The 71,092-nt window shown below is 41.5% G+C and overlaps 5 protein-coding genes across 5 annotated transcripts; 2 read left to right on the forward strand and 3 right to left on the reverse strand.

The window, feature by feature from the left end:
* The first annotated feature begins 14,634 nt into the window (after positions 1-14,634).
* Positions 14,635-16,090, forward strand: LOC143551138 (hypersensitive-induced response protein 1-like). Its single transcript, XM_077041642.1, has 5 exons — positions 14,635-15,045; positions 15,163-15,283; positions 15,373-15,464; positions 15,529-15,625; positions 15,707-16,090. Exons 1-5 carry the CDS (start codon positions 14,857-14,859, stop codon positions 16,066-16,068), a joined length of 861 nt encoding a protein of 286 aa, XP_076897757.1. The 5' UTR covers positions 14,635-14,856; the 3' UTR covers positions 16,069-16,090.
* A 2,809-nt stretch (positions 16,091-18,899) lies between these two features.
* On the reverse strand, positions 18,900-21,754 carry LOC143551120 (mitochondrial outer membrane protein porin of 34 kDa). Its single transcript, XM_077041629.1, has 6 exons — positions 21,659-21,754; positions 21,478-21,545; positions 20,342-20,452; positions 20,168-20,254; positions 19,875-20,083; positions 18,900-19,366 (listed from the first exon to the last, which is right to left on the reverse strand). The coding sequence occupies exons 1-6, from the start codon at positions 21,705-21,707 to the stop codon at positions 19,060-19,062; spliced, it is 831 nt and encodes a 276-aa protein (XP_076897744.1). The 5' UTR covers positions 21,708-21,754; the 3' UTR covers positions 18,900-19,059.
* Positions 21,755-25,991: 4,237 nt separating this feature from the next.
* LOC143551132 (floral homeotic protein APETALA 2-like) lies at positions 25,992-28,173 on the forward strand. The gene is made up of 4 exons (XM_077041639.1): positions 25,992-26,090; positions 26,686-26,759; positions 26,856-26,983; positions 27,536-28,173. The coding sequence occupies exons 1-4, from the start codon at positions 25,992-25,994 to the stop codon at positions 28,069-28,071; spliced, it is 837 nt and encodes a 278-aa protein (XP_076897754.1). The 3' UTR covers positions 28,072-28,173.
* A 103-nt stretch (positions 28,174-28,276) lies between these two features.
* Positions 28,277-30,902, reverse strand: LOC143551121 (translation factor GUF1 homolog, mitochondrial). Its single transcript, XM_077041630.1, has 10 exons — positions 30,177-30,902; positions 29,951-30,107; positions 29,795-29,849; positions 29,651-29,718; positions 29,467-29,571; positions 29,304-29,375; positions 29,106-29,219; positions 28,891-29,031; positions 28,758-28,817; positions 28,277-28,652 (listed from the first exon to the last, which is right to left on the reverse strand). Exons 1-10 carry the CDS (start codon positions 30,859-30,861, stop codon positions 28,487-28,489), a joined length of 1,623 nt encoding a protein of 540 aa, XP_076897745.1. The 5' UTR covers positions 30,862-30,902; the 3' UTR covers positions 28,277-28,486.
* A 29,681-nt stretch (positions 30,903-60,583) lies between these two features.
* Positions 60,584-61,109, reverse strand: LOC143551133 (protein FAR-RED ELONGATED HYPOCOTYL 3-like). Its single transcript, XM_077041640.1, has 2 exons — positions 61,006-61,109; positions 60,584-60,878 (listed from the first exon to the last, which is right to left on the reverse strand). The coding sequence occupies exons 1-2, from the start codon at positions 61,107-61,109 to the stop codon at positions 60,584-60,586; spliced, it is 399 nt and encodes a 132-aa protein (XP_076897755.1).
* Between the last annotated feature and the right edge of the window lie 9,983 nt (positions 61,110-71,092).

The raw sequence follows: 71,092 nt of genomic DNA on the forward strand, positions 1-71,092 counted from the left end.
CTATTCAGCCGGCTGTACCTTCTAGGAAACCTACCTTCGGCTATAAATACTCCAACACTTTGGAATGGTAAGGACATCACCGGATATCTCAATCTTATCTAGCAATCTCTTAATATACACTTATATTCAGAGCAATCTAGTCTGATTCTCACGCCGGAGGGTGGTCACAAGGAGAAACCCCCCCTTCTCAGTGACGAGCTTACGGTGTCTGTTTTGCAGGTCCCCTGAAGAACAACCTTCTCTGCTAGACCTCATCCTCGTGGGAAACATTACTTAACCCCCAGATTATCTATAATATGCCCCGGGTCACTTAGTGTTTCTTCATTGGCGCCATCCGTGCATAAAAGCTAGAACTAATTATTAGTTTTTTCAAAATTTCTGAAAAAATGGTTAACGTTACTCCGGTCCCAAGGCCAGTAATCGACCAAGAAACCCCGGTAACCACAACCCCAGCACGGGGGGGAACACCGGCGGTTATACAAATCTTACGAACACTACCCCGACTACCCAAGCCGGGGCAAGTGCAGTAAATATTCCACTGGGGTTCACTGATGCCCAGTTGGAAAAACGAACGAGGGTCCCTCGCCAAACACTAGATCAAGTGAAGGCGTGGGCCGAAGCACGTCAGAGAGAGTTCCAAGCTGAATTGGACGAACGCTTGCGTTCAGTTCAACAGGATGACGAATTCGGCAGTACTCGCCAACATCTCAATATGAACAGTGAGTGCGAGTACTCAGACGACGAGAGGGAAGAATCCGATACCGACGCAAACCCTCGCCATAAGGCGAAAGGGAAGCGTAAGGAAACGGACTTCCAACCAAGGAATTTTGGGGAAGCTTTTAAACCAACAAATGCGGAGAGAAACCCGCGTGACTTCTCCAAAACCTTTAGACCAACTGCTACAAATGCAGGAAAGTCAAAGTTCGCAAGGGACATTGCGGAAGCAATCGCCCCGAGAAGTGCCAAACAAATGTCCAACATTGGCACTTATGATGGTCTATCCGACCCAGACGACCACTTGAACAGATTCATTGCGGGGGCAACCGTCAGTAACTGGACGGAACCCACGTGGTGTTACATGTTCCAGATGACTCTGGTCGGAGCGGCCAGGGCATCGTTCGATCGTTTGCCGGTCCACCACATATATGATTGGGCGGACTTTCAGAATAAGTTCAGCCAGCACTTCAGCCAGCAGAGGAAATATACTGAAGAACAGTGGACGATCCTCAACTGCGTTAGAGAGGAGGATGAATCTTTACTAGACTTCATCACCCGCTTCAATTCCATAAAGCTAAGTCTCGGCAACATAAGTGAAGATCTTGTTCGCGCCGCTTTCATCCAAGGCGCCGAATACCCAGAGCATATCCGCACATTGACGGGTAAGGATGGCATGCCATCAACATGGGATGCCATCATGAAGGCGGCAAAGCGCTTTGCCGAGACGGAAAAGCAACTGGGAAGGGATCTTCCCCAGAGTACACACCTCTACACGCAGAGGACAAGAGAGAACAATGTTCGGATCGCCCGACAGAACAAAAAGAGGAAGCTAGGTATCTGGCAGTCAAGGGTAAACTTTGACACCTCATCCAGCTCTCACCCTCTTGTTGGCGGAAGAAATCACACACACCCTTCAAGCCAAAAGCACCGGTGGACGCCACTCACCAAAAGCGTCACGGAGATATTTGCCACTGAAAAGCTACCATGGCCAAAAGCTCCAATGATCCGGCAGCGACCTAATGCGGATCAGAGTAAATCCTGTGACTTCCACGGGACAAAAGGTCATAGTACGGAAGAGTGTACATCCTTGAAGGATATTGTTGAAGCATTCGTCAAGGATGGAAGACTGGCACACCTGGTGGCATCAATCAAGAAGGGAGGAAGAAACGACAACCGGTACCGAGGCAACGGACGAAAGCCCGTTGACATCAGCATCAACATGGTTCATGGTAAGATCAGAGGAAGAAAAAGGCGAACGACAGAACCATGTGCGTGGAAGGAAGCTGAGGTGCGCTTCCCGCGAGTGCCAGGAGGACCCAGCAAAGAAGGCCCTATCGTCATCAAAAGCCAGCTGGGGCACTACATCACTTCTCGCACTCTTGCTGACAACGGCGCCTCGTCAACGGTGATGTACAGGCAGTTCTTTGACAAGCTAGATGACGAAGACAAGGAACGCCTGGAAACGATCTGCGCCTCGATGGAAGGGTTTGATGGCAGCACAAACACCCCCCTGGGTATCCTATCTTTCCCCGTCACTCTTACGGATGGGAAACACTCCCGCACAGAAGATGTGGACTTTGTCGTGATGAGGAAGCCACACCACACATACGACATTCTCTTCGGGAGAGACGGGATGACAAGATTCAACGCCGTGGTATCCTCAGTCCACGGCATGATGGGATGGCCAACAGCTGAGGGTGTAGCGATGATCACCGGCATTCCCCAGGTATGCATCGCATCTGTCTCATCTAAACCTAAACCAAAGATGGCTAAACCAACCATCACCGAACCAGAAAGATGGGCCTTCAATGGCAAGTACCCTGACCAGGCCGTCACCATTGGCCCGACAATTGTTGATCCCACACGCACCTTACTCAAGCGCTTATTACAAAAAAACGCTGACATCTTCGCGTGGACACCAGCTGACATGACTGGTGTACCCCGAAGTAAGGCAGAGCATAAGCTCAAATGCGATCCGGCTGTTACGCCGATCGTACAAAAGCGCAGAGTAATGGGGCCAGAACAAACTAACGCGTGTAGAACACAAGTCAAGGAACTCCTTGACGCAGGCATCGTACGCGTTAGTAGATATCAAACTTGGGTTGCAAATCCCGTTATGGTACCGAAGAATAACAAACAATGGCGCATGTGCATAGATTTCAAGGACTTGAACAGAGCATGCCCCAAAGATTGTTATCCGTTACCCGAAATTGATCTTAAGGTGGATTCGTTGGCACCGTTCCGCCTTAAATGCTTCCTGGACGCGTATAAGGGGTACCATCAAATACACATGGCAGTTGATGATCAGGACAAAACCGCTTTTCGGACGCCCGATGGCACATTTTGTTACCAAATGATGCCATTCGGACTTAAGAATGCCGGGTCCACATACCAACGCCTGATGGACAACCAGTTTCATACCCAAATTGGGAGGAACTTGGAAGTCTACATGGATGACTTGGTCATCAAAAGCCCTGACCCAGAAGCGATGTTGAAAGACATCGAAGAGACTTTCAACACGCTCAGGAAGATAAACATGAAACTCAACCCGAGCAAGTGTGCCTTTGGAATGGAAGAAGGGAAGTTCTTGAGGGTCATCGTCACTAAAGATGGCTTCAGAGCGAACACTGAAAAGGTCGAAGCCATTATCAAAATGGAATCACCTACTACCATCAAACAGGCTCAGACACTGAATGGACGACTAGTGGCACTTAATCGCTTTTTGGCAAACCACGCAGATAAGTCGTTTCCCTTCGTGTCAACGTTGAGAAACTGTTTAAAGAAAACGCACTTCCGCTGGACACCAGAAGCGGAAGCAGCTTTTCAGGAGATTCGGTCACACTTGATCGAACTCCCAACGCTCACAGCACCAAAAGCGGGAGAGGAGTTAATCCTATACCTTTCCGCAACAGATAGAGCAACCGGGGCAGTCCTGCTAGTAGAGCGAAAAGGCATCCAGATGCCAATCTATTATGTCAGCCGTATCCTAACAGACGTAGAAACCCGGTACTCTACCCTCGAAAAGTTAGTCTTAGCACTTATACACGCTTCACGCAGGTTAAGACGATATTTCCAGGGTCACCCAATCACCATTCTCTCCAACTTTAAAATTGCAAACGTTCTAGGCAAACCCGAGTTATCGGGACGCCTAGCCAAATGGGCAATTGAGTTGGGGGAATACGCGATAAAGTATAAGCCAAGACCAGCCATAAAAGGCCAGGTTCTGGCCGACTTTATTGCAGAAGTACCTGCATCGCGGGAAAAAGAATGCCAGGAAGAGGCTGAATCCTCTCCAGCACAAGACATCAATGATGTCTGGCGACTCTACACTGATGGAGCAGCCAGTAACGAGGGTTCAGGCGCAGGGCTAAAACTAACCAACCCAGCAGGCCAAGAATACACTTACGCTATTCGACTGGACTTTCCAAGTACGAATAACGAAGCCGAGTATGAGGCATTCTTGGCTGGGCTGAGAATTGCGCGTAAGATGGGAGTGAAAAACTTTGAAGCCCACGTGGATTCCATGTTAGTAGCCAATCAAATCAACGGGACGTACACGGCCGTGAACGACACAATGGCCCTGTACCTCGCACAAGCAAAATCCCTTATGCGCGATTTCAACGACTGCAAAGTCATACACGTCAAGCGAAGTGAAAACAAATCTGCGGATGCGTTAAGCAAGCTTGCATCATTAGCCTTCACCCACTTAGGAAAGGATATCCGCATTGAACTCCTCGAGACACCTTCGGTCCCGCACAAGGAAATTTGTGTCATCCAAACCGGCACGGAAACGTGGATGACACCAATAATAAAATACCTTGCAGCAGGTACACTACCAGAGTCAAAAACACAGGCAAGAAAACTACGCTGTAAAGCACTGAATTATCAACTCATCGATGACATCCTTTACAGACGTAACTTTCTTGGCCCACTCTTAAGATGCGTGGACAACCAAGATGCTGACTACCTCCTAAGGGAAGTACACGAAGGCATCTGTGGAGTACACGCAGGTCCCCGCGCTGTTGTAGCTAAGCTAAACAACGCGGGATACTTTTGGCCGGGGATGCATACGGATGCGCTGGCATACATCAGAAAGTGCAGGTCTTGCCAGCTTTACGCACCCAACACGCACCGCCCGAGGAATGAACTTGTTCCAGTCACCTCTTCATGGCCATTTCAGAAGTGGGCCATCGATGTGACAGGCCCATTTCCTACAGCAGCAGGAAATGTTCAGTTCCTAGTGGTAGCCATCGACTACTTCACCAAGTGGATAGAAGCAAAACCATTAGCCCAAACAACCGCAAAACATATAAAAAAATTTATTTGGGAATTTATTATTTGTCGTTTTGGACTTCCACAGAATTTGGTGAGCGATAACGGCACCAACTTTGCTGACAAGAAGCTACAACAGTGGCTGAAAGAACTTCAAATCACCCACACCTTTACCTCAGTGGCACACCCGCAAGGTAATGGTGAGGTGGAAAGAGCAAAAAAGAGCATCGTCGAAGGCATAAAGAAAAGACTCTTGGAACACAGATCCGGCTGGGTGGACGAGCTTCCGCACGTCCTTTGGGCAAACAGAACGCTGAAGAAGGCCAGTACGGGAGAAACCCCGTTCAGTCTCACTTATGGCACTGAAGCCATGGTCCCGGTCGAAATTGGTTTACCCTCACCAAGGGTCTTGATTCAGCCAGAAGACAATGATGCGGAAAGACGGTTAGACCTTATGCTAACCGAGGAACGCAGAGACTTAGCCGCAGGGCGTGAAGAGAACTACAAGCGACAAATGCAAAAGTACTACAACACGCGGGTAAAACTCTGCAACTTCAATGTAGGAGACTACATACTGCGTAACAACGAGGCTTCGAACCAAGAACGCCCAGGAAAGCTGGCCCCCGTCTGGGAAGGGCCGTACATTATCAAAGAAGTCCTGGGAAAGGGCGCATATCGGCTCGAAAGGCTCGATGGCACTCCCATCCCAAGAACATGGAATGGAGCTCAATTACGCAAATGTTATATGTAGATCAATTCCAAACTTGTAAAGAAAAGGCCTAGAGCCACTTCTAATGGAAATGATTCTCCTTTCACAATGTGTTGATAGCCTTACCTTTATACTTATGAACTTCCCACATTGATGTGCCGGTATTCACCGCATAAATGGGGGAAGAAGTAAGTCGTTACGTGTGGAAGGCGGCAAAACCCGCATAAACACAATGCTAAAAATCTCAAGTTTTAAGGAAAACCTACACGCAGGTCAGATGTAAGTAAAGTTTAGCCATCCTTGTAAGTGCAAGTGACGGTCTTACCCGCACAATCACGAACAAGGAAGCAAAACTTCAACCTATCATCTACCACGTTCAAAGGTTAACTTATTCTGAACACTTAGAAAATTTCAAATGAAAAGATGAGGAAAACTTCCACGCAGGTCAGATATAAGTAAAGTTAAGCCATCCTACTAAGTGTAAGTGACGGTCATACCCGCACAATCATGAAAGAGGAAGCGAAACAAACTTATAATTTACCACGTTAAAAAGTTAACTTATCTAAGTACTAAAGGAATTGCTAAGTTAGATCAAAATATGCGTAAAATAAACAAGGCAAAGAACTAACACAATCTTTATTTCATCAAATTCAAATATTACAAAGCTATACAAAAGCAAAAATCTACGCTAATGGTGGAAAGGGATCTTTAGAATCAAGCTTCAGGACCACTTCCACTTGGACCCGCTCCATCAGTAGAGCGTGGTGGTTCAAGGAAGGCTTTAAGAATAGTTAGCCCATCATCAGCAGCAGCGACTTCGTTCACCTTCTCCACCACCGGATGTGGGAAGGCGGCATACTGGTTCACTGCTTTGTCGTAAAAAGCTTCAGTATCCACATCATACAAAGGGAAGTTGGAAGGCGGGATGCCTTTCTCAACGAACCCTAGACCAAGCAAGAAGCCGGCCTTTTCCTCATCCTCATGAGAAGCGTTAAGAGCTGCGCTCAAAGCATCGTCATAAGACGTCTCTGAGAAGACCTGATGCACAACCTACAAAGAAAAAAAAATACAAGTATCAGAACCTATCAGAACCTTTTCTATTTACAAAGAAAAGCGTGAAGACATGAAGCTAAACATACCTGAGACAACGCTTCTCGAAGAAGCCATTTCTTGGCAACCAGAGCTTCTTGGAGGACAGCTTGAGCTTCGTTACGGGCGCGTTCGGCTTCACTTTTGTTGAGGTTGGCAAGCAACACATCTTTAGCCGCAGCCTTTTCGACGCCCTTTAGCTTACGCTCGGTATGGTCAAGCACCCCCCTCTGGTCCAGGATTTCTTGGAGCTTCTTAGCGTCCTCCATCGCCAAGGCATCATGAGCCTGCTGGAGAGCCTCTAATTTGGCTTTAAGCTCTTCATTCTCCAGGCGTAGAGGCTCAGCAACAGCTTCAGCCTTGGTGGCCCTTTCAGTCGCGTTCCTAGCAGTCTCCTTAGCTAGCCGAAGCTGTTCATTAACAGCTTGGGCAGCCTTGGAGCGAGCCTCGAAACGGGCCTGAACCTCGACTTCAAGGGCCTTGAACGCCTTCTCCTTCTCCGCCGTTGCGGCGGAAAGCCTCCTATTCTCCTCCCGGACAGCCCGCGCCTGAGCTACTTCCTGAAGGCGAGCTGCTTTTAACTTGTCGTTTTCACGACAAAGCAGCTCGACGCGCGGCTGCATCCGGGCCAGGAGAACCCGAAGCTCATTGCTTAGCCTACCCTCCTGGTAGCTAGCCATGGCTTCCCCCAACGCACCACTGGGAGCAGCGTGACGAGCCCACTCCACGCACTCCACAGGTGTGCGAAGGGTTGTTCCTCGGCGAATGTTCCATCGTGGAACATACACTTCATTGGAATCCGACACTGCAAAAAACAAAGAGCAGTTAGGAAAAGATGATTGAAAAATATAAAATAGGCCAAAAGAACCCTACGCACCTGTAGGGTCAATAACAGGCCGATAGCCGCCGAACCCATCACCTGAACCCAAGGGAAATCCATCCAAGAGGTCAGGCAGATGGGAAGGTGGCAGAGTTTGGCGATACGCCCCATGCATACCTGAAGGATCGGCCGTTGTTGCCGATGACGGAGGAGGCATGGTGGCGGCCGCCGCGGTGGCCGCTGCGGAATCCGCAGCAATAGTAACCGCCGGCTCGGTGAAAGATGCTGTAAAAATAGCACTCACAGCCGGCGGTGACGTCGTCACAGCTGGAACAGTCGGCTCAAAGGAGTGAGCAACTGAACCAGCGGAAGCAGGCGCAGGCGCCTGGGTCGTCGCCTCAGGTAGTGTGACCAAGCCTACCGTCATTGGCGGAGAAGTACTCCTCTTCGCTCCACCCTGGAATGCGTCAACATCCACGCCTGCGTAAAGAAGATAAGTGTTAATGATATTAAGCTATGAAGTTAAAGAAAGGAAGTTTGTACTTACGGGTTTTCTTGAGCCTAAAGGTACGGAGAGGCGGGGATGAACCCGATGGAGCCGGCCTCTTTGCGCCGATCACCGTCGTCTTCTTGGGCTCTCCGGAGGTGACAGTCGCAGCCTCCGGAGCGGTGGTCTTATCACCACCGGGATTCCCCGCCACCTCTTCGCTCTCGGTCTCCGAATCAGACCGAGGCGCCGGATCGGCAGTGGAGGCCACCTTCTCCTTCCCCTTCCCGCCGGCAGCCTTCTTCTTCCGCACCAACGGAGGACCATCTGCGGATTCCTCATCAGAACATACGATTAGAGGAATTCCAGCAGAGGTTTCAACATTGAGGGGTCGAGGGTTGAATAGCGCCTTACCTGGCCGCCTGGCGCTCAGGATCTCGTGGCCTAGCGGGTAGACCTCCACGAACCGATCCGCCGTTTGTTCTAGGATGGGCAACTCGTGCTCGTCTAGAGCGCGAGTACCCATCCGAGCGGGACCGTCAGCCTCCCGCGGGTTCAGGAGCGACTGCAAGTCATTCCCCTCTGAAATAAACAGGAAAAAAGTTAGAAGAAATTCAGAATCAATAAAAAGAAACAAAGCATACCGTAAGGAACAGAATTCGAACCGTATTCAAGGACGATAGGGATCTTTTGCGCATCCGCCTCCTTCCACACCCGGCTCATCCCCAACATCACCATCCCGGACTCCGCAAACCAGTAAACCGGAGATTGGACCCGGGATATCTTCGAAAACCATTCCGCCTCCTCGTAGTTGGAGGCGTGAAGGCTGGGAAGTGCTTGCCCGTTCTTGAATTTCATGGCAAGTGGGATGGCGCGAGCGGAGATGTAGAAGAACTCCCGCTTCCACGAGCGAAGACTGCGCTCGGTTGCGCAGATTTTCAAACCCTTAATCCGGGTTATCAATGTATACCACCCCTGGATGCACCTCCAAGTGTAGAAGGTCATCAGGCGGTCAACATAGGGCTCAATGCCCAGAATCCGGCACACCCACTCGAAGTGCCGAATCTTGGCAATCGCCATCGGCTGCACCTCGGTCAGGTGCACACCGTGCCTCTCCAGGACACGGTAAACAAACTTTGTCAATGGGAACCTAAGATTCCCATAAACAAAGAATGCAGCATATACCCCGATCTTGCCTCTGGGGGCATCGTACACTGTCTGATGGGGTTCAGGAAACTCAGGCTCGAGAGACTCGAGCATGAACTTCCTGACCACATACTGGTACAGATCGACAGGCAAAGCACACTGGCACTCGCCAGCAGTACTCTTGTCGTCGGCTGTAGACTCAAGATCAAAAGACGACATATTGCAGATGAAAGAAAACGATTTCGAGAAAAGGCTCGACTGAAAAGTTGAGTATTCATCGGAAATCGTTATGAAGATGAAGAGAAAAGTGAAAGTGTGAATTACAAAGAACCCTCTCCCCCTTTATATACTAATCGCAATTAATGCGATGAATTTAATGCGGAGGAGAGAGAAATCGAAGGTGCAATGAAACTATGACACGTGGCAAAAAGCAAGCTGGCAACAGCTGTTGAAAGGACGCATACCATTAATTTCGCGGCCACGCGCCAGAAAAAACGGGCCAACGCGCCTGAAAAAAGCGACTGGAATGACCAGGTACTGTCACGTTACCATAACTTCCTGCACGTCCTGACACAGTCAGAAGAAACCGTCGCACGACGTTTCAGAGGTTTGGACTGTTCTTATCCTTTCACCAACTCTTCGAATTTCAAAAAAATTCAAAAAAGATTCAAAAGTAGGCGGGAAAATACCCCTTACCTTGGCAACCAAGTAACCATAAGACGGGTGCGGGTACAGTGTCAAGGCAAAACCCTTCACATACTTAGCACCCGCAGGGAATTGACGCCAGGAATACCTTGGAAGTAAAGTAACCGTAAGACGAGTGCGGGTACAGTGTCAAGACAAAACCCTTCACATATGTAGCACTCTGCAGGGAATTCAAACCAAGAAGGATCTTCTGGGCCATGCTTGCGGAAATGGGAGTAACATCCCCGCATGACGGGAACGTCGAGAACTATATTGTTTGAAACTCCATGATGGGATTGGTGGTTTTAGCATAATTGATCAATATGTTGAAAACTACCAAAACCCCATGGAGAATCCACACAAATGGGATTCAACGCTCCTGACGTGCGAGGAGGTTACAAACCTACCCGCTTCACACCCAAAGATCAAGCAGAAAAGTCGGGAATTTCTGCGTGACATCAGGAAAACCGCGGGAAGAATCACCACGGAAAACCTAAAAACTAAACCCTTTTCAAAACCCCTTGCTAAGTCCAAAAGTTCACCTCACTTATTAATAATTCATGAGAAGAACATTGGACTGGGGGGACTTGAAGAGGTAGGTCCCAGCAGAGCCCAGTTGGACCCGCAAGACTCACCTTGAATAGGGACGTCTGCGCAATGACCAACTGCTCCAGCAGGACCCACCATGCTCAGAGAACCTTACGCGCAGTACGCCAGCTGTACCCGCAGGGAAAGCCTCCCAATGGTGAAGTACCCCGCCTGTTCCCGCAGCTGCGGATACAAGCCATCAGGGAAGGCTACCCGCACTAACAGCAAGGCTACACGCACAAGGCATTCGCTACTTCAGTAGTCACATGAAGGAATGAGCAAGGCGGGAATACTCCCGCCTAAATGAGCCAGTCCGTATGCTTCTGGAAGGTCTTTCGTACTATACCTACTAAGGTATGGGCGGAACAGACAATTTGACCAGAGCAGCCCATGAACCAATCACAGGGTGACAGCTCACCGACAACAATACGAGGAGGAGCACCCTCTAGTACTGTTTGTCACTATTAGCCGCTGCCTACTCACCAACCCTTACGATGGGACGTGCGCAGCCTATAGTTGGTGGAACAGTGCGTAGCCGGCAGTAAAGGAACAGTGTACAGCCGACCTTTACTGTCGGCCGTAGCCTATCCACCAACCAGCATGGCCTGTGCGTAGTCCACTGTTGGTGGAACATGAATACTATTCAGCCGGCTGTACCTTCTAGGAAACCTACCTTTGGCTATAAATACTCCAACGCTTTGGAATGGTAAGGACATCACCGGATATCTCAATCTTATCTAGCAATCTCTTAATATACACTTATATTCAGAGCAATCTAGTCTGATTCTCACGCCGGAGGGTGGTCACAAGGAGGAACCCTCCCCTTCTCAGTGACGAGCTTACGGTGTCTGTTTTGCAGGTCCCCTGAAGAACAACCTTCTCTGCTAGACCTCATCCTCGTGGGAAACATTACTTAACCCCCAGATTATCTATAATCTGCCCCGGGTCACTTAGTGTTTCTTCAGGTTTGAAGATAGAGAGTGGAATGAGAATGCTCTTATGAATGCACTACAACAACCTAATGTATATTTCTGATTCATAACATTTCGGGAATAACATCTCTTCACCTATTAACACGTATTGTATCTTTTCCCAACCAACTTTACCAATCTGATTTATAACATTTCAGGAATAGCATCTCTTCGCTTATTAACACTATCGTATCTTTTACCAACCAATACCATATTTAAAAAAAAATATATCTATGAGAGAGAGAGTAAAGATATTTGTGCCTGACATTCTTTCTCTTTCTCAAATTATTTGGTTTTAATTATAACATTAAAACGACAATGCACAATATAAATAAATAATTAATCCAAATGATCTTACTAAATTAATTATAAATTAAGTTTTAAACTATGTTTTGTAATTCGTGTATGCGTTTCTAACATTTTTAGGTTTATTTTTTTCGGTTTAATGATTCGGCTTCAACTTTGATATGATTAGTCTTCAGTGACTATAAATACCGGTACGTATCAAATTTCTATCACCTCTACGAGTCAACGCGTGACTTACGGATACAACTCCAACGACAAAATATCATATAACCGGCGCAACACGAGGGCCATGAATCCTAGTTTACATATAAGAACAAGGTTTCATCAAGGGAAAATTTCTAAAATATTCTTTTTACTTCATTGAAGTTAACATTTTATTCATTTGAACGGTTAACTTTGAAGAATATCCATTATAAAAATGACTACTAACTTGGATTTTAATCATCACCTGACTAGATTTTAATCCAATCAGAAAATGCCAAGTGCCTAAAAATCAAACTCGATTATGCAAAAATCCAATATAACAAAATTAAAATTTTCAACGTTTGTTTTGAATATTATATTAATACAATTAATTTTAATTCTATTTTATTTTCCTTTTATAACTTAAATATATAATTTTTTCAGCGTTTTGTTTTGAAATCGCTTACGTTTCTCCAACTTATTGTTCTTGTATAAACATGGTAATCCAACAACTCATTGAACGATTCAAAATGAGCCGAAACCAACAATTTTACCTAACAATGAATACTGGTTGTTTGTTGTCCGTTTACCTGCCACTTGTTGTCCGCTTACCTGCCACTTCATTGTAAATCGTTTGATTGTTTTTTAATTAAAAATGTAATGTTCCATTTGACAACGAACTATAAGATGGTCACCCGAAAAAATAAATAACCACAACTTAATGTCTATGGGTCGAAACTCTTGGGTTTGTTTATGATCTAGAAGGATCCCAATAAGGATAACTGTTTCGATGGCTACATGTAACATGACATTAAGTTGGTAGGCTGATGATTACAAAATAAATAAATAAATAAATTGTATAACCATGAGCCAATATAAAGTTTTCTATCAACTTATTCGCACTGTAGCAATCGTGGATACCGGATAGGGCTGTTTAAAAAGCTCGATGCTCGTGGCTCGCTCGAAAAAAGCTCGATTAAAACTAACTATAAAAATTTGATTTGAAACATCCTTAGAGCATTCTCATCCAACCCCTCATATTATGTGAGGGGTGTTTTTATAATTTAGAGAGTGATTTAGGGTGTTGTGAGTGAAGAGTTTTTATATTTTAGAAAAAGTAGTGATATTTCTGAATATTTGAAAAGTTACTGTTCATCCTCTATAATTTTTTAATATATTTTGAAAGTGGTTGTGAGTAAAGGAAAGAGAAAAAGTAATAATAAATGGTATAAAAAGTATTATTTAATTGAAATGGAGAGAGAAAATAAAATGAGTTTTAGTGTAATTTTTTGTTTGAAGATAGAGGATGGGATGAGAATGCTCTTAGCTGATCTGGATCATTTTTGTAACCGTGCCAAAATTGACTAGCTCGGCTCGTTTAACTTCAAAATCAAGCTATATCCTAACTAAGTTGCCCCATTTAATTTCGAGCTCGAGCTCAAAAACACCCTGGCTCGACTCGTGAACAACCCTAATACTGGATAGGCCTTTCAGGGGTATTATGGTCTTTTTAACAGTAGCGTGGTCCTCACTCATCCATCCCTACGGCGGAAGAAATCAAGTCTCCTCTGCATACACACACTCAGATCTCAAATCATCTTCAAACCCTAATCACTCACTGTAAGCTTAATTCAACCTTTTTTTATGTTACTATTTGTTGCGTATCAAGTTTCATTTTCATTTTCAGGTTTTTTTATTACGTAATTTCACGTCGATTATTAATTTAGTTTTTATTAATAAATTGGGTTTTCTGATTATTCTGAATTTTTTTATGGTTTTGAATTCCAGGGTTTTAATGGAATGAAAATTAACTGTGTCTCCGTTACTCCGTACATTTGAGATACGGTTTTTCGATTTCAGTATACGCGTAGATATAATAAGTGTTGTGATGATAAAAGTAGGAGGCAACTGCTACTTATACAAAAATGTTTTCCCCTTAATGATCAAGTAGCTGTGTGCACAAGTCGCTTCGGTTTTCGGCTAAATCGCTTAAAAGACCAAAATTTGGGCCTTTTGAGTTTTTAAAAACTGTTGGGTTTCGGTTTTTGCGTTTTTTAGTTGGGTTTGGTTTCAGTCTTTTCGATTTTTCTGTTAGGGATTAAATATTTTGTGCCTAAGTTGGCTAAAAGCAGTGTTGTAAAAGTCGGATTCCAAGGTCGACTAGTCGGTCCTCGGACCCCTACCTTGGAGACTTTTTTTAAGTCGGCTTGGATTAGTCGGAGGCGGTCAAAGTCGGGTTAGGAGGTCAAAAGTCGGGCTAGGAGTTTCTAAAAGTCGGTTAAAAGTCAGGTTAGGTGGTCAAAAGTCGGGCTAGGAATTTCTAAAAGTTGGTAAAAAGTCGGGCTAGGGTACCCTTTTGACATGATTTATGCTTATTTTGACAAATATATAATGTCCAAAAATTAATTTTCTTTATATTTACCATATTCGAGTACTCTCAGAGTACTCCTAACTCCCCAGTCGGCTGCCTAGGGTCCGCCTTGCGACTTTTGCAACCTTGGCTAAAAGTAATGAATTTAGGCCTAATTTTGGTTAGTTGATAATTTATTTTATTATTATATATTTGTGCTAAATTATTTGGGGTAAAGCGTTAAAATATTTGGGGTTGCTTTTTTCTATAAGTTCGGCTAGGTTTTTTGGGTTTTAATTATACACAAAACCGAAACCAAACCAAACTGCCGTTTTTGTTTCGGTTAGGTTATGTCAGTTTGGTTTTTTTGGCTTTTTCGGTTTCGGGTTGCTTTTTTCTTGAAGGGTCGGATGATAAAGTCAGTGTTTAAAGTTTTAGTTTGATCATTTGATGTATAAAATGGAACGAAAAGTTTGTTTATAAAGGCATAAGTGAATCTTTTTATTTATGCCATTTTGTTTCCAGATTTGAATCATGGGTCAAGCTCTCGGATGCATTCAAGTGGATCAGTCTAATGTAGCCGTGAAAGAACATTTTGGCAAGTTTGATGATGTTCTTCAACCTGGTTGTCACTGCTTACCTTGGTGCTTGGGGTATCAGTTGGCTGGTCAACTGTCGCTGCGTGTCAATCAACTTGATGTTAGCTGTGAAACAAAAACAAAGGTTCTGTTACTGTTTCTTTATTGACCTTCAATGATCATACCTAGTAATATTACCAAAATTCTATTGTTTTCCTGTTTTATGCATGTGTTTGATTGGATTGTTTCGATGTCATTTCAGGATAATGTGTTTGTTACTGTGGTTGCTTCCATACAATACCGCGCCTTTTCTGATAAGGCTGCTGATGCTTTCTATAAGCTCTCAAACACAAAGCAACAGATTCAAGCTTATGTATTCGATGGTAAGATGCCAAATATTTTGTGTTATCTTGTGTTGCTTTTGATTAATAATGATTGTTATCATTTAATGGCATTTTATTTATGTTGTTAGTAATTAGGGCTAGTGTACCAAAGCTGCTATTGGATGATGTTTTTCTGCAGAAAAATGACATAGCCAAAGGTGTGGAAGACGAGCTTGAGAAGGTAATACTTAATAAGTTAATATTACTTTTCTGTATTCATTTTAAACATGTTTCTTATGTTTCAGGCGATGTCGGGTTATGGTTTTGAGATTGTGCAAACTTTGATTGTCGATATAGAACCTGATCAACACGTGAAACGATCCATGAATGAGATCAATGCAGGTACTTAATTTAATTGACTCTGTTACATCAATGATTGATATAATGGCATGTCGGAAAATAATATGTCAACTGTAATAACAGCTGCTAGAATGAGAGTTGCTGCAAATGAGAAGGCGGAAGGTGAAAAGATTCTGCAAATTAAGCGGGCAGAAGGGGAAGCGGAATCCAAGTATTTGTCTGGGTTGGGTATTGCTAGACAGAGACAAGCGATAGTGGACGGTTTGAGGGACAGTGTGCTTGCGTTTTCTGAAAACGTGCCTGGAACATCAGCCAAAGAGGTTATGGATATGGTTTTGCTGACTCAGTACTTTGATACCATGAAAGATATTGGGGCTTCATCAAAGTCTAATGCTGTGTTTCTTCCTCATGGTCCGGGTGCAGTTAAAGACATTGCTTCACAGATTCGTGAGGGTCTGCTTCAAGCTGAAAATGCTAAAGAGTAGTTGGTCGGGTGATATGATGGGATTGCTATGAATATACTAGGGTTTTTTTGGGGACTTTGCGTAGTATAATGCGTATATGGTATGATCGGTGCGTATATAATTGATCATCTATTTATTTACTTTGTTCTATGCATATGTGTTTTTTGCTTTATGAGAACGGGCGGTTTTGCGTGTGGATATTTCTGAATTTGAATTTCACAGTTGTATTACACTTCTCTGGTTCATTTAGTTTGTTGCATTTGTTTTTATCATTTTTGCAATTATACAATAGCGTTGTTTTTTGTCACATTTAAGAAATTAATGTAATCAAAATCAAAGCCTTTATATTGATCAAGGTTGGAAGGGAGAAGTAGAAGAGGGTTTATATTAATATGTTATATGCTGTTTTATGAATTTCTGGATTAAACTTAAGTAGCACTATTACATTTGCAACTTGTTGCAATGTAAAATGTCAAAATTACATTATTAAAAATGATGGTATGCATTTTCTTTTGTAACAATGTCAGTTGATTAAATCTTAACCCATTTAGAAATAACAAATCATAACTAAAAAGGGTTTTGTTTAGAATCATTATTTTAGCAAAATTAAGTTGAGATGAAATTTCATTATTTATAAGTTTAGGTCATGGATAATAGGGCGGTCACTTTTACCCGAAACTCGACCTAAAAAAACCCGCACCCGAACCCGAACTAACCCGACCCGAAGAACCCGAACCCGAACCCGAGAAAAGACTAATCCGAACCCGAACCGAAGTAATTTGGGTTGGTTCTTGGGTTTGATTTATAAGTTTCGGATCAACCCGAAAAACCCGAATAAACTTCTAGTTTTAAAATTAAATATATTTTTATGTATAATAAGCTAAGTCTTAGCCACTAAAGTTATCATAATCTAGCTCTAATCGATTGTTGTCATTATAGCTATTATGGATCGATTGTTTATTATTAATTTATATTTTCTGTTATATTACTAATAGTAACCGAATCGAACAACCAAATCACGCCCAATTGAATACGATTAAGGCTCGAGTTAGTTTTACTCTTCTTTTGAATTGTTTTATCAAATTATATTTGTTTGTTATTTGATTATTATAAGCAAAGAATAATATGTTGTTTTAATTTTAACATTGTAGTTTTCAATTTTTTTTGTTTTTTTTTTCTTTTGTTTGTTTTTTGGGATACTCGAAACCCGATTAACTCAACCCGAAAAAACCCGAACCCGAATTACCCGAACCCGAAAAACCTGTGACAGATTTGGGTTGGGTTTCGGGTCAAGATTTAAAACTTTGAAACCCGAATAACCCGATCAAAAAAACCCGAAAAACAAACCCGAAGAACACCCCTAATGGATAATGGTTAATATTCCTTTAATTATTACCACTTTAAGACACATATGGGGGGTGCTAGTATAAAATCCTCTTACTCCTTCACACCTCTATAATGCCTCAGTGGGTGGTGTAGGGCCTTTATCGGTCCATATAATGCCCTCTTACGCATGGGACGCTATAACAAAGTCAGAACTAGAGGTGCACAAATCGGGTTCAAATGGAAAACCCGAACCGGTTCCAAACCGGTTTTTTCACACCGGTTCCAATCAAGAACCGGTTCGGTTCCTGACCCGAACTGATGCCCAGATATGCGAACTTTTAAGAACCGGGTAGGGTATGAACCGGACGTAAAAACCGGTTCCACCGGTTTTTTTTGAAATTTAAATATTAGAGCCGTTAGGAACCGGTTCCAACGGCTATATAGCCGTTTTTGACCGTTGGAACCGGTTTTTTAACTATAAATAGGTTATTTTCTTACTATAAATAGCAAGGTTTGTTTGTTTACTTGTTAAACCACTTCCAAAACTATAAAACACACTCCAAACCACAATTAACCTTAAACCGACAACAAATGGCAACCAATGATGACGTTGTTATGGTGATCGAAACAACAAGATGCCCCGATGTTTGGGTTCATTACGATTTGTGTCTCATGACCGACTCACATGAGTTGGCACGTTGCAAATATTGCTCGAAGTTTCTTAAAGCAGGGTCCAACTCGACATTACGAAAACATACGAATAAGTATTGTCGAGAGAAAAGAAGATTGGAAGCTAAAAAAACGGAAGTGGGAGAGTCGTCCGGCTCTACAACCCAAAAATAAGTATTCCCGGATTAAAACGACGGACTTTGTTTTTTATGTTTTAGTTGTTATGTTTAGTATCGTTTATGTTTTAATAATGTTTGTAATAGTTAGTTTTTAAATATAGGAAACAAGTTATATATAGGTTTGTAATAGTTAGTTTTTAATGGAAACAAGTTATATATAGGTTTGGGCATCAAAAACCGGTTCCAACGGCTATATTACCGTTGGAACCGGTTCCAACGGATCTATTGTCTCAAAAACCGGTTCCAACGGCTAGTTTGACTTTTGTTTGACCCTTCAAAAAAAACCCGTCGGAACCGGTTTTTCCAGGTACGAACCGAACCGGTTCCAATTAAGAACCGGGTTGGAACTGGTCCTGACATACAAATAGGAGAACCGGGTACGATTTTCGGGTACAAAAATACCCAAACCGGGTATTGTTCCAACCGGGTTGGAACTGGAACCGGTTCCGGTTCGGTTCCGGAACCGGTCTTTTTGTGCACGTCTAGTCAGAACTAACATTTTATAAGTTTAGTGACTATACCAAAATTATATACGCATTTCATAATACAAATATTTAATAAAAAAAGGTATTTTGTTTTTATGCTATTTACTTCATATTTTATAAACTATGTGATTATTATTTTATTTTTTAGTGGAAAAACTGATTTTTCTGAAAATGCCACTCCAGACAATGAAGAAACGAAGCAACAAAATAAACCCCTATGTAGATAAACTACAATCCAAGGATAGGTATAGAATTCACCTAAAAAACTGTTGGGAATTATTTCTACGTCACCGAAAGTACGAAAAGACCAAAAACCCCTTCAACCCGAGAGCCAGTGAAACCCAAACATATCATCACGACTTAAGAGCCAATGCAAGACCAAACTTGGCACTCTTGTCCACCACTTTGGTGTCGACTTCTCCTGAAATGGTAAACAGGGATTTGGGGCGCCACTCATGCTGGATAAGAGCATTTGCCTTGCCAAAGTTGTCAATACGGGCCTTGACCGTGGTCAACGGGTCCAAAGCATGCTGGGTCCCAACTGTGATTGTGTTCTCATTGTTTGAGAAGGTGTGTTTCACTTCAGCACCCACTGCAGTGTTGGTCAACGGCTTCACAGTATGGTAATACGATGCAGTCAACGCATCACCCTTGTCATTCCTGTATCATCATTCATATTATTCATCATCATCATCATCGTACTCAGTATATCCCACCAATAGCAAAGCTATGGTAGGGTCTGAGGAGGGTAAGATGTAGACAGCCTTACCTCTACCCCATGGGGATAGAGAGGCTGCTTCCGGTGAGACCCCCGGCTCGATAGTAGTTTTGCATCAAGCCTTGGACATATTACATAAGGCACATAGCACTCAATCATCGGGACGCCGGCTGATTGGTGCATGTACCCTTGTCTTTCAGCTATCAACGCCACCACATGATGCCTGATTAACCTTCCATCACTTTTAACGTTATTTTCACAAAATTAGTAAAATAACGTCAAAATTAGTGCAATTTTACTTTTGCCCACCCGAGGGTTCACACATATATACATTATATGCGCGCACCGCAAGCAGGGCACATCATTCATATTATTATATCTTAGATTTCAAGATATAAAAATACAAATAAAATTTAAACTTTAATGAAAGTTAATAAGTAAACAACTCACAGAGTCAAAGCAGCAATGAGGTCAGCATTAGAGAAGCTGATGCCAGCATTACATTTGGTGAAGTTCCCAGTTTTGGTATCAAATGAAACATCAGTACCAATAGCAGCAAGGTTGGTTCCCAAAACGCCTGAGAAGTTGACTATTGGGTTTGCAGTCAACCCAATGCTTGTAGCGATTCCAGCATAGTCATGCAAGTATTGCAGTTCCAACTATCATAATAATAAACAATTAACCATTTTGTCACTGCCATATAATATTCATCAAATCAAGAACAAGTTTTAATTTTCACATACCTTGCCAGACCTCTGATCAGGAACTTTGAAACTAAAGATTGCCTTCAAACCAGGGGCAGGTTCATCAACCACAATGGTGGTTGAAAGCTACAAATAACAACAAAAAACAACCATAATGGAAGATCAAAAAGCATAACGAAATATGAATTATGAAAAGTGAAATAACTGTCATACGTTAGAGCTTGTGTCCACTTTGATATCAGTAGTAACATTGTTCCTCTTTAGTTGAGTGTTGACATCTGCAAGAAACAAGTCACCTTTCTTTGTTCCAGATGATGTGATTGCCTGCATAGTGTGGAAAGCAAAATGTCAATCCAGTGAAAATAATATTCGGAGTTTACCACCAACAGGTATACATGATTTGCTCAATTCTGTCATAATTCCTAAAAGCAACCAATAAAAACCATCAAAAAGGAGGGTGGATCATCAAACAGGTGTAACACTCACAACATTGACACGCTATGAATTTTTTTAGACAGAAAGTTAACAAGAATGCTGAATAAAAATAATAAATCATATATGCATCCGTAAGGCTACAAGTAGCATGTATAAGTAGAATACATACTAAAAAGGGCAGAAAAAACATGATTAACTCTTTAGATCTACACTTTTAAGGCCATAAGATTACTAAATTCATTATATTCATCAACCATCATGTGATTGCAGATGATGTGATTTGCGCATAGTGTGGAAACTGGAAACGTTAATCTAGTGAAAAGAATATTCAAAGTTTACCAGCAGGCACCAGTAGACAGACCTAAATGCAAAGTATAACTATTAGACAATGCCTTTAATCTTCATCTTATAACAAAATCAAGCAAGCACATATCACACATTAAATACAAAACACATAGGTATACATGATATGCTCAATTCTGTCAAATCCTAAGAGTTCCTAATAAAAACCTTCAAAATTGGGTTGATCCTCAAACAGGCGAAGACACGTATGACACGGTCACATTATGAATTTTTTTAACAAGAATATTGATTAAAAAATGTCAACAAAAATAAACAATACCGCATCCATTACAAGTAGAGCATGCATAAGTAGAATACATACTAATTAGAGCAGAAAAACAACATGTTAATCAATACTTTAAGGCGACAAGATTACTAAATCCACTATATTAATCAGTCACCATCCAATAGAATAGAATAGGCATATTTAGGTTTAATTGTCATCAGAATCAGATACTCCAACTAGACCACAGAATAATAATAATAATAATAATAGCATTAAGAAGAATGGCCTAACTAACAAAGATTAAGCAGAATTAATAATAATATTAAGAGAGATAAGTAATACTGACAACACCAGTAGGCGAGTAAGTGGTGATGGTGAACTTGTGGTCTCCCTGGTAGTCTCTGTACAGAAGATCTACATACATACATTCATTCACACATATATTCAAATCAACAAATGTAATGTAGATCCAATCAACTATCACATTCAAACGCATAGACAAATAACAACAATAATAATAGTATTACCTCTGGCTTTTTTGCCAATGTCAGTGTAGAGACCTGGACCTTTCACCATCGCGATTGATTTGGTGTTAGCTTGAAGAAGAAGATGAAATGAGAATGACGACGTGAGGTTTGGAAGGGTATTAATAGGGTTTTATATATTGGGGAAAAAGCAAGCAAGCCCTAATTGTTAACCCTGTGTGTGATTCGTATATGTTGTGTCCAGTGCTTCATTTTGGGCCCTTCGATTGATTTGCGTTTCCTAGGTTCGTCAAACCGCTCGACAGAACTTGCACGTCGTTCGCTTGAAAACCGTTTGGAAAATGCTCGCTCGTTTTTTCGCTCAATTGTAAACGAGTTCGGATTGTAAACGAGCAAAGGTCTACTCGATTTGGTTCGGCTCAAATATTTTTTCCGCTCGGTTCGAATTTCAGTCGTTCGGTCGGTTCACCTGTAAACAAGCAAGGCTTCGCTCGATTCGGCTTGGCTTGTGAACAGCCCTAACGTTTCCTTTGAGAAAACACATAGGAGTTTAATTTATTTTCATGTCATATGTAATTTTTTTAAGTTTTTTTCTCTCTTGATATAAATATTTAATCGTGTCACATTCTGGTTGGGATGCTATTACACGGGATTGGATTGACACGCATAAAGTAATGTGCTGTTGAATAACCATTGAAATCAAGCTAAATTGACCGGTTTATGGTAGATGCATTATGATTTATGGTTTAAAACTCGAGTTTTAGAAGCGCTTGGACAAAACCAAAGAGACAAAAAGTGTTTTCTATGTAACAGCAACGCCCTCACTGTTATTTTTTTGAATTATTTTAATGAAGTGCTCACTCCCGTTAAGACTTAAGAGTAGGGGTGTGAGCGAGTCAAGTTAAGTCGGGCTAAAGGTCGACTACAACACTTTTAAGTGGCTCTAACATAATATTTAAAGAAAAACTTTATTACTATTGCTGAAGAACTTATCCCTATTTTATAAGTTAACTAGCATCCCTTAATAATTTCTTAAAGGCTAATTTGAACCATTTTCATGTTAAAATAAATAGATTTATATACTAACTTATAAATATGAGAAATGAGTAAATATAATATACAATAGAGAGGGACTACAATGGGACTATGTGGAATGGATATTGGTAGTTACTGGAATGGATATTGGTAGTTATTGTCTCATACCAAATTGTTAACTTGTGTCTCCTATTTAGTGTAGCAGTTGTTATCTATTGAGAATTTGGTATATTCATTAGTTTGTTAAAAATTATCTTTGTGATTTTCAACAATATTTCTTATCATCTAATAATATACATATCTTACACTTAAGTAATTTTTTAAAACTAATTGCACGCACACCTAGTAATTTTTTAAAACTAATTGCACACCTGAATATCCATTGTCACCCTTCTTGATGTTGGTTTGGGTTTGTCTTCCCTAATACTAAAGGTATAAAGATGTTAAATTGTTTATGATGTTTACAATATTCTATATTTGAAATACCAAAGGGTCGTTAGTCTAGCATTATTATAAATGTTGGTTGTTAGATAAGACTTTATTTTTTCAAACTGTGAGAGTTTAAGTCTAGGTCTGTAAAGGAACCGAATGAACCCGAACAAAACATGTATGTGTTCATTTGGTTAACTTTAATAGAACAAGTGATCAAGCACATACAATTAAATGAACAGGGTTTTCTTATTCATGCTCATTCGCTAAGAAAATGATCGTGCTTGTGTATATCTGTCCATAAACAATATACACATATGTTCGCAAACATTAATAGACGGACATAAATGAATGAACAAACCGACCTAAAATTAGTTTAACGTAAATGTAAATAACAATGTGTTGGGCCTAAAACTTACTAAGACTATATAATGGGCCTAAAAATAGTTCATGAACAGGTTACGGAACGCTTGGTTCGTGTACAGACATATTTATGTCCCGTGACGGTAAAAAATGTAACTAGCAGAGCCATAGAGTGTGAGTTATCGTAAAAATTTGGAAAAAAAAACAAAATAAAACTCAAAATATTTAGCTCTTGATACAACCCGTCTCATCCATATTACCACTTTTAAGCCTTAAGTTTATTTTATTATATGAAAGAGAAACAACCATAAAGTATTGAAAAGGGGATATATTCCAAATTCAAGCATTTCTTCTTTTATTTTAATATAAAATTTAATATATTTTAAGGCATACGCAAGCTTCCATTCATACATAAAAGAGTCAATCGTAAGGTCCCAATCAATTGATTCCATGGTTTAAATCGTCATCAATGTCGGGAGCCGTAAAGCACACAAACTCATTTAGTTCCATGGCGGGCCATCTGTGTGCTATGAGATGCATGCTAGCTAGTGGCAATATATATATTTATTAACCATTGTGGACACTAGTCTGCCTTTAAATTTAATTCAGTAATTCCAATAATAATCCCTAGCGAATTGATTGTTTTTTTAGGCAAATTGGAAGTATATAATCCCATTTTTTGTGTATTGGTCGATTCCAACTTTAAAAATCACTATCAATGGTCCCACCTTCCAACTATTTTTGTTTCAATAGACATCCGTTAAAAAATACTTAGCATCGTTAAGTTTTTTTTCGAATTTCAAACTGATGTTTTAGGGTTTTTGATCGGAAGAAGAATACGAGTTGACGGATGTAAAACTTATCTAAAAACGATGATTCAAATGACTTGATTTTTGTTTATTGGAAATTCAAGCACCCGAATTGAAACACTGTTTCGTCGTTTGAATCACCATTTCGAGATAAGTTTTACGTTAGTCGAGTCGTATCCTTTTCCCGATCAAAAGCCCTAAACCATCGGTTTGAAATTCGGAAAAAAAAACTTAACGACGTTAAGTGTTTTTTAACGGAGGTCCATGGAGAAAAAATGGTTGAAATGTGGGACCGTTGGTAGTGATTTTAAAGGTGAAATTATTATCGGCTGATAAATAAAATGTGGGATTATTTATTTCAAAATTGCCTTTTTTTAATCATATGTGCCCGTTTAAGAGGAACCTACGAGGCTAACTGCCCGTTTACTTAGAATCTCCAAAACGAAACACTCGTTTACAAAAGAAAAATCACTAAATTTAAGCGTCTGTACACAAATTAAACGCTTGATATAACAAGGGAAGAGGGTGTGTCCTCAGCTGCCTATTGGTATTAGTGACTAGGATTGACTTGTAATACCGAACCATAAATGGTTTAATTTATATAGTTGTTGGTCTTTCCAACCATCATGCATGCTTGATTAATGATTGTAGATTTATAGACAATTTATAGTTTAAATTAAAAAAAAATAATCTAAATTGCAACAAACATGATCTTGGACAAAGAATTCACCATTTTGTGAGACTAGATTTCCCTGGTGGGATAAAAACATTTTAACTATACACGTGCTACGCGTTTGTTTCTTGATGTATAAAACACGAGAATGAAAGATCTTTTTTTGCAATTACACGCCTAGATCATCGAGTTATGGTTGTCACTACTAAGTTGTGTTTTTTTAGTATTGAATGGATTCTCGGTTTCTAGTTTTCATGATTCTGAAAATAATACAACATTAGAAGAGACTAGATTACCCTAGACTACGCTTTATCTCGAAAGAGTACAAGTTTTAACGTACATACCAATGAAGAATGATTCTACGAATAATACAGATCATGGACAAAATAAGGTTGGCATCAAGCTGCAATTCTTCGGAATCATCAAAACATTATAAAACATAATAAACCAAATAAGCAAACAGTTTTCAAATTCACATCTATAAATACATACAATGGCAATAAAACTTAAAACTTCAAATGACAACAATGGCAATAAAGAGTGAAGAGAGCTACAAAAAGCGATCCATTACAATAGTTAACCCCGAGACCCCGGAAGTAAGGCACGTTAAAAGAAGGAGACGAGACGCACCAGCACTTACACTAGATTGCAAAACTGAGTCGACTCAGCAAACCGGTCAAGCTTCACCAACAACTGTGAGCAGAAGTTCTGAGTTTCGCGGTGTGAGTAGACATAGATGGACCAGTAGATTTGAAGCACATTTGTGGGATAAACTTTCTTGGAATGTTACACAGAAAAAGAAAGGAAAACAAGGTAGTTCGTTAGTTAGTTAGTTAGTTAGTTACACGCGTTAATATGTTTCCTATTATTTTGTTCTTTTATTAGTTTTCTTTAGTTGTAAATATTGTTATCTGATTTGAGTTCATTTTGCTTCTTCTTTGATATGCAATTTGGATGATGCTGCACAGTTTATCTTGGTAAGTACTTGTTTCTATGTTATGATAATGATTTGTTTAAGGAATCGATTGTAAACTGTGAAGTTTGCTAACTTTGTTTGATTATGAATATGATCGTAGGAGCTTATGACGAAGAAGAATCAGCAGCAAGAGCATATGATCTTGCTGCTCTAAAGTATTGGGGACCAACTACGTTCACAAATTTCCCGGTATGGATCATACTTTTTTTTAAATGAAAATCTTTGCTGGTTCTCATTAAACTCAAAACGATTACAAACCACGCTTTCTTTTGGCAAATAAATAAATAAATAAATAAATAATAATAATAATAATAATAATAATAATAATAATAGATGGCCACTTACCCAACATAAGCTACAAACTGATCCCGTTGGTTAGTGGGGTATTGGTGGGTTCAGTGAATTTTCCAATAACAGTTCTCATGGTTACAATAATGCTAATAATAATATAATTAAATTCTAGAAAGAAAAGTTATATATGGTTAATTTGCGCTTCATATTGTTGGCGATGGAACTTGTGTTCTAGAATTATTCATACGCATAGATGATAAAGAAATTATAGGATCAAAAGCACGATAATTTTCGCTTTTTAATTTTATTTTTGAACGAAAAGCGCCCTAGTTTTATTATCGGCTTTGAGCCCCCAAAAGGCTTGACCCGGCCCTTGCAATGTGTTGTACTTTTATCTCTAGTCTTACAACAAAAATTTTTCTAAGTACATATTAGCGAGTTGATCCAAATCATGCCGGTTCGATCTCATTTACGTCTTTTCACTTCTGTAAAGGTATCTGATTATGAGAAAGAGATTGAAATAATGCAGAATTTAACAAAGGAAGAATACCTAGCTTCACTAAGGAGGTAAGATGGTGTATAATAAATGGTATGGTAACATTTCATATAACAATAAAAGTTATAATAGTTGAATAACATTACTTGTTTGTCAAATTTTTACAGGAAGAGCAGTGGATTTTCAAGAGGGGTATCTAAATATAGGGGTGTTGCAAGGCACCATCACAATGGGAGATGGGAAGCAAGAATCGGCCGGGTTTTTGGAAACAAATACCTATATCTCGGAACCTATAGTAAGTTATCTCTTCTAAACCTAAATCTTTGTCTTAACCAGAGCTCTAAATTTTTGAATTATGCCCGATAGTTGGCCACATGATCTGGCTTGTCAAGACCTTTCTATCCATTACTTATGGGCCCGTAACTCCAAACGTAGCCCAAATTATGTCCTTTTTTAAGTCGAGTAGAGTTCTTTTATGTGTTTATACGAGTAGAGGTTTACAAAGAAACCGGTTTGGGACTGGTTTTAGGCAAACCGAACCGAACCGGGTTTAAAACCTGTTTCACCCAAACCGACCCAAACCGTCAGTTTCAGGACCAATTCCCCTTAAGATCTACCAAACCGGTTTTAAAACCGAACCGATTTGAGGAAAACCGGTTTAAAACCGGCTAAAACCGGTTAAACCAGTTTATAAACCGGACCGAACCGACGTGACCAGGCCAGCCTATCTTGCTTCTAAACCGGTTTTGACCAGTCGTTGACCAAACCGGTTCGGTTTATAAACCGGTTCGGTTTGGGTTTAAAACCTATATACGAGTGAAAAGAAGAATAATAAGTTGCTTTTTAGGCACACAAGAAGAGGCTGCGCGCGCTTATGATATTGCAGCAATCGAGTACGAAGGACTAAACGCGGTGACCAACTTCGAGTTGAGTAATTACATCACATGGCTGAATCCTGGTACACAAACTCCACCTGCAAATCATGAGCCACAAACAACCACCAAATCGAATGTTAAGCAATCAAATAACTACAATTGGTCAGAGGAACCACAGTCTCCATTCCTGGAAGATCACAAGCCATCTGAAGCTAAATTACCATTTAGTCCAAGCAAAAGATCTTCACCAACAGCAGTTGACTTGCTGCTTAGATCATCCATGTTTAGAGAGCTTGTGGAGAAGAACTTGCACGCTGGTGATGATCACGATGAGGAAGACATGAAGGCACAACTGATGAGACCTTGTTATGGAAATGAAGATGGTGTCATGTTTCTGGATTCCTCAAATGGAAACGATGTACAGTTGCAAGACGAGTTTGATTTCAACTATGATTTTCAAGGACCGACTTATACATTTGGATTGTCTCCACTTGTTGGCACAAGCTAATGATGTGAAGTGTTTGATGTTAAAGGGTGTTTTGTTTTCAAGATCTTGTTTGATAATCTTATGTTTGGAAATCAAATGATGATCATAGATTCATGGGGTAAATGAGTAAATCAATATAAAATTTTCACCTGGTAATATTAATATGTATACCACTGATAGCCATTTAGGCATTCCGTTTCTTCTAAATACAGACGTCTCATGGAACGCTATGAGGACTAAAATCTCCTTCAATATCATTAGAGAGAATAGATATAATTTGAATCGAACAACAAACATTATTAATATTTCGAATCAAACACCAAATACCGATAATTGGTACAACTAAGCTACCAAAAATATTGTTACCCTAATGAAGCTAAGGGCAATAGCACTAGCAAGTAGAAAAGATTTTGTATATTTTGCTTTCATCTACTGACTATGATACCTTCAATATGGCATGAAAAGCCTCTTGAGGTATATCCACCGACCCCACACGCTTCATGCGTTTCTTTCCTTCTTTTTGTTTCTCCAACAACTTCTTCTTCCTCGTAACATCACCACCATAACACTTTGCAAGCACATTCTTCCTCATTGCAGATAACCTGCAACATCAATTGCCAATCATGAAAACTGTTAAAAGTGACAAAATACCCATGTCGGGTTGACTGGTCAAAACATGGTTTAAGAGCCGGAGGGGTATTACTTACGTCTCTCTAGCAATGACCTTTGATCCAATAGCAGCTTGAATCGTGATCTCAAACATTTGCCTGTTTTAATGTCACACACGTTAGTAAATTCTGTAACACAAAATACAGATGTGGTTGACAACAGTTAAGTAACCTGTCAATATATTTCTTGAGCTTGTCTACAAGCTCACGACCAACACGTTGAGCCTTCAACTTATGAACAATAGTCGCCATTGCATCAACAGGTTGTCCATTCAAAAGAATATCAAGTTTCACCACATCAGATTCAACATACCTGTAAATCAACATTCACATATTATTATCTCGCGTATCTCTAAAAATGACCATAAATTGGAAGCAAGATCTTACTCTGAATCTTCATAATCAAACGATGCATAACCAGACGTGATGCTTTTCAGTTCATTATAAAAGTCAACCACAATTTCCCTGAGAGGTAACCGGTATTTCATAAACACCCGCTGACTGCATATAGCCAACAAGAAGTTTAACATAATAGAAAAATTGAAAATCTAAATGAATTCTAATGCAATGCGCACGCAAGCTTACCTGTCAATAAATGAATACTCCAACTGCTCGCCTCTTCGTTCTGAGCAAAGATTAATAACTGCCCCTACATACCTATAGGCAAAAAAGCATAATAAGTTATTTAAGTTTTAACTAATGTTAAAGCTTCTATAGATGATACAATTTAGGGTTTTTGAGAGCTTACTCACTGGGGATAATAATTGTTGCCAACACTGTCGGTTCCCATGAAGCTACAACTCGAATTTTAGGATCTGCAGTAAACGCACCCGGATTTTGCACTTCTACTTTACTGGAAAAACATAAATTAGTGAATTTATTTTTTTAATAAATAATCCGAAGTAATCTTTTAAAGACCAAACGCCACTCACCTCCCATCTGAATACTCAAAAATATATGGCACAGTTGGAACAGTAGATATTATATGTGTTCCATGCTCCTGTTAAGTTAAATTTAAACAAACATCTAAGCAGCAATTAATGATTTTATTCACTAAAACCTAACAAAACAAACACCTGTTCAAGACGTTGATGGAATACATCCATGTGAAGTAATCCTAAAAAGCCACACCTGTAAGAAATAACCATGTATATTATCATATAAACTCAAGTAGAGTTACAGTTTTCATAATTAAAAACATATAAGAAACAGAATTTAGTCTATTTACAGACCTGAAACCGAGACTGAGTGCTGTGCTACTCTCTCGAGCAACTGAAACACTAGCATCATTACATGTTAATCTTTCAATTGCATGACTTAATGCTTCGAAGTCCGAACCGTCCGCCGGATAAAGCCCAGAAAAAACCATATGTTTTGCAGGCTTGAACCCTAATCATTAAATAATTTAACATAAATCAATAGCCTGCTCACATATCAAACCAAATTTATAAAAAATACCTGGTAAAGGCTCTACGGTTGTTTTAGTATGAAACAACGTATCACCAACACGCGCCTCTTTAGTTGACCGCATGCCACTGACCACATACCCGACTTGACCGGTCAACAGGAACCCCGTTGATCTTAATTCCGGATGCATAATCCCAACATCCAAAACCTCATAAGACTGGCCCGTAGCAACCGACGAAATCTTGTCACCTTTACGCAACGACCCGTCAACAATCGCCACGTGGCAAATCACCCCCTTATACTCATCATAATAAGAATCCAACAAAAACATACGAAGATTTGAATCTTTTTTTCCTGGTGGCGGAGGGATCCGTTCTATAACAGCTGGGAGAACATGTTCGAGACCTAGACCGGTTTTTGCAGAAGTCAAAAGCACATCACTCGGGTCAAGGTCAAACATTGACTTTAACTGTGCTTTGACACGGTCTGGGTCAGCTGTTGGCTGATCGATTTTGTTGATGACGGGTATTATTGTGAGATTAGATTCAAACGCTAGGTAAAAGTTTGCAACGGTTTGAGCTTGTACACCTTGGGCTGCATCAACCACTAGAAGGGCTCCTTGACAAGCAGCTAAAGATCTTGATACTTCATAACTGAAATCCACATGACAAGGCGTGTCGATCAAGTTTAGTAAATAGTTTGTGTTGGTGTCTTTAATGTTGTTGTTATAGAACATTGTTGCTGTTTGTGCCTTTACTGTGATTCCCCTTTCTCTCTCAACCTATTGCAATCCATATAAAAGATTATGATATGCAAATGTACACCAATGTTGAAATAAAAATGATCAACCAGGTATTCTAATGGTGTAGGCTTATATGCATATAACATTATTAGTAACTTTTAGGAAAGAACATAATACAGCAAATACAAGTCAAACCACAAGACTAAATTTTGACTACTCTTAAACTACAAATGGAAATGCATTTCATAGCTTAGAAAAGAAAAACAGAAAGACTACAACAGACATTATTGATTTTAGAGACGTCGATCATATAGTCCAAACTATACACGTTTTTATTATTAATAATCTTTCATTCTTGGCTGGTGATTGTTGTTTATCAAGTGACTTAACAATTTATAAATAATACTTATTTGCTAACAGTTAGGACCAATTATTTGTCTTGTCAACATAACTTTTGATCTAGGTTTAACCTATTGATAGTTAATCGAAATGATATGATTGATTGCATACAACTATACAAGAAAACTTTTGATGCAATTAGCTTTACAAACGTAAACAGTTTCTCAATTCCTAATTTGCGTTGATTACCAAAACTATGAATTAACTTCCTAATAACTAGTGGTATAGTAAACGAGAACCCATCGCCTAGATGACACATTCATATTAATAGTTGGTGGAGCTTAGTATCTACTTTGGAATTAATTGGTGATTCATGCAATAAAAAAATCAAAATCAAAATCAAATAATCACATATACAGTAGATTAAAGCTAAGGATAGAAATGTAAATCAGAATTTATGTAGACAACACAAAGACTCATTGCTGCTTCTCCAATTCTAACAAACTTATCATTAGAAACCATAGTTATTAAATGCACTAGGCGTGCTCAAGGCACATAGATCTCGCCTGGGGCCTAGGGGCAAAAAAAAAAGTGAGGGCCTGAGAGAAAAAAAAAAGTGTCAAGACCTCCCTCACCTCCTCCTGCGTGCAGCCCTCCTCGCGAGACTATTTTTGATTCTTCCAAGTCGCAGGAGAAGAGACCTGTTATAGAGGATGACGAGGAGGTTAATTTTGAAAATTCTGATGGTGGCTGCGTAAGCCCTATAGCGCCACGAGATTTCGTGGCGCAGCCTTTTTCTCATGGGGCAGGCAGGAGCTCATCAGCTGGCGCTAATCTTTCTGCCGGTTCTCCTCAGGTATAAGTTTATTTTGCTCCGCTGTGCAGACTTCCAAATTAGTGTTTAGATAACTAAAACGTTTCTTTGCGTTGCTTTGTGTTTGTAGGGAGCCGATCACATATATCGCCCGAGCTGGAGTATCACTGAAGAGAGCTCATTCCAATCCTTGGGCGTATGTGAAGACTTTTGGGCTCACTCTGTTCCTCCAGCTGAAAGGAGGTTTCAAGAGGACCGCGCTCGCGTGGATTTGCTTAATGACCACCTTTTTGCTGGGTCTGCGTTTTTTGCTGCCTCCCAAGAGCTTCGCAATGATTATATAAAGGTACGTGATGCCCTTGTGGAGGCCAAGCAAGAGGCTAAGATTTCTGCTTGGAATCTTTCTGATGCCTGAGAGAAAGCTGAGAAACTCCAAGCATAACTTAGCGAGAACCGGGCAAGTTCCAACGCTGCTTTTGTGAAGCGCGGGCTTGAGCTGCAAGCTGCGCGGGAGAAACTGCAAGTGGCAGAGGCAGATGCGGCCAAGTACGCGCGTCAAGCGCGTGACCTGGAGTTGGCAGTGGAGGCGCGTGACCAAACTATTGCGCAGGTTAATACTGAAAAATCTTTATTGGAGACTGAGGTTGCGCGCCTGAAGAAAGAGCTCGATGCTGCGCGAGCGGAAAAGAATGAAGCCTTGGCGGCAGCAGCGTCTGACAAAGAAGAGCTAGAACAAGTCAAGGAAACTGTTAAGTTATTAAACTCTCAAATCCCTGCTCTTGAGACGTCTGTTTCTTCCCTCGCGCAGGACCGTCAATGGCTGATTTCACAGGGTGTGACTCGTTGCGCTTATGCCATGAAATACTCAGACGAGTTTCAGACCCTTGTGATGGACTGTAATGCGGCGTCGCGCTTGGTGGGTCGGGCTGAGGGGTTTAAGGATGGTTATGAATATGGCATGCTAAAGAAGAATCCATCCGACTACCCTTATCAGCTCGACGCTGTCTGCGCTGACATGGCTGAGGTGGGGGAGAAGTACTTGAATACTCCAATTCCCATCCTTGAGCAGGTATTTTAACCTTAATGAGTTTACTTGACTTATTTTCATAATCTTTGGTACTTATACTGTTCCTTGTGACTTGCAGATAGCCGCGCTTGCTGACCAGCCCGATCTTGGCGCTTTAAAGAAATTACTTGATGAATGTGAAGGGACTGGTGGCAATGATGATGGCGCGGGCAACGCTACCTCTGCCAGCGGCTCTGGCGTGACCAAAGGACCTACTCCTGACGCTATCATGACAGAAGACGACTATATTCAAGACGAACAGCTTGATTATGGTAAGTTTGGAGATGACGAGGAGCAGGTTGCGCCAGATGCTGAGGGAGGAAATAATGATGAGGAGGATGAAGAGGCTGATATTAACATAGAGACTTGAAAAGCCCTTCTTGTTTTTTTTTTTTTTTTGTGTTTGTAGTTTTTACCTCATCATGTGTAAATTTGTAAACTTCTATGTTTCGGAATGAAATTTTGTTTTTCCCTTATTCGCATCTTGCGCATTCCCAATTCATCTCTTTATATTGCATGTGTGTGCTTGTTGAATATAAGGTATGCTTACACATTGAAACTTGAACAATGTTGTAAGGAAATTATTTTTACTTAATCCTTAACAGTTGTCATATTTCAAGTTTTTTTTTTCTTTTTTTTGCGATATTCTGAATATGCTGACATGTGCCTTGGCATTTCATTATTCCTCTTTTGCGCGACGTTATCGTGCATTTATTATAGGGAATTATGAATGAGTTTTTTAGCCTTTACGTGTCAGTATGTGTTACTCTGCTTATATCCATTATAATCCCATGCGCGGCCCCGACCTGAGACCTTAACAACTATGCTTTGGCATGTGCTTTGCCTTAGTTGTGCTTAGGTATTTTTATGGTCCAGCTGCGCAATACGTAGGATGGATGCTATGAGTAATTTGAGCTAAGGCTCATATTATTGGGCTAAGGCCCTGACGTTTTAGAGTTAAAACTCGTTAACGCGTCTGAGCTTGAAGCTCACGCATGTATGTTTTACTTCGTTTTATTTTTAGTTTGATGTCAATACAATGTTGTCATATTGCTCAAAATTAATAAAGGGAAGTGTGAAACATGTATGCAAAAGGTAATAGAACGCGTATAGAGCGTATCATTATTCATAATGGCTTAAAAAGCCTTGATTACAAACTTGACAACTTTTACATGAAACATTTTCTAAGTTGTGCTGCGTTCCATGTGCGCGGGATCTTCTTTCCATTTAAATCTTTTAAAGCGTATGCGCCTTTTCCCAATTCTTCCGAGACTTGATAAGGTCCCTCCCAGTTGGGAGACATCTTTCCCGGGGGTATTGCGCGACTAGCTTCATTGTTCCGAAGGACAAAATCATTCTTCTTGAAGTGGCATTCTTTCACGCGCTGATTGTAGTATTTTTCTAGCTTTTTCTTGTATTTGGCTTCACTGATGATAGCCGCCTCTCTGCGTCCCTCAAGCAAATTGAGATCCAACCTCCTTTCTTGCTCGTTATCCGTCTTACTCATCATGAGCACTCTATAGGATGGGCATCCAATCTCTACTGGAATCATAGCCTCCGTTCTATAGGTTAGGCTGAACGGGGACTCGCCATTGCTGGTTTTGCTTAATGTCCTGTGCGCCCACAGGACATTAGGTAACTCCTTGACCCATGCATGGGACTCTCCCTCCAACCTTTTCTTCAGCCCATTCAGCAAGCTTTGGTTCACGCGTTCCACTTGACCATTCCCTTGAGGGTGGTATACTGAAGTGAAGACCTGATTGATGTGCAATTCCTTGAACCAACTGGATATCTTCCTGTCAGTGAATTGTTTGCCATTGTCGCTCACGATTTCCATGGGCAGGCCAAAACGGCATACGATGTGGCTCCAAATAAATTGCTTCATTGCCTCGACTGTAATTTTTGCCAGTGGCTTGGCTTCAACCCATTTTGTGAAATAGTCTACTGCCACTACCAAAAACTTTACTCGCCCTGGCGCTTGTGGTAAGGGACCCACAATATCGATTGCCCACTTGTGGAAAGGCCATGCAGAGGTCACCGGAATCAAGTTGTTCTTTGGCCGCATGGTATTTGGCGCATAGCTCTGACACGCTTTGCATTTTTGGATCTCTTTTAACGCGTCCAAGTACATGCCTGGCCAATAGTAACCTGCGTTCATTGCCTTGGCGACCACCATGCGCGGGCCAGCATGTATTCCACAGATTCCTTCGTGTATCTCTCTGATCACATAGCTTGCTTCCTCAGCGTCTAGGCATTTCATGAGTGGTCCAAGATAAGAGCGTCGATATAACGTACCATCGAGCATTTCGTAGTTCTGCGACTTGTGTCTTATCTTCCTCGCCTGTGCGCGATCGTCTGGTACCTTTCCCTCCTTCAAGAATTCCATTATTGGAGTTATCCATGATGAAGGTGTTGTATGAATTACAAGAACAGACTTCGCTCCCACTGACGGGTTGCTCATTACTTCCACCCTGACATCTTTGCCAAAATGATCGAAGCTGGTTGATGCCATCTTGCTTAGCGCGTCGGCAGACTTATTTTTACTGCGCGGAATGTGTATGATTCTGAAAAAGTCAAATTGTTCGGTGAGTTTCTTCGCCTGCTCTAGATACAGAGGCATGGTGTTCTCCTTGGCATCATAAAGGCCATTGACTTGTGCTGCTACCAGGTATGAATCTACATGAGCCTCTAGCTTTTTAACCCCGAACTTGTGCGCGATGCGCAAACCAGCCAGCAGGGCTTCATACTCAGCTTCATTGTTGGTGCTCTTGAAATCCAACCTGATTGCGTAAGTATACTCATGATTTTCTGGATCCACCAGTTTGAGGCCTGCGCCGGACCCTTCGTTGTTTGAAGCTCCATCAGTGAATAATCTCCAAACGTTTTCTTCATTATTGGCTTGCGGAGGGTCTACTTCGCGCTGAGCCTCTTCGACTTTTCCTTCAGGGATTTCTGCGATGAAATCAGCTAAGACTTGTCCCTTGATTGCTGGACGAGGCTTATAGGTGATCGTGTGCTCCCCGAATTCCAGCGCCCATTTTGTCAGCCTTCCTGAGAGCGCGGGACGTCGCAAGACTTGCTGGATGTTGTAATCAGTCAGGACTTCAATAGGATGACCATTGAAATATCTGTGAAGTTTGCGCGACGCATGCGTTAGTGATAAAACTAACTTTTCTATGATGGTGTAGCGCGTCTCAAGATCTGTCAGCACCCGACTTACATAATAAATTGGTGTTTGGATTCCCTTGCGATCCCCCAATAATACTGCGCCAATGACGCGCTCTCCTGCTGACAGGTACAACGTTAAAGTTTCACCAGGTAGTGGAGCTGTGAGCGCAGGAAGATTTATCAGACATTCTTTTATCTCACTGAAAGCTTGCTCGGCCTCAGGCGTCCACTTGAATTGGCTTTTCTTTAAGCAATTTCTCAGTGTGTTAATGAATGGTGTAGATTTGCTTGCATGGTTTGCTAGGAACCTATTAATTGATACCAATTTACCATTCAACTTTTGAACTTCCTTCATGGTGGATGGTGAGGGCATGCCGAGGATAGCCTCCACCTTTTCTGGGTTCACCTTGAAACCATCCTTGATGACCATTACGCCGAGAAATTTCCCTTCTTCAACACCGAATGTGCATTTGCTCGGGTTGAGCTTCATGTTTACTTCCTTTAGGCGCCGAAGGGTTTCTTTGATGTCTTTGAGCATTTGTTTTTCCTCCCTGCTTTTAATCACCAAATCATCGACGTAGACTTCTAAGTTTTTTCCAATCTGCTCGTTGAAAATTGCATCCATGAGTCTTTGGTAAGTGGCTCCTGCATTCTTCAAACCAAAGGGCATTTTTGTGTAACAGAAAACACCCTTGTCAGTTCTGAAAGCAGTCTTGTCTTCATCCTGTGGTGCCATTTGAATTTGGTGATAGCCCTTATAGGCATCCAGGAAAAATTTGAGCTTAAATGGCACCACAGAGTCCACCTTCATGTCAATGTTTGGGAGGGGGTAACAATCTTTTGGACACGCCTTGTTGAGGTCCTTGAAATCAATGCACATTCTCCATGACCCATTGCTCTTCTTTACCATCACAGGATTGGCTACCCATGTTTGATATCGTATTGGGCGAATGATATTCGCACGCAGTAGATCTTCTACTTGCTTATTCATGGCCTTTGTCTTCTCTTCTCCCATGACTATTTTCTTTTGAGCAATTGGCTCCACGGACTTGAATGTTGAGAGAGTGCTGCGCCAGGTCTCGCGGAACCCCAGTCATATCAGAATGTTGCCACGCGAAGACTGACATATACGTTGTGAGCAATCTTTTCATTCTCACTCTTGTGTCATCTGATATCGTAGCTCCGATTGTGATTGTTTGTTCTGGGAATTTTGGGTTGAGAATCCATTCCTCTGGCGCGTTGTTTGCCACTGGAAGCTTCATTCTCCCCTATCGAGGTATACTTATTACTGCGCATAAGTGATCTCGGTACACAAATGTTACTCCTGTTGGTGTTGGGAACCCCAACGCGCCATGCGCTGGTGACGGTATGGCGTTGAATTGGGCAATCGTTCCTCTGCCCAAGATCATACTATGGCATGAAGTGGTGGGCAAGACCAGGAAGTTGACAATTTCAGCTCGCTTATGCTTCTCATCCCCCATAGTTAGTTCGAATTGTATCTGACCTAGGGGGTGAATAATTTCGTTTGAGACACCCGAGATTGGTGCACTCACAACTTCAAGCCTTGCTTGGTCTGCTGGATCCAACTTCCTGAAACATTGCTCATACATGATGTCTGACTCACTACCGGTGTCCACCAGGACTCTTGACACCTCATAATAAGCGATGTGTGCAGTGATGACTAGAGGGCTGCTGATAGACGGGCCTCCTCTGATTCTTGGAAAGATTACTTGTTGCTCGCGCCAATCCCTTTGGATTTGCGCGCTTCTCTTCCTCGATCTTTGCCCTTGCCTTCTTCCTTCAGCTACACAGATTCTTTTGAAATTTTTACTGGCTGAGGCTCCGTCTGGTTGTTCGTTCTCTGGTCTTGGATTTTTTACCAGGTGAGCCAACTTGCCCGATTTCACATCTTTTTCGATCGCATCCTTCAAATGATGGCATGCATCAGTGTTGTGCCCTGTGGATTTGTGAAACTCACAATATTTGCCACTGCTCGGTGGTCCCTTATGGAGTAATGGCCTGGGGTTTTTAAACTGGACATTCTCTGTGCTTAACACTTGCGAAGGCGTTTTGGTGATGGGGGTCCATATTCTTGGTAGAGGTCTGTTAGGCTCTCTGCCGCCTTCCTTCTTGTCACCTTCTCCGCGATTAAGAATGTCTTTTTGGGGTTGGGGTGAACTTTGTTGTGCTTGCTTTTCTGTAGGAGAATAATTGGTTTGTTGCAACCTGGACCATACGGAGTTTTGTTTGCGCCTCTTTTCATTGTTGCGTGGTGCTTCTGTTTGATGCCCTTTATCTCTTGCTCTGTCTTGGGCAATTTGTTGTTCATTTCGCGCGAAGACTCGCGATGCTTCCATAAGCTTAGCCCAAGTGGTTGGCATGCCTTCTCTGCTCACGAGAGCTCTGCGGAGTTGATCACTGCGCGCACCTTGTATAAAGGCCACGCGCAAGAGTTGTTCAGTGATGCCTCCAATTGCAAGAGATTCCTGATTAAAACGAGTTATGTAGTCTTCAATGGTTTCATCATTCCTGCGTACGCAGTGCATGATGTCATCGGGGTCGCGCGTGTGTCTGCGCTGCTGTACAAAGTGAGCCTGGAACTTTTCCAATAGCTCTTCGAACCCATCGATTTGTCCTGTCGGCAAGCTTTCGAACCAGACACGCGCTGCGCCCATGAGGCAGCGTGCAAACATGTGACACCATGTTGGCATCGTCCAGCTTTCTAAGTTTCCAGTGTTATAAAAACCTTGTAAGAAATCATCTGGATCTGTTGTACCATCGTACTTGCCTAAACCACTTGGCATCTTGGTTTTGTGTTGAATGGGAGCCTTCGCAATGCGCTCAGCGAATTTTGAATGTTTTACCAAGATGGCTGGCCTATATGGTGTGGTTACGTCCACTTGCTCTTTCGCTTGTGGGTTGTATGGTGTGTATAAATCCATATCAGCTTTGGCTCCAGGTGCTATGTGCATGTGTGCGCGAAGCTGTGAACCTCCTGCATGAGTATCTAGCGTCTTCTTCATGCTGTGCACCTCTTCCTCATCACTAATATCAGCTTGTTCGGTGTGAACAGAATGACCGTCTTCCAGCGCGCGCGTCTTTTTTGTTGTTCCCTGAATGGTTTGTTTATCAAATGCGAGCCTTTGTGTTAAATCGGCTAACTTTTTGTGTTTTACCAACTCATTGTATTTGTCCATTAAACGCCGTTGTTCGTTTATGAGCCATTCTTTAGGGTAATTGGTTTCAAATTCCGGGCCCATTGGTCCTTTTTGTTTTGCACCAGTCAGATTTTGGAACGTGAGATCGTCTGGGGGAGTTTCAGTTTGACTATGAGGTGTTGTGTTGAAGGGATGGTTACTGGTGGTGCGCGCAGTGTCACGCGGCGCCCTCAGAACCTAATGTCCCTCATTAACATCCTCAAGCTCATTATCCTCCAGAACTTGATCATTGTTTCGAACACCGGAAACCATGGTGAAGAGAAAATTGATGAAATAGTAGTTTTGTTGCCGTTGTAACAGGTGATGGCGCCAATGAAGAAGCGTGTATCGACTTACTTGTATACGATCAACGTTCCTCGGGTACGAGTGTGCTATATCACCGATGGTTTTCCGAGATACGAGTTCTTCCACCTACAAAACGAACAGCACCGTGAGCTTACCCCTCAGAAAGGGACAGAGGGGTCCTCTTTGGGTAACCCTCCGGTGTGAGAATCAGGTATTGTAGGAGAAGATAATCAGGATGTAAAAATGAGTAAAGGACTTAGAATATATTTTCTTGCCTCCTTTTGCACTGTTGAGGTGGTGTGGTATTTATAGTATTAGGGTTTCCAATGATTGGGCTCAGACCCAATTAGGGCCTTTTTGGCCTCCTCCTATTGCTTCGCGCCACGTGTACTTAGGACACCTGGTGCTTTTTCATTGATTATTCTCTGACCAAGGTATTTCACCTGACCCATGTGCCATCACGTGGTGGCACATGGGCTTTGCTGAGTTGTCCACCCTTCATTGGCAGCTGTCAACATCAGCACATTCTTTATTCCTTAAAAGATACATTCTGGAAGGTTGCCTGATGAGTACAATCATGGTTGTCCTTATCCTGATTTGGATTAGACTATTGTCTCATTTGTTGTGTGTCGCTTACGCGCGGCCTTTATGCGCCTATACCGGGGATGCGCAAGGTCTTCTCTTTATTCTCACAGATGTTTCATGCGCTTGCACGTATGTGATATGCGCCACGAGCAGATGTTTCATGCGCTTGCGCATAGGTTTTGGCTTTGTGTCTTCATGACATCTGATTTCAAGCCTCTTGTCTATATCTTGTGGGTTGACCCGCCCCGCTCGATGTTAAGGCGGGTACATACCCCTTCAAATATCATCTTCTATAATCCATTTGAATTTATCGCGTTCCTTCTCAATAAAGTATAAACATGCTTAAAATTTATCCAGATGTTCATACTTTAAATTATCTTCACCGACAACTCTTTATTAGCAGTCGCATACTCAATTAATTCAGCTCTCTCCAGCTGCTCCCATGGCTTGCCGACCAACGAAGACTGCTTAATTTGGTGGATTTGACGATTGCTCTGTTGAAGGTCTCGAATTCATCTTATTGGGTTTGAAATTGGGCTTCTTTGAGTTCTTTTGGTGGGGAATTGGGGATTGGCCAGTGGGAATGGGCGGCGGACGATGGAGGGTTGTGGTCGCCGGCGGTGGTAAGTGGCCGGCCGATGAATTCGGGTTAGGGGATGAAGAAAGACAGGAGAAATTTAGGTTTTTTATTTTTTCTTTTTTTTCTTGTTTATAAATGAATAAAATGTATTTTTCTATATTTTAAAATAAACCTTTTTTGCCATGTCACGTCTACGTCATCAAAAAATTAACGAAGTTAAACTTCTGTTAGACCGGGACTGTTACTGATAACAAAGTTTAAAGTTGAGATTGCCACTAGTTACTTTGTTAGTTGGGATTAATATTGGCCAATAGATAATAGTTTGGATTATTAAAATCCAATTTCCCCTATTTCTATCGTAGGATATAGGTTGTGGACACATAGGTTAGATATCGGTGGGATGAGGCTGTTCACGAGTCGAGCCCGAGTCGAGCCAGGGTGTTTTCGAGCTCAGGCTCGAAATTAAACGGGGTAACTTAGTTAGGCTCTAGCTTGATTTTGAAGTTAAACGAGCTTAACATCGAGCCAACGAGCCGAGCCAGAGTCGATTTTGGCTCGGTTACAAAAATCATCCAAATAAGCTCAGGATGTTTCAAATCAACTTTTTATAGCTAGGTTTAATCGAGCTTTTTTCGAACGAGCCCGAGCTTCGAGCCTCAAGCTTTTTGAACAGCCCTACGGTGGGATATCGGTAATTTTAATATTATGTGGAATTTATATATATAGCACTTTAACACTAATATTTCAGTATATTCTCATATACCATTAATAAATTAACCTTTGCAACACTAACAATTGTAGCATGTAGGAACTGATTAAGATCTGAAACACCGACATTAAGCACTACAAGTTGAAAATTAAGACTTAAAACACTGATATTGGGAATATCGGTGATATATTGATCAAATATCAGTGAAATATTGGTCAATATCGTCAATATTATCGGTACCTATATTCTGACCGATATTTCACATGATAACCGATAATCGAGATACCACTGATATACCACCGAGGTACCACTCACCGAGGTACCACTCTTATTAATTTTTTTTCACACCCGGTGCGCTAGACTCTCGTGTTTGCACATAGGCCGGATAGGGGTGGGATCGCTTTGTGATCTGATTTGCGCAGTCTTATGCTATATTTTTTTTGTGCAATAGGATATCTTCACAAAGTAGCAACCTTACTGGTTGTTTCAAAGTTCAATCTCAAAAGATATTTTTGAAATGATTTATGAAATTTGATTATTATATTATTTAATATTTTATAAGACAACGACGCGAAAATTTGGAGACGCTGAGGTAGAAGGTGAGCAGGGAGAAAGATGGTCAATCTCCCGAATTTTGAGATAAAACAAAAGAGGAAAATAAGTGGCGTGTGGGTTAAATTAGGAAGGATGCCAGCAAAGGGGATGCGAACATTAGTTGTTTCAAATTTGATACGGTAGGCGTTTCAGCAAGAGGCGAGAACTTCATACCGCCCCCCTAAGGTCGTGCATAATACACGAGTGAGAGGAGAAAAAATGCATCAATCTTTGTCTCTAGAAAAAAAAATTCATAAAATCAAAGGAAAAATAAGTAGTAAAAAAACATAGGGCATTTAGACTAATTTTATTCACAACCCAACCCAATTCATCTTTTTAATAAAAAACTAATTTATCTCTCTTCCATCTATACAACCCAACCTAATCCAACTTTTCACTTTTATTCACAACCCAACCCAAACCAATTATTTTTATACATACATCTTATTTAAACTTTAATTTATTCTATAAAATTTATTAAAACTAATAAAAATATTTATTAAAACTAATCTGAAATTTCATTTTCATTCATAACCCAACTCAAACCTACTTTTTAACTAAAAAATATGGTTTATAGTTTTCAAAATATATTAAAAAAAATAAACTTATAAGATCATAAGTTTACGAACTAATAATATTGTGACACAACCGTACTTAGAAAAATACGGTTTTTTTTTTCAAAACTCCAGTTTTAATAAAACTTATATCAGAACGTTCGCAAAAAATAAATTAAACAAGACTGCATTTTTTATCTTTTAAAAAGGTTAAATATTAAAGTTATTGAAGAAAAACTAATTTATATGTGAAATTAATTGTTAAATGAAAAAAGAAAAAAAAGAATAGAATACAAGGACCAGTTAGGTAGTGACACGTGGCACATAATAGGTTGCAACCCAAGGTTGCCAAAACAACCCAGGTTGAGGAATAAAACTTATTTTTTTCTTTTTTTTAATTAATTGGGCCCACTAGGGGTGTTCATGGTCCGGTTTAACCGGTTTTTGGGTCAAACCGTAAGCCAAACCGTTATTACGGTTTTTGCTAATCAAAAACCGAAGCCAATCCGTTGAAAATAAAAACCAAACCGAACCGAACCGTTACTAACGGTTTGGCTCCGACCGGTTTCACGGTTTAGGAATTAATATGCTATTGTTAAAAACTTAAACTCTAATTCACAAGTTCAGATTTCAAGCTGTCCAAAAATAAAATAACCAAAATGCAAGTTTCCCATAATTAATCATATTGTCCAAAATTTAAGCCTAGAACATGACGGGATACTGAACTTTTAGTAAAGTTGGGCTAAATTACATACTGGCATCTTATAGTGGGTTAAGACAAGAAACCCAATTTTTAAAACATATGTTATATTATAAATAATTATATAAATCTAATATCAAAATATAAAATTTATATATAAATAAATCCTACGGTCCGGTCCAGTTTTTTACCGCCGGTTTTCAATAAAAACCGCAAGCCAAACCGTTCATTACAGTTTGAAAATTTTGAAGCCGACCGACCGAATGTAAAAAAAAAAAACCAACCGCGAAGCCAAACCGATGACCGACTTGGGCGGTTTCGCGGTTTTAAACCGATCGCTGAACACCCCTAGGGCCCACCAACCCAAGCCTCAAGTTGCTGATAAAGATAGTCTTATATGTATCCCCTTCATAAGTTCTCTTATTACATATTTATCCAACCCTTAAACATCAATTACATATTTCTCCTTCCTAATCTACATATATTACATGTTTATCCATTTCATTGAAATTAACTAACTAAATGACTGTTTTACCCTTAATGAACTAAATAATTATTTACATATATCCCCTCTTGAGGAGTTCAAAAAGATCTGAATCCAAAACCGAATCCAAAATTTCCGAAATAGTGGAAATCAGATATCTAAATATTATGATTCGGTAAAAAATAATTTTTTAATATTTATTCAAAGTTTAGAGTAAACCGCCATTCTAGATCTGAGATTTCCATCGCTCACAAGCTTCTCGCCGTTGTTTACCATTTCCGGTCACCGTCCAAGTCCTACTGCCTTCGCATCGAAGTTCGCCCGTAAAACTATAATCAGACGTTTAAAGGTCTACACTCAAAATCGTCAATCGCTAACGACACTCACAATCATTGTCTACAAATCCCTTATTTTTGTTACTTGAATTATCCAGAGCTGTGATTGATTGCATTACGTGTCAAAAGCCTTGAATCTACCATGAATATGTGTTGTTTAGATTATCTCGATAAATGACAAAACTCAAAAGCTTTCTACCTGCCATTAATCTTTTATTTTTGATTTGTGTGATTTGAATTGTTTTCCAGATTTGAAAGCTTCTACTATTAACTATGATTTATTTACATTTAAAAAGTTAAAATGGTAATTGTATGTTAAAAGGGAAATATGTAATTATAATTTTAACATCGAGGAAATATGTTATTAAGAGGCTTATGGAGAGGATATACGTAAAAATCTCAAAAAAAAAATCATTAGTATATTTTAAAAAGCAAAGCGGAAGCTTTGATTTCTTATAATTTGATAGCAAGACTTTGTAACAATTGCTATTTGAGCACTTTGATTACTTTCAGTTCTTAAAATTTGGTCACAAGACTTTGTAAATTACCTTTTGGTCTCTAAACTTTAAATACTTTGATTTCTTAAAATTTGGCAACAAGACTTTGTAAAATTACACTTTTGCCCCTGAAATTTAATTAAAAATTTTGGTCTATCAGACTATTGCCACAAAATTTTACACGTACATTTTTTTTGATACTCAGACTTTAGTTTCATATGTTACTTTTTGGTTAATTTTGGTAATAAAACTTTGTCCTCTCAACTTACATCTTTACGTTTTGGTCCCTCAACTTTTTTGACACAAAACTTTTTCCATAACAAATTGAACCGATCTCGACCGACTTCCCACCGCGTTCTCGCACGTGATATCTTTCAAATATGTAATGCATTTAACCCATTGCAGCGCAACGCGTGGGTAAAATACCTGTTTTACAGTAAAAACCAAATTAAAATTGGTAACTAGGAAAATTTGATTTTCTTCTTCATGTCAAGCATAATGCCTGATCAATGAAATACACGCGGGAAAATGTGGAATTCACGTTGGACCAAGGATTGGTCATGCAAAATTAATGAACGTAGGTACTATCTATGTAGTTAATGCGGTAAAAAATCGGTTAGCGGTTAAGGACCGCTATTTGAGATATAGGTTATCGCAGTGGAATAGCGGTGAGAAAGCGGTAACTTTAATATCATGCATCACACACACACACACATATATTAATAGTAATATCAAAAGTAAAAAGTAGTAAAAAGCACAAAAGTATCAATAGGTGAAACATGATTCAATTATAGGCAATGAAATCTTCCTCTGAGCCCACATCAACCAAGGAATCGTTGGTAGACAAAAGAGCGAGGACATGACTTTTCAAGGGTTTGGATAAAAGAAATGGTTATAAACAAATAAAAGATCAAATTTGAAGTTTGAGCTATTTTTGTCTTTTCTTAATTTAGCTCAAATATACCAACCTTGAAAATTGGTGCTATGACCGCTATCTAGGAACAAAAAACTAGTCTAATAGCGGCCGATAGCACCGCTAATAGCGGTTCCGCTATTCTGGACCGCTATTGGCACCGCTATTTTGCAAAGGTCCGCTAACCGCTATCCCACTGCTATCTCACCGCTATCCCACCGCTATTGACTGCATAGGGTACTATTAGATTGGAATGCATGTCACGGCTAAAAAGACCATCTAGAAGTGCCAGATTTGCCAAAAATGCGCTTTTCTAGTTCAAAATTGGATCGGTTACTCCTGAGGAGAGGAGATAGACTGACACAAATGCTCGGCTGGAGATACAACACACATCAAAAAGTTATGGCACAAAACATGATCGATCAAGTGGTCACCTTGAACACTGTTCCAACTCGGAACATGCTTGCTTCGTGTATGGTTAAGATTGAGTTGGCATATGAAAATCTATAGAAGTGTAGTGAGATTGGTGAGAGGGGGGGGGGGGGAAGGGGGGTCATGGCCGCCCCACCCTGGAAGAAGAAACAAGCTTCTTCCCTGTATTTAAAATCCGGTCATTTAAGGCGGTGGCGTACAATGACCTTGAGTCGGTCTGGATGATAACGGCTATGATGATGATGATGATGATGATGATGATGATGATGCATCTAAGCCTACTTGTGATTCTCACAGGTGTTGATGAAGTTAATCTAAATAAATAAATAAATAAATGAATAAATAAATAATGTTATATAGAGAATATCTATATTTATATCTATATTATATTAGTAAGGAAGAGTGATGGATAGAAGTGTAATTTCACAATTAGAGGATGAGGACATAAACGACATTTCACAATTGGGCAGAAAAAGTAATTTGCCAATCCTTTGATTCGTTCTTAAAACGTTCGGTACAACTTGATGAAGCTTCATGTTTTATGAAATCACTATTACATCCTTTGTGATGCAAAAAGTTTTATCATTTAATATGAGAATTGATCACCAACGATTGCTTGGGCTGCCATATCATTGAAGACAACATTGAACAGTTAATCATTAGAGAAATAAGCAAGTTCCTTCAATTCATTATCTGGTAGTTTGTTCATTACATCTTCTTTATTTATTAATAATTTGGCTTAACCGAAACTGTTGCAATCACTTCCAATCAAACCTGCAATCAAGTTTTGAAACCCCCGTAATCACTATGCAATCAAAGTATCAACAAGCAATAAATGGCCGTCGGTTATCTTCTATGGTATAAGCATGGCCAATGTTTCATTGCAATTGCTTCAACCCCCTACAATTGCAAAAGCTGGTACGTATTTCAGGTCTCACTTATTCAATTTTTTTATTTTATATTTATTTCCGGTTTTAAGCTTCATGTTTTTAATTTGTTCAACAGGTATCTGGGATTCGGTTATTAAGGTATCCGTTTCAATCACCTGTTCAAGTTACAATATGCTCTTTACTACAGTAACTACACAACAAATTTGTTCGTAACGATTTTGAGAATACCAGAATTGCCTTCGTCGTAATCTTTCTATTGTAACATAATTGTCCTTGGACCAGGAACACTTTAATAAACATCAATTGTTTGGAATTGAACCAAAATTGTATTGATGCTTGTTGTGATTCTTTTGCAACTACGGTGATGATGACTTGATTTTTGTTATGATTTTTATTAATACATGTATCTAATTTTTCATGTAACTTTGGTTTAAGGGGAATATAGATGATTGTAGTTACTTTGTTCGTGAGTCGGGTTTCACGGGCAACATTCAATCGTATTGCATTGTGTACTAGATCAACCCATGAAGTATAAATATATGGCTTTACCACATCGTGTCTTTTAAATGTCAAAAACTGGACCCATTTTATTCATCATTTTGACTTTTGCAATTCAAACATGCCCATCATTTCTGGTGAACTAATATATATTACTAGCGGTTTTTTAGAAATATTGTTGCAGTAGCTTATTGGGTCAAATGTGTGTGTGTGTGTATATATATATATATATATATATATATATGATAGTCTTGTATCTTGCAACACTCCTGAAATATTAGTTAAACTACACCAGTTCGCCCAGAGCCAAATTTGGAATGATAATCGCAACCGGTTGGTATGGAACTGGGCCATATTTTCGTTTTCATATACATGACAGTATGCACATTTGGTTACATTTTTGCTAATTCATAATCGTTTGGGGTTGGGTATGACATACTAATTGAGCTTACACAATTAATATACTAATATAATATCTTTAAACAAGGTTTGAACTGTCATGATGCAAACTTTTATTGCAGTTGAAAACCAAAAATCCGCTACCAAATTTAAACTTTCAATCGTATTGTACAATGTACCGTACCCGACCGACCCATTTATTCGTTGATAACATGATGTATAAATATATCGCTATATGAACTTTTAAACGTAAAAATATGAACACATTTTATTCATCCGTTTTACTTTCATAAGTCAAACAGTTACCGACTTCTGAACATTTTTGTGCAATTTCCTCAAATATCCTTTAGTGCTGAAAATCAGTAACAATAAAACATAATAAAAAACCTAAATTATGAACATATAAATATTTATCTACATCTGAGCTGATCACTTCAATATAAAAATCAATTGACTTTCAGGAACCTGGAGCAGCTGCCATTTGCTTTTTTGAATATGAAATATGGTTTGCCCACATGCTTAATTTGTTTACTTTGCACCTGAAATTTTGAGTTATGGTCGACGGTGTCATTTTTCGGACCTTTGATACTCTAAATATGATTATTTTACTGATCTAGCACTTCGTTCTAGATTTTAAGGGAATATGGAGGGTCAAATCAAAGTTGAGCTCAACCAGGTTACGGGTTGCTGCTGATTACAGCCAGCAAACGGATCAATCACGATTAAAAACCTTTATATATCTGGTTTATTTTAAAATGTTGGATTTAATGATCATGGTATTTTAGAGTTTAACTTGGTAATACTTTTACTTTTAGTAAATATTCGTTTATGTGTTCACTAAAAGCAAAGAAAACAGACAATTCCATCAACTTACAAATTGACACCCATTCAATCCTACACTTAAATCGGTTACCAGTTTACCATTCTTCTAAGAAATTAACCACTATTAAACTCATATTAACTAATAACTCGTCAATGTATATTCGCATTCAAGAAATGAAACCCACACTCCATCAAGTTACCAGTTAACCCATTGATGCATGCATTCAATGACAGTTTCATTTTCTCCAACAACCCCTATATGGTCCTGGTGCTCATAACCAAAACCAAATTTCATACGTCGCTTGCACCCACACTCCATCAAGTTACCGGTTAACCCATTGATGCATGCATTCAATGACAGTTTCATTTTCTCCAACAACCCCTATATGGTCCTGGTGCTCATAACCAAAACCAAATTTCATACGTCGCTTGCCTCATTTCATGTTACCTCCTATATTATTCCTGGCCATCTGGCCTGTCAACATTGCATCTACCATTCTTACAGCATCTTACTCATTGGTAATTCTAATCCAAGTAATGCATACAACACTTTCAGGATGTCAGAAACAAACATTGCCTCTCCTGCACCTCTGGAAGAAAACAGGGGCACATACCATTATCGGGCCACCCTATTTGATAATTTTTACATTGTATGTGAATAAAATCTCAGCTTTATACAAAAAATTCGCTTGTCCTTGAAAATTAAAACCAAACTTCGCTTCTACAACTACTGGCTAACAATTTTCAACGTCAGTGGATTTACTAAAGGGCAAATATAAAAAAACCAACATATTTTATGTTTTTTTCTCATAAAAGTTGCTCAATAGATTTTTCACATTAAAGTCCCTCCACATGTAAAGTTTGAACAAAAAAGTGGCATACCTTGTAAAGACAAATTTTTTTTCCTTATGTGACATTAGGGTGTTTATTGTTCGGTATGAAAATGTGAAACCATACAAACGTTGTTTCATGGTCCTTTTTTTTCAAAACTTTTGGTCAGTTTCAAAAGTTTAAAACCGTAGTGAACGGTTTGGTTTACAGTTTATACCAATCGGACCCTAGAACTTGAAAATATATGAATTTATTAAATGTTTTATAATACATAAATTAACTATTTATTCATATACAATAAACTACGCCAATAAAAGCTTCAAAAAAACCTATAAGTATACTAGAAAACGAATTTAACTTTAACCTATAAGTTATACTCGTTTAAGTTCCAATCCTAAGTTAGAATTTTCAAAATCCCATGGTGTATTTCCGTGGACTACACTCCACTCCACTCATGTCAATTTTTTTTTCTTAGGGTATGTTTGGTTAGGGGTAATGGAATGTAGGATGAATGAAATGGGAGAAAGAATGGAATGTACGAGGGAATGAAATGGATCATTACAATTCTTTTGTCTTGTTTGGTTAACCGATGAGAATGAAATGAATTGTTACTTTATGTTATTTGGTATCCAAAAAAATTATAGGAATGAAATAGAAATAATAAAAACACTCCTATCTTAAAAAAATTTTTTTACAAAAAACACACACACACACACACTGGCAACGGTGTGGAAGCTCCGGCGACAAAAATGGTGGTGGTGGTGGGTCAGGCGGCAGGGGCGGTAGTTGTGGTGGTGGTGGTTGGGGTGGTGGTGGTCAGACAGTGGTAGCATTGGTAGGGTGGCGACGACGGTGGTTGTGGTTAGGCAGTGATAGTGGTGCTAGCAGTGATGGTCAAGCAGCGGTGGTGGCAATGGTTGCGGTGGTTACGACGACGATGGTGGTGGCGATGGTAGCACTGATGGTAACGTGGTGGTGGCGACCGCGGCGGAGGTGGTGATGACGACGGCGACAGTGGCAGCTAGGTGGTGGTGGTGGTGGCGATGGCAGTGGTGGTGGTTGTTGTAGGTGGTGGTGGTGGTGGTGGTGGTGGTGAGAAAGTAGGGTGAAGGATGAATGGAATGAAAAAAAGGGGGGGGATGGTTTTGATGGTATGGGATTTCATGTGTAATGGATGATTTCATTCCATTGAGCAACTAAACGCCATTTTTTTCATTCCGACGCAATGAATCGGTTCATTCCATTGTCATTACTGCTCTTGCATACTAAACGTTGCCATATTCTGTCACACCCTCAAAATCCACTAACGGAGTTTTACCGTCAGAGGGTGTGAACTGGCAGGATCGGAATCATCAGTTATAATCAAACCATAAAATAAAGTTTCAAAACCATGAAAACGTTTACGAGTAATGTAATGCGGAAGCGTAAAAACCTTTAATCAAAAGTTGCGTCACGCAGGCCGACTTAAAACCAAAGATAATCGTTAAAAATAAGTTTGCAGGACAAAAGCGTTTTCAATCAATGCATGTTCCTAAACCGCGCGCCCGCCTCGGCTACCTGAGAATAACATACTAAAAGTGTCAACACAAGGTTGGTGAGTTCACAAGTTATATAAAATAAATCGTTTAGCGTTTGCGTTCAGCGTTTTGCGTAACCACGTTACGGCGTTTTGCGTTAAGCGTTTTGCGTAACCACGTTACGGCGTTTTGCGTTAAGCGTTTTGCGTTACCAGATAGTGTTATGTCAAATTATATATCGATAGGTAGCTAGTCTATACAACAAGTATTACTAAGTGTTCGACACCGAAGCTGACTCGTTTAATAAGTGCCTTGTCACCAGGTCCTCCAGACCATGGTACGTGTTAGCCAAAATTACACCCGCTCGACCTCCAGTCGAGTTTAGCGTTGGGTGGGGTTTGTCAAACCCAGTAGTACTACTCAACAGTGACTCGCTATTCTAAATATTAACCGGTTCGATGTGTAGGACTTCAAATATTTCGTTTGCCACTTAGCCTTTACAAGTGATATATAATTTATAACAAAATCTTAAATGCATTGTGGAGTATGTTATCTCCCCCAAGTGAAAAGCGTTTGAAAACAGTTTAAAGAGGGGAAAGTGAAACTCACTGTTTGCGAAGAATTTCCCAAAATAAATCACCAAGATGCGCGTCACCGAAAAACTCTCTCTAACGTTCTAAAACAACAAAGAGATTTTTCTAAGTGTCGGAATATTATCGAGTCTCTAGACCCGGCACATAATACCTATGCACATAACATGTTTCGTGTTTCGTTCGTGAATCGTGTGTGACTTTAACAAGTGTTTTTGTGACACATCACATGTGTAAGCAACCATATACGTGTCATGTATTCATAACGTACATTACTACCAATTCTTCCCCGTAAGGGCATTTTGGTCAACAATTAACAATCAACTAGCCATTATTCCCCATAAGAGCATTTTGGTCAAATTATGACAATCAATTAGCAGTTATTCCTCGCAAGGGCATTTTTGTCAAAACACAACAATTATCTTGCAATCATTCCCCTCAAGGGCAATTTGGTCAAAACACGATAATAAATTAGCAAGTATCATATTTCATGCATTTTCGCAAAACTTAGCAGCTAATTTCACCGAGACAGAAATCCTACTAGAAAGATTGTACTACTTCACCGATCATAGCATCTCAATTAATTTACCAAAAATCATCACAGAAGCATATACGTCTTAGGTTTCCAGAACATATTTTATTACATTTTTATTCCTCATAGTTTTCTCACAATCATCAAATCATTACAGCAAACTCATAACAGTCAAATTCATGCGCAACAGAATGTTATTTGCAATTCCCGTTCAACGAAAAATCCAATAGATGTAAGACCACTTGGGTTAGGTTCCTAACTCAATGAGTCAACTTCCAGAAGTGGAACCAACCCAATTGGTCTCGTAGTTCATGAGATATAACATTTACAACATAACCTAACAGCAGGTCTAACAGCTCAGCTTTGCACAACATTTTTGTAAAATCATAAAAGTTAACTTCTACTTGTCCAAAAATTACAAGTTTATATTCTTTAGAAACCAGACTCAGCCTAGTTTACTGTAGTACCAACAATCTCAACCAATTTTCATGTTTACACTTCGTTACAGTCACTTAAACATCAAATACACATTCTGTCCAGAAACTGTTTGCATCCAAACTCAACATAATAACAACCTATGAACTATCATGCATTCATATGACCCTCTAGACTCCATAAACACCATCCATGCACATCAATTACATATTACATACTTGATTAGGGTTTGTGTTTGAACTCAAATCAAAGACACAACAATCATCATGCAACAAGATTCAATCTAGTTATCAAATCATCATCCAAATAACAACAATCATATTAACTATATGCACTCATGAAATCGGCCAGCTAGGGTTTGTTATTAACCCAACAAACATCAAAATCAATCAACAAGAATGTAAAGGATGATCAATTATACCTTTCTAGCACCTAGTTCTTCAATCAAACACTTGATTTGAGGGTTGAATGTGTATGTAGAGTGGACGGCAGCCAAGGAGAGGGGGGGGGGGTGGGGTTCCGATCGGGTTAGGGTTAATAATAATAATAATAGTTAGGTTTAAGTTAATGATATATTTATAGACATACAAGTTACACTCAAGTCCCTCCACTTTCAATTGTTGTTTTTCTAACTTAACCAACTAGTTTATGTCTTGAGTTAACGTTTTATACTATGTTATCACATAACACATAAGTCTAACACATAATTATCACATAATTATTGTTTTGACGTTTTTCGTTTATTCATCAATCGTTTGCGTTTTGGTGCAAATCCCGAAAGACTACACATGTAGTAAGTGTTAAGCGTCATTTAAACCCTAGTTTAAATGTAATGAAGTGTGTGTTATAGATTCAATGATCTTAAGTTTGAATTGACGGAGTTGAGTTAACGGAGTTAACCTGAAATTGACGATTGTCACATCATTCCCATGTTAAAGAATTTTCGTCCCGAAAATTTGAGTCAAGTCGTGATGAGTGTCTGAAAGAGTAAGAAAAAAATTTCAGTTTGTCATATCACCCCCTAGTAGAAAGAAATTTCGTCCCGAAATTTAATTCATACCTCCGGTGATGTCTGACGGTTTGCCGAGTTTCGCGGTTTTCTGTGTTTGGTTAGCCCCTCAAAAAGGTGAGGATACTTTTTCATCATTTGATCCTCGCGTTCCCACGTGAACTCCGGTCCACGTCTCGAGTTCCAACGAACCTTAACGATTGGAATTTTGCCGTGCTTGAGCGTTTTGGATTCCCAATCCAAAACCTCGACTGGTTCCTCAATGAAACGTAACTGTTCATCAACTTGTAGTTCCTCCAAAGGGACTACTTGGGTTTCATCAGACAGGCATTTCTTCAAATTTGACACGTGGAATACATTGTGTACGCCACTGAGTTCTGTTGGTAGGTCCAGTCGGTACGCCACCGGACCAATGTGCTCAGTTATCTGGTACGGACCAACATACCGTGGGTTGAGTTTGTTTCGCTTCCCAAAGCGAACCACACCTTTCCAAGGTGAGACTTTGAGTAACACCCGATCGTTCACTTGAAATTCGAGAGGTTTTCGGCGCTTGTCGGCGTAACTCTTTTGGCGATCTCGTGCTGCTGCCATGCGATTTCGGATTTGAACAATCTTTTCCGAAGTTTCGAGTACCAGTTCCGGACCAGTGATTTGGCTGTCACCCACCTCTACCCAGCAGAGTGGTGATCGACACTTCCGTCCGTACAGCGCTTCAAACGGCGCTGCCTTAATACTTGCGTGGTAGCTGTTATTGTACGAAAACTCTACCAAGGGTAAGTGGGGTTCCCAACTTTTTCCGAAATCCAATACGCAGGCACGCAACATATCCTCCAGGGTCTGTATAGTTCGCTCACTTTGCCCATCCGTCTGAGGATGGTATGCTGTGCTCATATCGAGACGGGTGCCTAGTGCGCTTTGCAGCGACTTCCAAAAGTGCGAAGTGAAACGAGAATCTCGATCAGAAATGATTGAGACAGGCACTCCGTGTCTAGACACTACTTCCTTCATGTAAACACGAGTCAGTCTTTCCATTTTGTCCGTTTCTTTAATTGCTAGGAAGTGTGCCGATTTAGTCAACCGGTCAACGATCACCCAGATGGTATCGCATCCCGTCGGTGTCTTAGGTAAACCCGTAATAAAATTCATTGAGAGGTGTTCCCATTTCCACATTGGGAGTTCCGGTTGTTGCAGTAGACCAGATGGTTTCTGGTATTCTATCTTAACTCTGGCACAAGTCAGGCATTTGCTCACGTAGGTGGCAATGTCGGCTTTCATGTTCGGCCACCAGTAAAGTGCCTTTAAATCATGATACATTTTATCTGAGCCAGGGTGGATAGAATATCGGGACTTGTGTGCTTCGTCCATCACTAGAGTTCTCAACTCTCCGTATCGTGGAACCCAAATCCGGTTCTCAAAATATCGGACCCCGTCCGATCTGGTTTCAAGTTGTTTGTTCATGCCCCGCATGAGTTCCGATGGAAGATTGTCATCTTTCAAAGCTTCAAGTTGCGCATCGCGAATCTGATCGGGTAAGCTGGCATGAATCGTGAGTTGCAATGCTCTCACCCATCTGGGTTTATCTGTTTCTTTTCTGCTCAGAGCGTCGGCCACCACATTGGCCTTGCCAGGGTGGTACTTGATGGCACAATCATAATCCTTGAGCAGCTCGACCCAACGACGCTGTCGCATGTTCAGCTCCTTCTGATCGTAGATATGTTGGAGACTCTTGTGGTCGGTGTAAATGGTAAACTTGGTACCGTACAATTTATGCCTCCATATCTTAAGAGCAAACACCACAGCTCCGAGTTCCAAATCGTGGGTCGTGTAGTTCTTCTCGTGAACCCGTAGTTGTCGAGAGGCGTAGGCTATAACTTTCTCGAGTTGCATCAGCACACAACCGAGACCTTGTATAGATGCGTCACAGTGTACCTCAAAATTTTCCGTTCCCTCGGGGAGGGCTAGAATAGGGGTGCTACAAAGCTTGGTTTTCAACAGTTGAAAAGCGGATTCTTGCGCGTCACCCCAATTGTACTTAGTGCCCTTGTGAGTCAAAGCGGTGAGGGGTTGAGCAATCTTTGAAAATCCCTCGATGAAACGCCGGTAGTAGCCGGCCAGTCCTAGGAATTGTCGCACCTCAGTCGGAGTCTTAGGTGCTTCCCAGTTTTTGATGGCCTCTACCTTACCGGGATCGACATGGATACCATTCTCGTTGATCACATGTCCTAAAAAGTGAACCTCGCGAAGCCAAAATTCACATTTCGAGAGTTTAGCATACAGTTGTTCCTTCTTCAATAGTTCCAGAATTACCCTTAGGTGCTCTTCGTGGTCAGTCTCGTTCTTGGAGTAGACGAGAATATCATCGATGGAAACAATCACAAACTTGTCGAGGTACGCCTTGCATACTCGATTCATGAGATCCATAAATACGGCTGGTGCGTTGGTTAGGCCAAAAGGCAGAACCGAAAACTCGTAATGACCATACCGTTTTCTGAAAGCCGTCTTTGAGATATCTTCTTCGCGCACTCTAAGCTGATGGTAACCAGATCGCAGATCGATCTTCGAGTAGTAACTCGATCCTTGAAGCTGGTCAAACAAATCATCAATTCGGGGTAAAGGATAACGGTTCTTGACCGTCACCTTGTTCAATTCCCGGTAGTCGATGCACATTCGGAAAGTCCCGTCTTTCTTTCGGACAAACAAGACAGGGGCTCCCCACGGCGATGAGCTAGGTCGGATAAAACCCTTATCCAACAAATCTTGCAACTGAGTGGACAACTCCTGAAGTTCCGCCGGTGCGAGCCGATACGGGGCTCGTGCTATGGGTGCTGCACCGGGTGTCAACTCGATTTGAAATTCGACTTGACGAATAGGAGGGAGTCCGGGCAAATCCTCCGGGAAAACTTCCGGGAAGTCTCGCACAACAGGTATATCTTCAATTCGTTTCCCCTCCGCGGGTTTCTCAACAATCTGCGCCAAAATTGCCGGATGACCCTTTCGTAGATACTTCTGCGCCTTCATAAGGGTAATGACGCTGGTGGTCATGCCGTTTCTCTCGCCTCGGACCGAGATGATCTCGCCGGAAGGGGTGGTAATATGGACTATTTTATCGTGGCATATAATCTCCGCTAGGTTCTCGGATAACCAGTCCATGCCGACAACGACTTCGAAACTACTAAGCGTAAAAGGAATAAGGTCGATATCAAAGACATGACCTGACAGTTTTAACTTACATCCCGCAAGTACATGAGTCGTTACTATAGTCTTACCGTCAGCTAATTCAACAGGAAACTTAGCATCTAACGGAATTGGAGTTACGTCTAAGAGTTGACTAAAGGCTTTCGACACAAAACTCCTATCAGCTCCAGTGTCAAACAATACAGAAGCAAAACAATCGTTTACAGGGAACTTACCAGTCACCACGTGCGGATCATTGCGGGCTTGACCCGACCCAATCACAAACGCTCTTCCCTTGCCATTGCTTCCACCACTACTGCCACTTCCATTACCTCCATTGTTGTCATTTTGTTTCAGCTTGGGGCAATCTTTTCTTAAATGACCTTCCTGCCCACATTCAAAGCATCCTTTCGTCGTCATAGGTGGCTTAGGAGCACCCTTTGCCGCAAGGTCTCCTCTACATTCTTTCGCTTGGTGACCCATCTTTCCGCATCTCTGACACTTGGCACGGTCACACTGGCCAACATGATGATAGTTGCACCTGTTGCACTTTGGGTATTTCCCAGCATATCCGCTCGAAACCTGCCCGCTACCGTTGTTGTTGTTGTGATTCTGAGTGTTAAAGCTCCGAGTGAATTCGGGCTTACGGTAGTGTTGTTGCGATGGGAGGTTCGAGGATGAAGATCTGGTGTTGTCAAACTTCCTCTTCCCGCTGTTCGGGTTGCTGTTGCTGTTATTGTCGTTACTCTGGTTATCACGGGCTTTAACGGTCGAACCCCTAGGTGGTAACGCACCTTGGGTCACAGCCTGATCCGTCAGCCATGCGATTTCGGATTTGAACAATCTTTTCCGAAGTTTCGAGTACCAGTTCCGGACCAGTGATTTGGCTGTCACCCACCTCTACCCAGCAGAGTGGTGATCGACACTTCCGTTCGTACAGCGCTTCAAACGGCGATGCCTTAATAGTTGCGTGGTAGCTGTTATTGTACGAAAACTCTACCAAGGGTAAGTGGGGTTCCCAACTTTTTCCGAAATCCAATACGCAGGCACGCAACATATCCTACAGGGTCTGTATAGTTCGCTCACTTTGCCCATCCGTCTGAGGATGGTATGCTGTGCTCATATCGAGACGAGTGCCTAGTGCGCTTTGCAGCGACTTCCAAAAGTGCGAAGTGAAACGAGAATCTCGATCAGAAATGATTGAGACAGGCACTCCGTGTCTAGACACTACTTCCTTCATGTAAACACAAGTCAGTCTTTCCATTTTGTCCGTTTCTTTAATTGCTAGGAAGTGTGCCGATTTAGTCAACCGGTCAACGATCACCCAGATGGTATCGCATCCCGTCGGTGTCTTAGGTAAACCCGTAATAAAATCCATTGAGAGGTGTTCCCATTTCCACATTGGGAGTTCCGTCGGTGTCTTATATTTTTATTATTTTTTATATTATTTAGTTATTAATGTTAATATTAGTTTGTTATTTAATTATTGTTATTTATTATTTATTATTATTATTATAGACTTTTTTGTCCATTGATACTATACGTGGCGTCTTAGCCCTATATTTTTTATTTAATTATCATTATTTATTAGTATTTATTATTTGTTAGTTATTAATATTAATATTAATTTGTTATTTAGTTATTATTATTATTATTATTATTATTATTATTATTATTTTTATTATTTTTTTATATTATTTAGTTATTAATATTAATATTAGTTTGTTATTTAATTATTGTTATTTATTATTATTAAAATTATTGTTATTTATTATTTATTATTTATTATTTAATATTTATTATTATTATTATTATAGACTTTTTTGTCCATTGATACTATGTCTTCTATAAGCTGTCTAGATCTACGTTAGAGGATTCCCTTCGCCAACCCTGGCGTATGTCTTCGTACTCCTTCAAACGTTGTCCGAACCGTGTTTTCCATTCGAGCGCTGCCGGTACAGCGCTTCTTTCCCAATTAGGGTTTGGCCTAGGCATTAGGAAATCCCCTACCAGGTTTATATATATCCAGTGATCACCTCCCCAATTAGCGATGCCTATAACCTGTGGATCCGGAACCAAGTCAGGACCGATTCTCAATGGGAAGTAAGATTCGGTCTGATTTCCAACTAGGTTGACTAACACACACGCGTATGTCTGAGCAGCCACGTGCCCGTGACCGGGTAAGCTGAACCAACGACTCGGCGGCGCCGGTTTGATCGTGTTGTAGTACGGAATGCTGGAATGAACCTAGCCGTACAATCTGTCATCCTCTTTGTTGAACATCGCCCTCCACCACCCTTCGTTCGTTTCCAGCTCGTTCTGCATCGCCCGCCTAATATCCGGCCAAACTTTTTCATGTATCCCCAAACCCACTGCAATTGATCGAAAACCACAGTTACCGTCTGGGCGTACGTTTTTGATGTCTGCAACGAACGGCTGGGCCCAGCTAGGAATGACGCTCCTAAACGTTTCTATCGCCGGTACTTGCGCAGGCGAAACCATCAAAGGAAACCCGAGGTGAGCTCCCGTAGGTCGTCCACGAGGAGTTTTAAACCGTGACTGGGACAACGAATGATTCAGCGAGGATGGGGTGGGGTTTTCTTGGCTGGGCCCTTGTGACGAGGATGGGTCGTAGGAGCTGTGTCTGGGGAGATCTGGAGCGGGGGTGTATGTGCTGTGCCTCGGGGGATCTGGTTTTTTGGGACGCCCCCGAGGATCCTCTATTTTTTCTGGCTCATTCTTTTTAGATCTCCCTGGAATAGCAGACAAGAGCCTGGCGAAAAAACTTTTCTTTTGATTAGGGTCATCTATGGACGATAGCGTATCTGTGATGTCCCGTAGACCTGCTGCGTAGTCTAGCTCTTCGTTCGGCGGACAGGCTGGATCAAAATTAAGCCTCCTCCAGAACGGGTCAACATCCTCTATTGGGATACACGTGTCGTTAACTATGTATCCCTCAATCCGACAGGCACATGGTAGCCCCAAAGACGAATACAAATGGTGGTCGCATGAGGCGCCGCCGTCACGCATCTTGTGTATCAACCCATACTCATTCACAAGTAGACCCAGAGCGTGAATCGACACCCTGTTTATTAGCTTCTTCAACCAGACGTGCTGTCGATGTCCTTCCATGACCTACGAGCGGGAGGCTTTAAAATATTTACCGATTTCTTTCATCTGCGAGTTGACCATTTTAAGGATTTGCCTGGCAATTGTGTCGAGCGAGTTGTTGCTTCCATTGAGGTACCTTTTCAGATTTGCGTGCTGGCTCTCAACTCGGTTCGTCGTAGTTTCGGCGTTCGTTGATCCAGCAAGCTACGAACTTGTGTTTGTATGGATCCAGCCAGCTCTTGTGAATGTATTGCCAGACCTCTGAAAAATAAAAGGAAACGTTATTAACACGTATGTTTAGGCTATTAAACACTGTCAGGTGATACGAAGGACTCACCGGCTCTATCGTCCTGTATCAAATGACGCTCCATGTTGAGGCGACGGTGGTCGTACTCCTGAATCGTCAGCGACTGATACACGACCTTCTATCAGTACGCAAAGTCCGTCCCCATTTCCGTGCTATATAGGCCCTTAAATTTTCTCCTTATATTCTCGGATATATGCCACCTGCATAAATTTTTGGTGGCATTAGGGAAGACCGCGTCGCATGCGTTCATGAAGGCCTGGTCCGCATCAGTCAGGATCACGCGTGGCTCCATACAGTCGTAAAGCATTTGTTTAAGTTTCTCCAGAGCCTAGCCGAAGTTCCTCTGCCGTTCCCTGATCACAAACGTGGCGGCGATACAAAACGACTGTGATGTCGAGGTCACACCGATAAACTGAACCAACGGCCAGTCGTACATGTTGGTGTTGTACGTCGTGTCAACCATCAGCACCTCGGGGAACGCACGCCACATCTTATGCGACTTACTATGACAGAAGAAAATTTTCTCCGTCCTGTCGTCGGTATCACTCTCCCGGGTATAGAACGTGAAACCGTTGCCTGCGAGAAAGTTTTCCAGCGCCTGCCTTGGATGAAATAAAACTTTGCTAAATATTACAAGCACGACAAGTACACATTCAAACTACAAGTGTTTTGAACTACCTTCATAGGGGTGTCGCCTAGTAGCCCATCCCTCATAATCTTGGCGGTGTGGTTGTATATATCTTTTAATACAGGTTGCACACCGGAAACTTTTCGCGGAGGGCTGCTTCGATTTCTTGCGGCTTCACGCCGGCCCTGTGTAAACTCTCAACCATATCCAGCTGGTCGGTGTTCATTTTTCTAAAAGACGCATACCCCTCCTTGAATTCAAGGGGATCGTGGTTATGAGTCTCGTTTACCACTTGAACCCTCCAACATGCACCCCTCGAGTCGTACCTGCCCAGGATCTTAAACGGACAACATTTTTTGATGCTGCCGGTACGTCTCACCATCGCCTTTATTTTGGGTTCGCCTCCACGATTGCATGCAAGGTCCACGGCGTTTTTCCTTGACCGCTGGACCACAACAACAAACCCATGCTCTCGTCCTCTAACTTTTACCCACATAACCAACACCAGATCGAGACGCTAGTTTGATGAGTTTCAATCCCTCGGATCCGCGGTATACGTTAACGGCAGCGAGAACGTGAGCCCATATTTTGGACAGATAAGTGGAAATTCGGTCATTGCTCCAGCTCAACGAGCACCAGACTGAGATATTAGCCGGGACCTACCTGAATCGGTTGACACGTATGCTGACGTGGATTTAGGCTCCGTGCTGGCGCTGATATTAACATGTTTGCATAATACACAATGAAAGCACAAACTCAAACAGCAATCCATACAATAGCAATTCTCTTCAACGACCAGTCAAACAAGAAGAAGAGAAAAATAACGAAGACAATTGCTATTGTATGGATTGTTGTTTGAGTTTGTGCTTTCATTGTGTATTATGCAAACGTGTCAACGAATGCTGTAAACATACGTGTTAATATCCGGGTCAGCACCGAACCTAAACCCACGTCTGCATACGTGTCAACCGGTTCAGCTAAGTGCGAACTAATATCTCTATCTGGTGCTCGTTATGTTGGAGCAATGACCGAATTTCCACCTATCTGTCCAAAGTAGGGGCTCCTGTTCTCGCTGCCGTTAGCGAATACTGCGGATCCAAGAGATTGAAACTCATCAAACTAGCGTCTCGATCTGGTGCTGGTTATCTCGACGCAATGAATTCTTATACCGCACATCTACTATATATATACATATATATAAAAGCCGATAATTCTTTAATATACGCAACATGAACAACTTAGAATACCCCCAACTAAAAATAAAACTAATAACAAGCCTAAGCTTAAGCTTAGTGACGACTGATATGTGTTCGAGTGAACACAACTACGGTTGTCAGTGGTAACCGGCGGTCAAGACCGTTGGAATTCGAAGAAATCGAAGAGCCAGATTTGAGATGTCGATAACGAAAGCAGCCAAGAAATTGAAAGTTCGTTTGGAAATGCCAGTTTTCCCAAGTAAGCCACTGTAACTGATTGAAGATGGCCATAACGAAAGCAGCCAATAATTTAAAAGTTCGTTTCGCACTGTCAATTTTCCCAAATAAGTCCTGCTACTAAACTGTGACAACCGGTAATTTCCCAAACCCATAAGCTAAGTAATCAACCTAATAATTAGGTGATTGTAAATATTAAGCGCGTGCAGTTGTTATGTGCAACCTGCGCGAGCGCACCATGTTAAGAACCAGCGTGAGCATATGTTATATGCGCCATGCGTGAATGATTTGGCTTTATGTTTTCATGTAACTTAAACATTATGTTGTCTATGGGTTGACTATCCCGCATGATGCTAAGGCGGGTGCATCCTACATCGTTTATGCGCGTGCGGAAGGGAACTAACCTACCCGCATGGCGGGAACGTTGAGAGCTAGTTTGTCTGAAGCTCCAAGATGGAATTGACTTCAACATGACTGATCACTATGTTGAAATACCAAGACCACCTGGAGAATCTACAAATGAAACTCAAATGTCCCTAACTGCGAGAAGGTTACGCACCTACCCGCAGCAAAGACATGTCCTATACGCAGAAAGCTATGCGCACCAAGTTATACGCGCAGAACACTTGGTCTATTCTCCAGTTAAGGAGATTACTCCCGCCCGAAAGGAAACAGTAGCGTGTTTCAGAGATTTTCCACTTTTTACTGTACACTGACAAAAGTACCTGAAAAAGCACACTGTAACATGAAAAGTCAACTGTCAGCCACCCTATTCTCACCAACCCCAGATCTGCATGTTCTGTCCAAATCAAATCAAAATCTTTTATCCACCACTCCACTCTTAAGTAAATAATAATAACTTCCATACTTTATCATCATTACATTTAGATATGAAAAGATTTTAATCCCCTAAAGCAAGGGATTGTGTTCCCTTGAGTTTGCCTATAAATTTGTAGCCTAAATTATCACCCAAAACACACTTCAAAGAACTACAAACTTGCACTAATCCTTTCCCAAGCATCCGTTGTTTCCAGCTCCGATCCTGTTACTAGGTAAGCCGAGAATATAACCTTGAGACCTACTATCCAACCCTTATATTCTCCTATTTCTTGATCTTAATATATATACTTGTTATTTAATCGTATTCTAGACCTTCGATTCCGAGGCCAACACCAAGAAAACCCGAATCTCGATTAATCCCTTAACAAGAACCTCAGGTGAGTCTCACAGCCCCTATTCTCACTGTTTTCACTATTTTTAAATTGCTTTCGGGGCGAGGGACACGTACTTAAATAATGTTTTATCATGGTATACTTACAAGCTATGCAAGCGATTATGTGTTTTAAGTTATGTTGCATGATGAGCAATGCAAACGGTTATCTAAGGTTTTCAATGTATGTGCGCTAGAACTCGAGTAAGTGATCACTTTACCATTGGAACTCTAAGGGTAGGGACTGCTGGTTTGATCCGCCCACTCGTAGGGGTCGCACCTCTTTGCATGGACGAGTGCCTGGCATGGGGCAGTACTATGGGGTTGAGCCCGCTCGTAGGGGTCGCGCCTCTTTGCATGGACGAGCGCCTTGTTTTCCGGCACAACGTCTGCGCGTAACCCGCGGGACGGTATCCTTAGCTCGTAGGGGCAATGCCTCTTTGCATGGACGAGCACAGTTTCTCAGAATTGTTCGCGCGTAACCCGCGGGACAGTATCCTTAGCTCGTAGGGGCAATGCCTCTTTGCATAGACGAGCATAGTTTTCCAGAAACGTCTGAGCGTAACTCGCGGGACGGTTTTACGTTATTTTAGCTCGTAGTGGCTGCGCCACTTACATAGACGAGCACCGTATCCAGAATTTGTTCACGCGTAACCCGCGGAACGATTTTTATCAGAATATTGTCAGAATTGTGTTAATACGATTTTACCAAGCAGATGTTAATGATGTTGCCAGAAATGTTTCAGAATGATTTTTATCAAGTTACTAAAACTTGTGAACTCACTCAGTTTATACTGATTCAAATGTTTTTACGTGTCTTTCAGGAGATAACTAGGTAGCGCATGGAGTCACACTTAGAGCACCACACGCTGAACATCTAAAACAAGCTTTTTGGAAGATTTTGGTTTTATCCCCTCGATGCGCACGGTTACCCGCCGCGTAAGGGGATATGGCGAGGAAATCTTCAGTTTTATACTTGGATGTTTCTTTTTGTAATCTTTGAACAATGTAATGTGTTTGTAATAAACTTCTCATGCGCAATAAAAATCTTTGAATATTTTGCAATGGCCCGTGCTTAATTATCAATCCCCACTCGTGCGCGCCCGGCTGTTTCCGCCGCTCAGGGCCGGGTGTGACAGATTGGTATCAGAGCACTGGTTATAGCGAACTAGGAAAAGAAGTTTTTAACCTAGACTATAACCTTTGGGGAATCGCATGAAATATTTTTCAAAGAATATTTTCAAAAGAATATTTTCAAAAGAAAAATCACACACGCACTTAGGAACACGGGTCACTGTCTAGAGATAAGAACATTATGTGCTCTGAGTACATGCGCTAAGTTTGTTATATTTTCTTTTTATGAAAAGAATGCCTCCAACCAGAGCCAAGGGAATTACCATGACACCCGAGGAGCTCGCAGAAATAATCGCGCAGGCGATTGCAACGCATGAGGCCAGCAAGGCCGAATCTAGTCAGGGTCGCCAAGAGAACGAGACCCCAGAACCCGAATCCGGAGCCTTGAACAAAGGATGCTCCTATAAAACATTCATGGCCTGTAGGCCTTGGCCGTTCAAAGGCACCGAAGGAGCCATTGGGCTCTACAATTGGATTGACAAGATGGAGACCGTTCTCTCCATCAGCGGATGTAGTGAAAACCAGAAGGTCCTTTACGCGACCTGCATGTTCCAAGAAGCAGCTTCGTCTTGGTGGAAGCTCCAAGTAAAGACTTTGGGGCGAGAAGTTGCTCTTCACAAGACCTGGGAAGAATTGAAAGAAATGATGATGAGAAAGTTCTGCTCTCGCGCAGAAATTCAGAGCTTGCAACAAGAATTCTGGAACCACACCATGGTAGGAACGGATATCGATGCCTACACCAATCGTTTCAACGAGCTTTGCCAGCTGGTGCCAGACATGGCAAACACAGAAGAAAAGAAAATCGAGAGGTACATCTTTGGGTTACCTCCTGTCGTTAGAGTCCCGCTCAACGCCGCCGCACCTCCGACCTTTGACGAGGCGGTTGCGCGAGCCATCACCCTTACAAGGGATACGGTTCGTGCGGGTATGTTGACCACCCGCTTGAACGAGCAGCGAACCTCCGACTCCAAGAGGAAATGGAACTCCCACCGAGGGTCAGACTTCAAGCAGCCACCGCCCAAGAAGCAGGAAAGCACAAGGGTTTACGCGATTCAAGCCGCGGAACCATCAAGAAAAGGATACAGCGGGCCTCGCCCATGGTGCAGCAAATGCAAGTATCACCACGAGGGTGAATGCGCAAAAATCGAATGCGCCAAATGTGGCAGACCAGGACACAAGGCGATGAATTGTCGCATCAGAGAAGCTGGATCGAGCGACAGCTGCTACGCATGCGGGAAGCCTGGACACTTCAGTCGGGATTGCCCACAGAAAGGAAACCAAGCTCGCGGGAGAGCTTTTGTGATCGGCGCGGGTGAAGCAAAGGAAGAGCCGAATGTGGTAACCGGTACGTTTTTGCTTAACGGTCATTATGCATCTGTCTTATTTGATACTGGCGCTGACCTAAGTTTTATATCCCATGAGTTTAAAAACTCCCTGGGCTTAGCGACCAGTAGGCTAGACAAACCTTATACTATAGAACTAGCCAATGGTAGGCAGTTATGCGCGAATGAAAGGACTGAGCAATGTGTATTAGTCATGGGAGGTCATGAGTTCAATATAAACTTGTTGCCAATAGATTTGGGAAGTTTCGATATTGTGGTAGGTATGGATTGGTTGGTCGAGAATCTCGCGGAGATTGTTTGTCATGAGAAGCTGGTTCGGATTCCACTGTTGAACGGAGAAACTTTGATGATCCAAGGGGAAAGAAAGGGAGTTGCGACGAAACTGATTTCGTGCCTAAAGGCGCGTAAGTGCCTAAGGAAAGGGTGCTACGCCTTCCTGGCGCATGTAGTAGAGAAGAAAGATGAGCGAAGAATTGAAGACTTACCGGTAGTGCGCGAATTTCCAGAAGTTTTTCCTGAAGATCTGCCCGGATTACCGCCGCCGCGACAAGTCGAGTTTCATATTGATTTGGTCCCAGGAGCTGCGCCAGTAGCTCGAGCGCCTTATCGCTTAGCTCCATCTGAGATGCAAGAGCTATCCAATCAGTTACAGGAACTATTGGATAAGGGTTTCATACGCCCAAGCTTTTCACCTTGGGGAGCTCCAGTACTGTTTGTAAAGAAGAAGGATGGTTCGTTCCGGATGTGTATTGACTACAGGGAGCTGAACAAGCTGACAGTCAAGAATCGGTACCCTTTACCGAGGATTGACGACTTATTTGACCAGTTGCAGGGATCCAGTTATTATTCGAAGATAGATCTACGGTCAGGATACCACCAACTTAGGGTCCATGAGGAAGACGCGCCAAAGACAGCCTTCCGAACTAGATATGGCCATTATGAGTGATGCCTTTCGGGCTAACTAATGCGCCGGCTATATTCATGGATCTGATGAACCGTGTGTGCAAACCATACTTGGACAAGTTTGTGATTGTGTTTATAGATGATATTCTGATTTACTCTCGGACCAAGGCCGAGCATGAGCAACACCTGAGATTGATTTTGGAATTGTTAAGGAAAGAAAAGTTGTATGCGAAGTTTTCCAAGTGCGAATTTTGGCTTAGAGAAGTTCACTTCCTCGGTCACGTTGTAAACGAGAAAGGAATTCACGTTGATCCTTCCAAAGTCAAGGCCATCGAAAACTGGGAAGCGCCAAAAACCCCAACTGAGGTGAGGCAATTCCTAGGACTAGCTGGCTACTATCGACGCTTCATTGAGAACTTCTCCAAGATAGCTCTACCTCTGACCGCGCTAACTCAGAAAGACAGGATGTTTGTTTGGGGCGAAAACCAGGAAGCAGCGTTTCAAATGTTGAAGCAGAAGTTATGTAGTGCGCCAATTCTATCTCTGCCCGAGGGGACAGATGACATCGTCGTTTACTGCGACGCTTCACATCAAGGACTCGGATGTGTCCTTATGCAGCGAGACAAAGTCATAGCGTATGCCTCGCGCCAACTTAAGACCAATGAGAAGAACTACACAACGCATGATCTGGAACTTGGAGCTGTTGTCTTCGCGCTAAAGATTTGGCGCCATTACCTCTATGGTACAAAGTGTATAATCTTTACGGATCACAAGAGCCTTCAACATATATTTGATCAAAAGGATTTAAACATGAGGCAACGAAGTTGGGTTGAATTGTTGAATGATTATGATTGCGAGATCAAGTATCATCCGGGGAAAGCGAATGTGGTAGCAGACGCGCTAAGCAGAAAGGAGCGAATAAAAACGCTACGAGTCAAGGCTCTAAGGTTGACCATTCACGCAGATCTCTCTACCCGCATCCGAGACGCTCAGCAAGAAGCCTTGAAACCAGAGTTTGTTAAAAACGAATGCCTTGGGGGTATGATTAAGAATTTGGAACTTAAAGGGAACACTCGATATTTTGCCAACCGCATATGGGTCCCTCTCAAGGGAGGATTGCGCGAGCAAGTTTTAAACGAAGCTCACAAGACGCGATATTCCGTACATCCTGGCGCAGACAAGATGTACCAAGATGTTAAAACGCTGTATTGGTGGCCCAATCTTAAAGGCGCCATCGCGACGTATGTCAGTAAGTGCCTGACGTGTTCGAAGGTAAAGGCTGAATATCAGAAACCATCAGGGTTGCTTCAACAGCCAGAAATTCCCATGTGGAAGTGGGAACAAATCTCTATGGACTTCATCACCAAACTGCCAAGGACACCTGGGGGTTATGACACAATATGGGTTATTGTGGATCGGCTAACTAAGTCAGCGCACTTCCTGCCGATCAAGGAAACCGATAAGATGGAAAAGCTAGCCCGACTATATATTCGAGAAGTAGTTTCAAAACATGGAGTCCCAGTGTCCATCATTTCTGATCGAGATAGTCGGTTTACATCAAGGTTTTGGAGATCGTTACAAGGAGCTCTAGGTACTCGCCTTGATATGAGTACAGCTTATCATCCTCAAACGGATGGGCAAAGCGAGCGAACAATCCAGACATTGGAAGATATGCTGCGCGCGTGCGCAATCGATTTCGAAGGTAGCTGGGATACTCATCTCCCATTGGTTGAATTTTCTTACAACAATAGCTATCACACAAGTATCAAGGCTGCGCCGTTCGAAGCTTTGTATGGGCGCAAGTGTAGATCCCCACTGTGCTGGGCTGAAGTGGGTGACAAGCAAATGACTGGTCCTGAATTGATCCAAGAAACAACAGACAAGATTTTTCAGATAAGGGATCGCCTTAAGACAGCGCGCGACAGACAGAAGAGTTACGCAGATGTGCGAAGGAAACCATTGGAGTTTCAAGTAGGGGATAAAGTACTATTGAAAGTCTCTCCATGGAAAGGAGTCCCCCGTTTCGGCAAGCGAGGAAAGTTGAATCCGCGCTACATTGGACCATTTGAGATCCTGGAAAGGATCGGTCCGGTTGCTTATAAACTTCGTTTATCCGCCGAACTCAGTGGAGTTCATGATACGTTTCATGTGTCCAACCTCAAAAAGTGCTTATCTGACGAAACGTTAATTTTGCCGATGGAAGAGATTCGCATCGACAAACAGCTGCACTTCGTAGAAGAACCTATAGCAGTAACCGATTGGAAAGAACAAAAGTTACGCAGGAGCAAAATCAAGTTAGTAAAGGTTCAATGGAACTCGAGGCGTGGGCCTGAATTCACTTGGGAAAGAGAAGATCAGATGCGCATGAAATACCCACACCTCTTTCAGAACATGGCTTCTGCCAGCAACATCTCCTAAATTTCGGGACGAAATTCGTTTAACGAGGGGAGAATGTGACAACCGGTAATTTCCCAAACCCATAAGCTAAGTAATCAACCTAATAATTAGGTGATTGTAAATATTAAGCGCGTGCAGTTGTTATGTGCAACCTGCGCGAGCGCACCATGTTAAGAACCAGCGTGAGCATATGTTATATGCGCCATGCGTGAATGATTTGGCTTTATGTTTTCATGTAACTTAAACATTATGTTGTCTATGGGTTGACTATCCCGCATGATGCTAAGGCGGGTGCATCCTACATCGTTTATGCGCGTGCGGAAGGGAACTAACCTACCCGCATGGCGGGAACGTTGAGAGCTAGTTTGTCTGAAGCTCCAAGATGGAATTGACTTCAACATGACTGATCACTATGTTGAAATACCAAGACCACCTGGAGAATCTACAAATGAAACTCAAATGTCCCTAACTGCGAGAAGGTTACGCACCTACCCGCAGCAAAGACATGTCCTATACGCAGAAAGCTATGCGCACCAAGTTATACGCGCAGAACACTTGGTCTATTCTCCAGTTAAGGAGATTACTCCCGCCCGAAAGGAAACAGTAGCGTGTTTCAGAGATTTTCCACTTTTTACTGTACACTGACAAAAGTACCTGAAAAAGCACACTGTAACATGAAAAGTCAACTGTCAGCCACCCTATTCTCACCAACCCCAGATCTGCATGTTCTGTCCAAATCAAATCAAAATCTTTTATCCACCACTCCACTCTTAAGTAAATAATAATAACTTCCATACTTTATCATCATTACATTTAGATATGAAAAGATTTTAATCCCCTAAAGCAAGGGATTGTGTTCCCTTGAGTTTGCCTATAAATTTGTAGCCTAAATTATCACCCAAAACACACTTCAAAGAACTACAAACTTGCACTAATCCTTTCCCAAGCATCCGTTGTTTCCAGCTCCGATCCTGTTACTAGGTAAGCCGAGAATATAACCTTGAGACCTACTATCCAACCCTTATATTCTCCTATTTCTTGATCTTAATATATATACTTGTTATTTAATCGTATTCTAGACCTTCGATTCCGAGGCCAACACCAAGAAAACCCGAATCTCGATTAATCCCTTAACAAGAACCTCAGGTGAGTCTCACAGCCCCTATTCTCACTGTTTTCACTATTTTTAAATTGCTTTCGGGGCGAGGGACACGTACTTAAATAATGTTTTATCATGGTATACTTACAAGCTATGCAAGCGATTATGTGTTTTAAGTTATGTTGCATGATGAGCAATGCAAACGGTTATCTAAGGTTTTCAATGTATGTGCGCTAGAACTCGAGTAAGTGATCACTTTACCATTGGAACTCTAAGGGTAGGGACTGCTGGTTTGATCCGCCCACTCGTAGGGGTCGCACCTCTTTGCATGGACGAGTGCCTGGCATGGGGCAGTACTATGGGGTTGAGCCCGCTCGTAGGGGTCGCGCCTCTTTGCATGGACGAGCGCCTTGTTTTCCGGCACAACGTCTGCGCGTAACCCGCGGGACGGTATCCTTAGCTCGTAGGGGCAATGCCTCTTTGCATGGACGAGCACAGTTTCTCAGAATTGTTCGCGCGTAACCCGCGGGACAGTATCCTTAGCTCGTAGGGGCAATGCCTCTTTGCATAGACGAGCATAGTTTTCCAGAAACGTCTGCGCGTAACTCGCGGGACGGTTTTACGTTATTTTAGCTCGTAGTGGCTGCGCCACTTACATAGACGAGCACCGTATCCAGAATTTGTTCACGC

This window comes from Bidens hawaiensis, unplaced genomic scaffold, assembly GCF_021521415.1.
Source record: "Bidens hawaiensis isolate Kalapana, Puna unplaced genomic scaffold, B.hawaiensis_p1.1 tig00016268_1, whole genome shotgun sequence".
Classification (NCBI taxonomy): Eukaryota; Viridiplantae; Streptophyta; class Magnoliopsida; order Asterales; family Asteraceae; genus Bidens; species Bidens hawaiensis.

Coding starts and splice junctions, on each gene's coding strand:
- LOC143551138 (XM_077041642.1), top strand. CDS start 14,857: ATGGGTCAAGCTCTCGGATGCATTCAAGTGGATCAGTCTAATGTAGCC. Junction 15,465..15,528: donor TGGAAGACGAGCTTGAGAAG/GTAATACTTAAT, acceptor CTTATGTTTCAG/GCGATGTCGGGTTATGGTTT. Junction 15,626..15,706: donor CATGAATGAGATCAATGCAG/GTACTTAATTTA, acceptor CTGTAATAACAG/CTGCTAGAATGAGAGTTGCT.
- LOC143551120 (XM_077041629.1), bottom strand. CDS start 21,707: ATGGTGAAAGGTCCAGGTCTCTACACTGACATTGGCAAAAAAGCCAGA. Junction 20,453..21,477: donor CTTACTCGCCTACTGGTGTT/GTCAGTATTACT, acceptor CACACTATGCAG/GCAATCACATCATCTGGAAC. Junction 19,367..19,874: donor CTCATTGCTGCTTTGACTCT/GTGAGTTGTTTA, acceptor ATGATGATACAG/GAATGACAAGGGTGATGCGT.
- LOC143551132 (XM_077041639.1), top strand. CDS start 25,992: ATGATCGTAGGAGCTTATGACGAAGAAGAATCAGCAGCAAGAGCATAT. Junction 26,091..26,685: donor CTACGTTCACAAATTTCCCG/GTATGGATCATA, acceptor ACTTCTGTAAAG/GTATCTGATTATGAGAAAGA. Junction 26,760..26,855: donor TACCTAGCTTCACTAAGGAG/GTAAGATGGTGT, acceptor AAATTTTTACAG/GAAGAGCAGTGGATTTTCAA.
- LOC143551121 (XM_077041630.1), bottom strand. CDS start 30,861: ATGTTCTATAACAACAACATTAAAGACACCAACACAAACTATTTACTA. Junction 29,850..29,950: donor GCACTCAGTCTCGGTTTCAG/GTCTGTAAATAG, acceptor TATTTCTTACAG/GTGTGGCTTTTTAGGATTAC. Junction 28,653..28,757: donor AAGGTCATTGCTAGAGAGAC/GTAAGTAATACC, acceptor TTGATGTTGCAG/GTTATCTGCAATGAGGAAGA.
- LOC143551133 (XM_077041640.1), bottom strand. CDS start 61,109: ATGAACACCGACCAGCTGGATATGGTTGAGAGTTTACACAGGGCCGGC. Junction 60,879..61,005: donor AAGTTTCCGGTGTGCAACCT/GTATTAAAAGAT, acceptor TGTAATATTTAG/CAAAGTTTTATTTCATCCAA.